The sequence below is a fragment of the Pseudophryne corroboree genome, chromosome 8, assembly GCF_028390025.1.
Source record: "Pseudophryne corroboree isolate aPseCor3 chromosome 8, aPseCor3.hap2, whole genome shotgun sequence".
In the NCBI taxonomy this organism is placed as follows: Eukaryota; Metazoa; Chordata; class Amphibia; order Anura; family Myobatrachidae; genus Pseudophryne; species Pseudophryne corroboree.
Genome location: NC_086451.1, coordinates 454,968,291 through 455,040,379, shown reverse-complemented (window position 1 = coordinate 455,040,379; position 72,089 = coordinate 454,968,291). Strand labels below are relative to the sequence as shown.

The window sequence follows — 72,089 nt, the reverse complement described above, 5'->3', positions numbered from 1 at the left end:
GAGCAATCCTGTGTATCGGTAATAGTGATGACATCGGATTGCGACAATTGCTTAACATTACTTCTTGAGTCAATATTTGATAACAAACCAATGCCTGCTATGTGCCTTGTTTCTGTTTCAGAACAAACCTGTGTATCTGGAATTGTGATTACAGCTGATTGCGACAATTGCTTAACATTACTTCTTGAGAGACGCGATGCCCTCTTAACCTTTACAGTCTTTGTATTACCAGCGACATCCCGGTCTGCAGTGTTAAACGCTGTGTGTTTTGATGTTACAGCAACATCATTACTTACGCATGATACAGTTTGTAACGCGATCCTTCTCCGTTGCGGCTTATCATTTTCGGAATATGACAATTTTCTTTTCAGATCTGTAAATGCTGAATTATGACTTCTCTCATTCGTTCTTGGTCGAGCAGGCCTTCGTTTGTTCGGGTTAATACAACCGTTATGCACCACCATAACTGATGACCTAGCAACGTCCTTATGTACAATTGCCGGCGTTACGAATTGATGGTTCTCCGCTTCAGCGGCGGTTGTGCGTTTTGATATTTTCCCGCTTGTACTAGGCCTGTGTATTTGCGCGACGGTATCACGGCCTGTTGGTATCGTAGGATCATATCGCCTTGCTACAGCGTCATCTGTAATACATATATTATAAAATAAATATAAACGCCTCTGCATGTAAATCAGCATTTAAATCACCGCATAACAATATGCCATATAACAGTGTTTGATTACACACCTGCTGCTGCGAATTGATGGCTCTCCGTTTCAGCGGCGGTTGTGCGTTTTGATATTTTCCCGCTTGTACTAAGCCTGTGTATTTGCGCGACTGTATCACGGCCTGTTGGTATCGTAGGATCATATCGCCTTGCTACAGCGTCATCTGTAATACATATATTATAAAATAAATATAAACGCTGCTGCCTGTAAATCAGCATTTAAATCACCGCATAACAATATACCATATAACAGTGCTTGATTACACACCTGCTTTATATTCGAATGTTTTAGCCCGACCCCCTGTCGCGTGTGGGAAAAACGGTCGCTCATCAACAACATTGCTGTTCTGTATAGCGGCGTTGTGACAATAATCAGGTTTGTTCAATATATCCCGTAGAATACCGTCAGCCGTCGCATCATCCATTTTTGTGGCATCTTTAGCCGGTGAAAAAATGAAAAAATAAATATTACATACGGTATAAAATTAGAATAACATGAAAAAGCGATTCATTACTGAGAATATAAAGTGTGTACAGTTGACAACAAATCAGCACAACTGTACAAGGTTTATTTTTAATTCTTTAGCCGTGGAAAAATAAATAAATAAATAAAACTAATAATAAAAAATAAATAAATAAAAAATAAATAAAGATATCATGTTACTCACAGTCTGGCGCCAATTCCAAAATATTAGTAAAATCGGGTATAATGCTGAAATCTAAACCAAATAGGCTATCTTCAACAGAATCGAAATTCTCTGTATTTGTGATTACTGTCAAATCGGGGGAAATAAAAATGAGAAAATAATAATTATTTAATAATTACTATTTAATAATTACTTATCAATGTATCCAGACTGTTGTACGTTCATACTATTTAAACTTTTAAAAATGAACAAATTGTAGACCTTGACTATAATTTCATACTATTTAAACTGGAAATATAAATAAAAACGTGTCAATGGCATTTATAGCCATAGCTTACCATGCGCCGTTTGATAACTTGGCAAAGCATCATCATCATCATCATCAGATCTGGTTCTAACCATGAAAGCGTCTTTGCTGTTGATGTTCTGCATTGTCTGTCTCTGAACCAATAATGAAAATGAGAGACGATTAATATCTGTCAAACGAATTAGATGAAATACTGTGTCGGTGCATTCCCAAAATGAACCACTAGATGTCGCTATTACCACATATTTAAATAACCTTCAGACAGTCACATTAATTAAAATCCAAAACAAACACCTGGTACTCGACACATTTTAAACAACATTCAGGCAATCATATTAATTAAAAACCAAAATAAATGACTGTTGTTTGTGTGATCAACTAGCCTGTGCATTTTATCTTACACAATATTAATTAATTTAATCAATACTAAGCGGTTCCCAATGGTACTTACTAAATACCAATTGTAGATTAAAGTGCAGAAATTATATTTGAAATGTTAGGCTTGAAATACTGTGTCGGTGCATTCCCAAAATGAATCACTAGATGTCGCTATTACCACATATTTAAATAACCTTCAGACAGTCACATTAATTAAAATCCAATACAAATACCTGGTACTCGACACATTTTAAACAACATTCAGGCAATCATATTAATTAAAAACCAAAATAAATGACTGTTGTTTGTGTGATCAACTAGCCTGTGCATTTTATCTTACACAATATTAATTAATTTAATCAATACTAAGCGGTTCCCAATGGCACTTACTAAATACCAATTGTAGATTAAAGTGCAGAGCTTATACATTTCATATATAATCTCTGCACTTTAATCTACATTTGTTATTTAGTAAGTACCATTGGGAACCGCTTAGTATTGATTAAATTAATTAATATTGTGTAAAATAAAAAAAAATAAAAAAAATAAAAAATGTCGGTGCATTCCTAAAATGACCACATATTTAAACAACCTTCAGTGGGGTGACAATTATACATAAAAATAAAATATAACATGCTAGAACCATAATGATAATAATAATAAATAATAATAATAACAACACTTACCATAATGTCTTCACGTGTGTATAGCGATGCAAACTCGTTTTAATTTTCTTCTCAGTGATCTGTCTCAATACTGCTCCGTTTCCTATTCTTATAGCAATGGCTGTGAGCCATATGGCCCCCACCAACCTGTGGTATGCCGTCCCACATTTCCAAGATGCTGGGGCGGGGTTTTTAAACATATAATCTTTGGTTTATACATTAGTAAATGTAATCATGCTTTTCAGTTACAATAAAGATATAATCTGATAGCGGTACCGTACATGTCATACTCAGCTCTTCAAGCACATACCAAATTGGCTGTCCTTCCAAATTTAGAATAAATTTATTTAATAACAAAAATAATTCATAAAAAGCATTATACAGAAGTACTTATGAACTAATGTACATGAATACAAATTATTTTATGATTCCATAAATGTCCATGTGTGTATAATGTGTACATGTACCATAAATGCATTCTGTGCTTAGTTTTAGGACTCATCACCATGATATCTCATTATGATATTTAATTAATCCAAAATACGGAAAATCCGATTTGAGTCAACACATAAACCTGTAGGTGGCGCTAATGTTCTTCTACAGAGATAACAAACTGCTTTTTTTTTTTTTTAAGAATGTGCTGTCATCATTCATCACCCCTGGCCGTTAAAAGCAATATGTTTTTAAATTAGTGCCATGTGTGATGGTTCCGTACATCTAAGAAAATGGCCATGGTCAGATCATCATTCATAACTCATGCCCATTAAAAGATGTCAGATCATCATTCATCATTAAAAGCAATATGTTTTTAAATTATTGCCATGTGTGATGTTTCCGTACATCTAAGACAATGGACATGGTCATTAGTCATTATGACTTTTAAAACGACACCATGTGTATCAAGCGTGATGTTTAAATTGTTGGAATGTTTGAACTATAACAAATACAGACAAAATAGTGAATTTTTTCATCACAAACTGACTTGTGTTCTTTATTGAACATTCTGCGCCTGGTGTTGTGTGACATTCTGCGACTGTTGTTACGTGACACTCTGCGACTGGTGTTACGCGAAAATTTTTAATACGGTTTAATATCGAACACTATAAATTTATATAAAATTTTATATAAAATTTTATATTAAAGCGATATAAAACACTATAATTTAATATTAAAGGGGGTGGCGCCTAGGAGAAAGGGGTGTTAACAACTGTCAAGTTTGACAGAAAGGTTGTCTTTATCTACTGGTTTGGTTTACATATACTCTTGTCAATGAGCAGAACCCCTGAAAATGAGCAAGTAACATGGAAGGGGGCACTAAAAACTTTTTTTGGCAGGGATGGGGGGGCGCAAAATTTAAAGTTGTGCCACTTCCTGAGGTACTTGTTGACAGATGACCCTCACTAACCAGCTGTACATAGTTTAGATATGTCTGGCCAGCTTACCTGCCTACTGTCACCTAGAAAGTACCAGTTGTTGTTAGATATTCCAGGCTAAATGCTATTTATATATCTGAGTCATCTCGTTCAGGGAAAGCGTAAGATGAGCCAGTGATATTGCATTTCACTTGGGCTTTTGATTACAACATTGGGACATAAGTTAAAGGTGTTCTTTGAAACAGTAGCTCAGAGTTATACTGCCAGAGCACCAATTTGCCCAGGACTGGTGCCATACCTCTAATCTGGGCACTCTGATGGATGAATTAATCAACAATGGGAGGAAGAGCTTCTCCGTTGGCTATCTCCGTGGCCTCCTTGGCAGTGGCAACTGCAACCACAACATTCAATTCTACATCTCTACATTACCCTCTTTGCCATCATTACAGCTAAGCCACAACACCGGAACCTTTAGATGACTGATCCGGATAAAGTATTCCTGTTTGGAATGTATAACTGTCTTTGAGGCAAATCAAGTTCATGCAAACAGCAATTATAATTAATCCTATAGTTCCTACTGTAAAATAAAAAATAATATTATAAGCCATCTTGGAGTTCTGTGACTTATATAACAATACTCTAGCAGGCCCGGACAGTGCAGACAGTTGAAGACAGTCAATATTAGGTTTCTTACTATACATTTGACCCATTGCTGGTTTACACCCGGGTCTTGTGCTGGCACCACATGTTGCAAAATAGCAGGTGATTGACCCAATATCCAAACAAGGGTGGCATTAAAATCACTGCAATGCCCAATAATGATCCTATCAAAATTGGATTGCAAATTTTCAAGTACCCCAGACCAGAGCATATTCTTTATATAGTATGAGTAATATTCCAACCTTCAAAGGATCCATGGAATAGTTCTGAGGCTTCAACTGACACACTGCAGCATTGTCAACAAATTGTTAATTACATTCCCCATTGCCACCAAATTTCTCCAGCATCTGGACCTGAGTGGTTACCACTGGTTGTAATGACTGAGAAGGTGTACCCACCTCTAGCCTGGCATCCGTGACCCCAGAAAACTATAGTAGGATCAGCTTGGACAGCGTCGGTGTGTCTCCGCAGAATCCAAGTTAGGTCATATTACTTCAATCAGAAATTGTGGGATCTGAAGCTGAACAATGGTCAGGGCACCAGCAGCGGCCCTGACCTATGCATTTCAGTGGGTTATAAATAGCCTTAACCTCCAGATAGTCCAGTGTATATGAGATACATAATTCTACATACATCCTTCTAAAACAGAGTGGACTATTGTCTCATCTTTGAAATAAATAAGAAACCGGAGCACTCCATCATGACAGTGTAGTTACACCAACCTGCAGACAAGATTGAGAGATTGTCCAACGCTTTCACAACACCTATGACAGAAGAGTGTGATGAACACTGTATATAAGATGTATTAAGCCTTGGAAACAGTTAAAATGGAGTAAATGACCAAACCAATCAATCAGCTTCTGTCATTTCAAAGACTGTGCTAGATAAATCACAGAAACTGCTTGGGTTTTTTTGGGACAACTTTTTCACTTTATTTCTCTCCAAGGCTTGATACAACTTCCACAGGTGCACACTATGTTTTTTTTGTTTCTTTATTTCTCGGTAGACACATGGCAAATAATTACCACTAAAGAACATGCTTATAGGACTCAGAAATGTACCAAAAGACCCAGAATGAGCACCAGATCAAAGCAAATGTCATACCTCCATTAGCTCAACCAGCTTGTGTACTATTGATCATGGTGCCCATAGGAGCCAACATCTTTGCAAAGTCTAAGCTCTATTCCAATAGGCTGGTGTAGGCGCATGTCTTCTTTTCCCTGACTCTGGCAGCTCCCGCTTTCCCAACATATATATAGTGGACTTGCCCCGGTGTTCCGTGAAACTTGTTCGAAATCTGCCCTGTCCTGAAGCCTGGCATCATGAGTGAGAGCAAAACCTCCTCCAGACACATGTGGTAAGTCCCTTACTTTGCCACAATAGAAGAGAAAAACAAAATAAAATCCCCCAGCACACTGCTGTAAAACAATAAAAATAACCATGTTTTCTAATTGTAAATAAAATGTAGAAGTCTTAGTTACAAGTATTTCCAAATATATGATAAACCAGTCACCACTTCACACCTTTACTTCCCGGACTATGCCTGACGATCTCTAGCGGCTACTAACATTTTTACCACCCCAGGACGCTGCTTGTGCGGCTGCAGCACTGATTATAGTAAGGGGTATTTTGGGTACCTTTACCGGTATTTACATTGGTTCCATATTAATTTGCTTCTGGCATGCCACTTTGAAACCAGTGACAACATAATATCATCTGCAAATGACTTGCCACTTGGGAGTCAGAGAAACTGATCTCTGCAAGTATCACAAGTCATGAACACTACCTCCGAGACGATGACCACACCACTATTCCTTACTCCCTGGACCTGCAGCCCTTACACGCCATGATTGCATTATTGGCTACATATATTTTTTTTTATGCACAGTTTCTTATATAGTGCAGCATATTTACGCTTTACAATTGGCACTAGAGTAATAGAACAAAATTTGGTAATAACAGACAGACATAGAGGTAGGAAGGCACGCATGTCTGTGTTGAATGGGTCTTCTCCTATTCCCCTCACTCTTTTTTCTTTTCACACCCCCTCTTTAAATTCTGTTTTGGTATTGGTTGTTGTTTTACACTGTTTTTTTGGCTTAATTACAACTTTATGGGGTATATTCAATTAAGGTCGAAACTGCAGTCTTGTCGAAAAAAGACGGCAGTTTTCGACTTTTTCAGGTCAGAAGGGGTTCCGACCTATTCAGTCCCCAGCTTTTTTATTCGACAAGTCGGGGAATTCGACTTGTCGAATAGTACGTGAATCGGCGGTATAGCTGCCGATTCGCGTACTTCTGCGGGAAACGGGGCCAAATTCGACAGGTTTTGGCCCCGTTTCCGACCATCTCAGTTCCTCTTAAAAAAAAGTCGAACTGAGATGTAGGACCTGAGAGGAGGAGAGGGGGGAGAGACGCGAGTAGACGGGGGAGAGCCGCGGGCAGACGGGGGACAGCAGCACCACAGCACAGCGCTGCAGGAGGATGTGTAATAGCCGCTGCTCACGGCAGCGTCCACCCGGCTCCAGCAAGGGAGGTCCCGCTTGCTGGAGCCGGGTGGACGCTGCCGTGTGGTCTGGCGGCTGTGCCACGTCCTCCTGCAGTGCTGCTGTCCCGGCAGTGGCGTAAGTTCGCCCCAGCCGCCCGGAGGCATGATAAAATGTTGGTGCCCCCCTATACATATAGGAATATATATATATATATATATTATATACACACATATATATGAAGAAGTGGCACTCACGGGACATGATTGATAAAAATAAGACTCAGAACACGGCTGTCTCAGATGAAAGATACACACACCACGCCTCATTCAATTACACACACACACACAAACACACACACCTGGGGCAAACGCAGGATTTTTAGGGGGGAAGGGGGGGGTTCCAGAATATATTATATATATATATATATATATATATATATATAGATATATATATATAGATATATATATATAGATATATATATATAGATATATGTGTGTGTGTGTGTGTGTGTGTGTGTGTGTGTACACTGAATTCCGCCCCCATGCAGTCCCGACAGTCGGAATGCCGACTAACAGGGACTATTTCCACTCATGGGTGTCCATGCCACCCATAGAGTGGGAATATAGCGAATGCAGGATGATGGCAGCAGAGGAAGAGGCTGACTGTTGATATGGGCTGAAATCTCAGTGACAGGAGAAGCAGGGAGCCAGCCGGAATGATAGCTGGGTATGAGGAGAGGAGAAGATGGTTACTACCTGTCAGCCACTGGCGTTCTGTCTTCTCTGTCCTGTCTGAGCTGCGCTCTGGACTCGTGCTGGGACGCGGCTCCGTCTCTCGCCTTCTTCCTCTGTGGTGTGGAGGTTGTTTGACTGCCACTCCAGTTCCCGCTCCCAGCACCTTCAGCTGGCAGGGTCTCGCCCAAACTACACTTGCCGCCGGGTCCTCTCTTGACCTGGTGCGGCACCCGCTGCCTCAGTTCTCACAGCAGCGCATTTCTTTCCGGGCACAGCCGCGAGTCTATTGCCGCCTGGAGCTCTCCCTCTCCACTGCTGTACACTGCTCCGTCTGCCGCCTGAGAGGAGATGTGTGCTGTATTCAAGCAGACACAGCTGCCGGAGCTGCTCAATTAAAAAAGAAAAAGCTAATATAGGTCAGCTTCACCGATATATCGGTGGGCAGGGGGGGTTTCTGAGTCCTCGGAAACCCCCCCTGCGTGCGCGTATGCACACACACACACACACACACATGCCTTTCATTTACACACATGCCTATTTCAATTACGTACACACACACACACACCTCTTTCAATTACACACAGTTACACACCCACAATTACAGACACACATGCCTCTTTCACTTAAACAGACACACACATGCCTCTTTCAACTACACACACAATTACACACACACACACACACACACACACCACGCCTCATTTAATTACACACATAAATTACACACACAATTACACACACACACACACACACACACACACACACACAATCTCTTTCACTTAAACACACAACTTTCGTTAAAAAACAGACACACACACACACACCTCCCTTAAAAACATCAACACACATAAACACAGTCAGTGCTACCAATATTTATTAAAGATACCCCCAGTAATCACCCCCCAATACACACACATACACCACACACACCACACATACACAGTGCAGCAGCATGAGGCAGGTGGTGCCAGTGCCTACCTTCGGCTAGCAGCAGGACGGGGGAAGAGAGATCTTCAGCGGGCCAGCTCTATTTGAAGTGCTGGAAGCAGCTGTGTGCTGGAGCTCCCCCTAGCTGCAGCCAGCTGCCAGCACGTCACTATGGATACGAGGAGGCAGCTGCTGCAGCCGTGTCACTCACGACACTGACACCGCTCCTCCATCCACATTCGGCGCAGCGGCGATGGACTGTCGGGCAGTGGGAGGCAATGGAGGACAGGTGCCCCCTTGAGGTCAGGAGCCCGGCGGCAGCCGACTCCACTGCCTCCCACAGTTCCGCCACTGGTCCCCGGTCTGATTGCGGCTATCCCCATCTGCCGCGGCTCTCCCCCCTCTTCCCCCCCCCCCATCTCAATTCGACTTTTTTAAAGTTGAATTGAGATGGGCTTTGAATAGCCCTTGTCGGATCCATTCCGACAAATGCATGTCGGAATGGATCCGACCCTAATTGAATATACCCCTATATGTGTAATGGGAACGTCCCCACTTCATGTTCGTACATTTGTACATTCTTACCATTTTTATGTAAATGTCTGCGCTTTGTTCTCGTCACTCCCTAATCAAGAAAATAGAGGCATGGGTGCGACTACTGAGCCTTGCAGAGCTGTATAATCTGCTCATATCTGAGAGGCTCACAAACAACTGCTAAAATAGAAAGGCCCATGGTCAGACTGGCCCACAGGTTAAAAGAGGAAGCCCCCAGTAGGCTACACTACCTAAGGGCCCACACCTTACTCTAGGGATAAGGATCCAGACTGTGAATTTGAATTATACATACAGTATGTGACATTATGCTGCACAGGGCTATGGTCTATTTTCTACAGTGTATTCCCTGTTATTAATATGGTACATTATCATGCATGGCATAGCAGTATTTATATATTTATCAAGAGGCCCTGCCTATGCACTCTCTAATGGTAAGCCTTTGTATTGGCTGCCCACACCCCCTCTGGAGACTAGCCACACCCCTAAGCATGGGCCCAAACCATAGCATTCCCTTGGTTGGGCCCTCATGCCCCAGTCCAACACTGGAAAGGCCTCCACAAATTCACGCTCTCACAAAAACATGTTTGTGTATTTGTGCGCAGAAGTAGACATTTGACTGTGGCCAGTCCTACTTTCCATAGCTTGTGTCCTCCCTACCTCCTTAAATCAAAATTTGCTCCACTCACAATTGATACGGCCTTGTCAGGTGACCAACAGACATTTCTGAAAATAGGTGCAACTGTGCGCCAATTGTTATATGACATTAGAAGGTATCCGGCCAGAAGGTTGACATTAGAATGTCAACATGGTTCAAACTGTTGACAGGCACCAGGTCAACATCTTCAGAATGTTGACATGTTCACAGTGTCAATATCTGAACTGTCGCCATGTGAAATTTTGAAAGTCTGAGGTCGCCAAAGGTTAGGCACCACCAGGAGGGTTAGGTTGCCTATACATTTTTTGGGGGGTCTGCAATGACCCCTTATGGTTGTTATTTAGTTATACTTCATGACTGGTGTATAGTGAGTCTTTGGAAGAGTGAAGAATACACGGAATGTTATAAAACATTTATGTGATGATAAATCCTTCTCATGCATAGTTTTACCTTTCTTATCTTTCCTATTTTATTTGCTTTATTGACCTCATGTATGTACAGTGGGGGTAATTCTGAGTTGATCGCAGCAGCAAGTTTGTTAGCAATTGGGCAAAACCATGTGCACTGCAGGGGAGGCAGATATAACATGTGTAGAGAGAGTAAGATTTGGGTGGGTTATTTTGTTTCTGTGCAGGGTAAATACTGGCTGCTTTATTTTTACACTGCAATTTAGATTTCAGTTTGAATACACCCCACCCAAATCTAACTCTCTCTGCACATGTTATATCTGCCCCTCCTGTAGTGCACATGGTTTTGCCCAACTGCTAACAAATTTGCTGCTGCGATCAAATCAGAATTAGGCCCAGTATCAAATATAATGTTATCCATAAAACGACTTTGGCCAACAGCCAGCAACAATTCCTCTATAATTCCTTAGGTGACTGCATTATGAAACCCAATTCACAAGTGGCACATTTCAGAAACTAATTAATGTGTAGTACATGTAATTTCTCCGTAGCAGCGGTAATCCCAAATGATGATGTCCCAGGACGCTCCCTCACTAACAAATCCCAATTAGGCTGATCATAAGGATGGTAGGAATCACTAGAGGCTCTTTGATGGGAATTCTTGAATCTGATTCTTCAATTAGCGCTGGAGAGTTTGTAAATAATTCAGCATAATGAAACTGAAAACAAACGTTCGGCTATAGCAAAATAGCTTTTGGTGTAACAATGCTGCAACAAATGAAATATCTGACATATTTTACTCCTTTAATTACAAGGACGATCGTTGCTAATAAAAGAGTAAAATTTGTCACATATATCATTTGCTATAGTGGATCTCTGTTCACCGTGAGGCGTTGCATATTTCGCATGCGCAAATGCAAATTTACTGTATGCATCTACGCGAATGTCCATCCTATTCTGAGTCACACTCAACTTTGCCGGATCTGTTCTTACATGTAACTAGGTGGCTCATCGCGCCCTACGGGCGCTCTTCACACCGTCACAAGGGGCTACGCCCCCTTAAGCCTTGCACGGCCTTTGGGGCGTGCAATATGTTGGTTATATGGAGTATTACCTCCAAACATAATTGTGTGATTGGTTAAATATTGCGTGGACAAAGGGCGTGTGATTGTTAAGAGGCCGTAGCCCCTTGTGACGGTGTGAACAGCGCACGCAGGGCATGATGAATCACCTAGTAGGTGCTGTGGTTGAGGGTGTGGTGGGTGCGGGGGAGACACGGATGGTGGAGGGGGGCCAGGGGTGTTGCGAGTGGGGGAGGGGCGGTTGCGGGAGTGCTTCGGGTGGTGGAGGGGCGGTTGAGGGGGAGACTGCGGATGGAGGAGGGTATCTGTAGATGCTGTGGGTGAAGGGGGGGAGGATGGGGGAAGGGGCCGGAGGTGCTGTGGATGGGTTAAGTGTCGGGTGCGGGATAGACGCGGATGGGGGAGGGTGTCCTGGAGTGCGGCGAGTGGGGGAGAGAGTCCTGAGCCACCGTGGTGGGAAAGGGTGGCGGGGGTGCCGCGGGCGGGGTAGGGGTGGTTGAGGGGGTGCAGTGGGTGGGGGAGGGCCGGGCACGGGGGTTGCGTGGTTGGGAGAAGGGCGGATGCGGGGGTGCCGTGGTGGGGGAGGTGGACCGGAGCCACTGCAGGTGGGGGAGGGTGCGGTGGTGCTGCGGTTGTGGAAGGTGCGGGATTGCATGAGGTGCATCCAGCTGGAGCACCACAGAGGTGACAGTATAGGGGACACAGGCACAGCATAGGTGACACATGGCGCCGCAAGGTCATGACCGCCAGAGCCGGGACACAGCAGCAAAGCTCTCCCGGACACAGGCAGTGCAGAGCCGGGCCATGTGTTGTGCACGGCAGGAAAGGGGAGAGCAGCAGCACACTGCCGGGCTCCTGCAGCCCTCCGCTGATGCAGCCGCGCTAGTTACTGAAGTCCAGCTGGTAGTCTCCTGTGTGGAGACGCCCCCTGTCCTTGGTGCTGTAGCGCAGCATGCAGCTGAGCCGGCTGCGGTGACACGCTACGGTGCTTTCTCCATGGCACGGCTTCCGGGCAGCGGCAGCAGCTCGGCAGAGGCTAAACGGCGGTCCGGAGCGCCACAGCACGTGCATGTTACTCTGGTGGAGCGGGCCCTACACACAGCCGCAGCAGCGCTATCCGACACTGCTGCTAATACCAAGTTGGTGAAGTGACCTCTGACGTCACATGGGGGTGGATTTACCCTGGCGCTAACCCAATGAGAGCTCCTAGCCATGCCCAGCGTTAGCCACACAGTCACTCTGGGCTATTATGCAGGAGATGGAGTATTACCTGCATTCCTAGTTATGTTACTGGTTAAATATTGCATGACGAAGGGGCGTCCGATGGTGAAGAGGGCGTAGCCCCTTGCGATGGGGAGGGGGGCTGCGGATGGTGGAGGGGTCCGAAGGCGCTGCAGATGGAGGAGGGGCGGGTGCGGGGGTGCCGCAGGTGGGGTAGGGGGTCCGGAGGTGGTGCGGGTGGGGGAGGGGATGGTGCGGGGGTGCCGCGAATGGGTGAGGAGGTCTGGAGACACTGCAGTTGGTGGAGGGGCGTGGGTGGGGGAGGGATGTGGGTGCAGCGGATGGGGGAGGAGGTCTGGAGACGCTGCAGTTGGTGGAGGGGCGGGTGCGGGGGTGCCGCGGGCCGGGTAGGGGATACGGAGGTGGCACGGGTGGGGGAGGGGAGGGTGTGCGGGGGTACCGCGGATGGGGGTGGAGATATAATATATAAAATTGTACATACTATTAAGTAGAGAAATTCTACATTGTACCACAGAGAGTACTGCCCCACATACACACACATGTAGCAGCAGACACACATGTACACGGCCATGTATGACCCCACAGGAGCTCAGTTTTCATTAACCAGTCCAATGCAGTAGCAGGTAAAAGAGACGACAATCGTTAGAAGCCACATACACCACATTCTCACGACAGGAGAGGGTGTCAGCGGCTAATGCCATACCAACCCAAAGAAGCCAAGTGCGTCAGGGTGGGCGCCTTGTGGAATCCAGTGTACCTCGTAGAAAGAGATTTAACAACGGTAAGTTCTTACCATAAATCTCATTTTCTGCTGCGGGGTACACTGGGCTCCACAAGGAATAACATCGGGGATGTCCTAAAGCAGTTCCTCATGGGAGGGGACGCACTGTAGCGGGCACAAGAACCCAGCGTCCAAAGGAAGCATCCTGGGAGGCGGAAGTATCAAAGGCATAGAACCTTATGAAAGTGTTCACTAAGGACCAAGTAGCCGCCTTGCACATTTGTTCAAGGGTCGCACCACGGCGGGCCGCCCAAGAAGGTCCAACAGACCGAGTAGAATGCGCTTTGATGGTAGCAGGAGTTGGAAGACCAGCCTGTACATAAGCATGTGCAATCACCACTCTAATCCATCTGGCCAAGGTCTGCTTGTTAGCAGGCCAGCCACGTTTGTAAAATCCAAACAGTAAAAAGAGAGAATCAGACTTCCTAATGGAGGCAGTTCTCTTCACATAGATACGGAGAGCCCGTACCACATCCAAAGACCGCTCTTTGGAGGACAACTCAGGAGAACTAAAGGCCGGAACCACAATCTCCTGGTTAAGGTGGAAGGAAGACACCACCTTAGGCAAATAACCAGGGCGCGTTCAAAGAACTGCCTGGTCCCGGTGAAAAATCAGATGGGGGACTTACAGGATAAGGCACCTAAGTCCGAGACCCTTCTAGCAGAGGCAATAGCCAGCAAAAACAAGACATTAAGGGAAAGCCACTTAAGGTCTGCAGATGCAAGAGATTCAAACGGATACTCATGCAAGGCCTCCAGAACCACTGACAAATCCCAAGGGGCCACTGGTGGTACATAAGGAGGTCGAATCCACAACACCCTCTGAGTGAAAGTATGAACATCAGGCAGGGTAGCATTCGTTCTCTGAAACCATACCGACAAGGCAGAAATGTGAACCTTGAGGAATGCCAGACGAAGACCTAAGTCCAGGCCCTGTTGTAGGAAGGCCAACAGTTTGGCCGTACTAAACTTGTAAACGTCATGGTTATTAGACATACACCAAGCAAAGTAAGAATTCCAGACCCTATGGTAAATCCGAGCAGAAGCTGGCTTACGGGCCTTCAACATAGTTTGAATGACCGCCTTAGAGAAACCCTTGGCCCTCAGGACGTAAGCTTCAAGAGCCACGCCGTCAAAGCCAGATGGGCCAAATCCTGGTAAACACAAGGGCCCTGAACGAGGAGGTCTGGACGTTGTGGAAGTAGAAGGGGACGATCTAACGAGAGGATAGAAGCAAAACAAGATCACACACTCATGCGCCAAAAAGCAGCCTGAAATTCAGTGGTATAAGTGTCACCAACACTCAAATACAAATAGGAAAAGATTACCACATCAAGTCTCGGGCACTTTTCTAAAGGTTTATCATAGGACTGGCCCACAACATCCAAGGAGTCAACTGAATAAGATAACACCCTGTTATCGAAACGCGTCGGTTGAGGTATCTTGTTGGCACGTGGAGGACTCACTTGGCGGTTGATGACGACTCCTGGGGACGCCTGGGCTAATTATTAATGCGCTTTTGTCTAATAACATCTGTAGACCAAAAAAGTTGGTGAGAGTCCACCTGCTTATTATGTGCTGTGATGTCTATTAAAATTGTCTTATGATAATGCACTATCAAGCTTCTCTTCATTTATATATCATCGTGTATGGGCTATTTGGAGAAAGTGCTTTGCTTCATGAGAACTGAGGGAAGATCGAGACATATGCAAATCGGTGATCCGCTCAGCACACAGCGATTATTGTCTGCCTAGAGTAGACCATCATATTTGGTATGAGTCTGCACTAGGAAGCGATATCATATATTGTCCTATTTTATGACAGTTTTACACTATGTTATGTGTTTTATTTTATTTTAGAGGTTTTTAAATACCACTAGGATGTTGATGTGGGCCAGTCCTATGATAAACCTTTAGAAAAGCGCCCGAGAGTTGAGGTGGTAATCTTTTCCGATCTAACGAGAGGCCCTGTAGATCTGAGAACCAGTGCCGTCTGAGCCACGCCGGAGCGATCAGAAGCAGGATTCCTCCTTCTTGTTTGAACTTCCTTATTACTCTGGGCAGGAGTGACACTGGAGGGAACACATATGGCAGCTGAAAGCTCCATGGGATTGCTAGTGCGTCTACGAACGCCGCTTGAGGATCCCTTGTCCTTGCTCTGAAGACAGGAACCTTGCGATTGTGTCGAAACGCCATCAAGTCTACAGCTGGAAGGCCCCACTTGTCCATGAGGAGTTGAAATACATCTGGATGGAGGCTTCACTCTCCGGCGTGTATGTCCTGATGACTGAGAAAGTCCGCTTCCCAGTTGAGGACCCCTGGAATGAACACTGCCGATATGGCTGGCAGATGGCGTTCCGCCCTTTGAAGAATCCTTGATACTTCCCTCATCGCCATGCGGCTTCGAGTGTCGCCCTGATGATTTATGTACGCCACCATGGTGGCATTGTCCGATTGTACTTGAACAGGTCTGTTCTGTATCAAATGCTGGGCCAGGTTCAATGCATTGAACACCACCCGCAGTTCCAGAATGTTTATTGGGAGGAGAGACTCCTCCTTGGTCCACCGGCCCTGAAGGGAGTGTTGTTCCAACACTGCACCCCAACCCCTCAGACTGGAATCCGTCATCAGAAGGACCCAGTTGGAGATCCAGAAGGGACGACCCCCGCTCAATCGGTGGTCCTGAAGCCACAGCTCAGTGACAGACGGACCTCCGGAGACAAGGAGATCATTTGCGACCTGATCCGGTGAGGCAGGCCATCCCATTTGGCCAGAATCAACTTCTGTAGAGGGCAGTAATGGAATTGTGCGTACTCCACCATGTCGAAGGCCGACACCATGAGACATAGAACTTGCATTGCCGAATGTATCGACACTTTGTGGACGAAATAGGAAGCATCTAATCTTGTCCTGAAGTTTCAGGATCTTCTCCTGAGAAAAGAACCTGCTGGTTGTGACTGTCCAACAATGCCCCCAGGTGTACCATGCTCTGAGCAGGGACCAGGGAAGATTTCTTTCAGGTGATGAGCTACCCATGAGTTTGCAGAAACTGGATCGTCACATCCAAATGACGTAGGAGAATTTATGGGGAGTTTGCCAGGATCAGTAAGTCTCTCTAGATACGGGAGAATCCTGATCCCCTGACGGCGTAGCACAGCCGTCATCACCGCCATGACTTTGGTGAATACCCGCAGAGCCGTGGCCAAACCAAAGGGTAACGCCCGAAACTGGTAATGAAGGTTGACCACCACAAACCTCAGGTACTGCTGATGTGACATTGCAATAGGAATATGCAGGTAGACATCCTGTATGTCCAGGGAGACCATATAGTCCCCAGGCTCCAAGGCTAGAACAACAGAGCGTAGAGTTTCCATACGAAACTTGGAGACCCTCACATACTTGTTCAAAGACTTGAGATTGAGAATGGGCAGCGAGGACCCGTTCGGTTTCGGGACTAGAAACAGCGGTGAATAGTACCCCTTGCCTCTCTGAGCCAGAGGCACCTGTACTACCACTCCTGTGTCCAGGAGAGACTGTACCACCGAATGAAGAGTTTTCACCTTCACCGGATCTGAAGGGATGTCTATCAGGCAAAATCGATGAGGGGGACGATTCTTGAAGGATTCGGCGTAACCACCAGTGACGACTTCCCGTACCCAGGCATCGGAAGTGGTCTTCAACCATTCCTGGGTAAACCCTAGAAGTCGGCCCCCCACCCTGGGTTCCCCTAGAGTGAGGCCCGCCCCGTCATGCGGCAGGCTTGTCTGTTTTGGAAGCAGGCTGACAGGCAGCCCAGGCCCGCTTGGGTTTGGGCTTAGCAGGCTTGGAAGTATGAGCTTGTTTCGGGTACGTCTGACCTTTTGCCTTTCCTGGAGGACGATAGGAGCGAGAGAAGGTACTTTTAGCCTTCGGCGCCGAAAGTGCCGTACTCGGTAGGCAAGCTGGTTTAGCAGAAGCTAAGCTAAGTCAACCACGATCTTATTGAGGTCTTCGAAAAGAATGTCTCCCTTTAAAGGAAGTACCCCCAGGGTTTTCTTAGAATCCAGATCCACGGACCAGGATCTTAACCAAAGGATACGTCGAGCTAAGATGGACGTAGTCGCAGCCTTGGCCGCCAGCACCCCGGCATCGGAAGCCGCCTCCTTAAGATAGTGAGAAGCCGTGGTAATATATGAGAGACATTGTCTAGCATGATCAGAAGCGTTGGAAGGTAGCTCCGCCTCCAGCTCCTGAGCCCATGCTTCAAGAGCTTCAGCAGCCCATGTCACTTCAATGGTTGGCCTATGCACAGCCCCTGTTAGGGTGTAAATTGCCTTTAAACAACCCTCAACACGTCTATCCGTCGGTTCCTTCAGAGAGGTGATGGTAGTCACTGGCAGAGCTGAGGAAACTACCAGTCTTGCAACCTGGGAATCTACAGGTGGAGGAGTTTCCCAATTTTTACTTAGCTCTGCAGAGAGAGGATAGCGAGCCAACATCTTCTTATGCGGCGTGAACTTTGTTCCTGGATTTTCCCAGGATTCCTGACGTATGTCAGCCAGGTGTTGAGAATGAGGCAAAACTTGTTTAACCACTTTCTTACGTTTAAATCTGTCCGGATTTTTAGACACAGCCTCAGGCTCCGGTTAATCAGAAATTTGAAGAATCAACCTGATAGCCTCAATCAAATCAGGGACATCCACCTGTGACCGTCCCTCCCCATCTGAAGCATCAGAGTCAGTGTCTGTGGGGTCAGTGTATGCGCCATCCTCCTCAGAGGAAGTGCCTGGAACAGTGGTGGATTGTGAGGAATTAGCGGCCCGTTTAGAAGACGTCTTAGTCTTAGGTGGGCGAGAGTTAGACTTCTTTTCAGTCAGTGATTGGTTCAAGTGCTGTAACTGAGATGAGATCTGATCCGCCCATGGCGGATTGACTGCAGGGACCATAAACTGCTGTACTGGCATAGGCAGTCCCACAGGAGGCGTAAGTTTAGTTACCAGCGTATTTAATAACGTGGAGAAGGTAGCCCAGGACGGGTCATTGTGGACCCCCGTTGCTACAAACCCACTGGGGGGCAAAGAACCCCCAGAACCTGAACTCTCTGCTGCCATGTTTTCCTCAAATGTGTCTGCAGCGTCACCACCACTCAATGTGGGATAAGCCCTAGTTCCGTTGCCCCTTGCAGCTGACATAATGAAAAGCTCAATATCAGGCAACACAGTACAATATTAGCAGCACTATATCTAGCAAGAACTCCCGGTGTAGTGTTATCAGCACAAACCGGGAACCCAAGAGATATATGGTGACCAGAAATCACAGAGAAAAATACACAGTAAATATATCTTGTGAAACACCTATATAGTCTAATAAACCTGACGCACCTAGCCCCCTCACGTTACAGAATATAGGGGAAGCAGGCTGAGCTAAATACACAAAATGGCAGCCACTCAGCAGCTACATGCATACACACAGAAAGTCACAATGTACAATGCAGAAGTTATATCAATAAGACTGCACTGGACTAGCAATACAAAGTAATACTCAGTATAGCTATATATGTAAACAGTAGATATAGCAAAACACAGCAAATACTAAATGTATATCACAGGGTGTTTGTACCACACAACCCCGACTGTATGGACGCTTTCTTAACTAACACTGTCCACTGACAGGTAGAATACTTAAGTGTCCTGTAAAATGCACAGCGCTGGCGAGCAGGTGGCTTTACAGAGGAGGATTTGCCCAAGCAGTCCCAGGAACAGCGCAGCTCCGTGTAATGGCGGCTGACAGGTAGTGAGGGAGAGATATGCAGTTCCAGGGTGGGAACATTTGCCTAAATGGCGCCCTGGGTCTGGGGGGAGGGGCTACAGATCAGGCCTTATCCCCTGTGCTGGCTTCCCCACCAGGTGCTGCGGGCTGTCAAACAAACGGTTTTATGAAGAAAACCGACCTGTGCCCAGTGCCCTGGTGGCTAGTGGAGCACCTGCCCCTTACAGTGTCCACGCCAGCGCGCGCGCCCCGCCTCCCACCGGCCGTGCCGGATCGCGATTACAGCGGGCCAAAGAGACCCCTTACCTCCCCCTGTATGCGACCATGCGATCCGGGAGGACAGCGGCGAGTGTGTGACTGACCAGAAGAACACCGGAGCCTCCGCTGTAATTACCTGGCAACCAAGACGAGGGAGTATACAGCACTGCTGGGGGAGTGATGGAGCTGCAGCAGGGGATGTCTGACTGACATCCAGACACTGCTGCAGCCCTTGAAGTCTTCAGATCTTCTTTCTTCTGAAATAGCTTTTTCTTTAGGGCTGCAGGAGCAGCCCCCCTGTTGACTGCCTGCTTACTGCAAGGCACCAACTACAAAACTGAGCTCCTGTGCACGGAGGCGGAGTTATAGAGGAGGCGGCGCTACGCATCTTGGGAACAGTCAAGCTTTGAGCCTGTTGGTGCCTCGGATCAAGATCCTACTCTACACCCCGATGTTATTCCTTGTGGAGCCCAGTGTACCCCGCAGCAGTAAAGTTGCTATCATTTTGCTTAAATGCAAAGTTTGACCTAAAGTCTCACAAAGCTGTGGAAATTGGGTATTAATATTATTACCATTTACAGAAAAGTCCGCAGATTTATTTAGCATTATTTATTAACAGTCATTCATATAGTGGTCTCATATTTCTCAGCTCTTTACACCAAAATTGTAATTATTCACATCAGATCAACCTGTAACACTGACAGGCCCCCGTGCAGTAAGACCAAACCATCAGGGTGTGGAGGTAGTGGGGGTGCACCAAGAGTTATTTCACCACAGACTTGCGTCCAATTAGAAAAGGGGAAACAAGAGATGGAAGAAAATGCAGAATTACCAGCGCTATCACAGAAACTAATGAAATTCATATCACTATAATATCTCTATACATCCCTTAATATTTGCATCAGATTAATGACATTTTTTTAACAAATTATAGAATTAGTATTCTGTAAGAGAATAAAAATATTAATTAGAAATTCAATTTTGTTTGAAAAATCTTTAAACATTCACTTAAAATAACACAGACATGACATCACCATAGGTCATAGAACTGTTACAACTACAGAATCTCTCCTCAATATCACAGACAAGGAAACATGTTTTTGTAGTCAAATCTGTCATTGAAAAAAGAAATACAGCTTCCTTTCTGATTTTATTAACCAACTTAATTAACATAAATTCATATTATTAGAGGAGGGGTGTGACTTTCACCATAGGGGTTTATCATCCCTACAAGGAAAAGGATCAAGCTAGCTGGACAGTGCCGGATTACCAAACAGCCAGAGTAGGCACCGGCCTATGGGCCCCGCAACTTTTAGGGGCCCTGCGACAATGGATCAAAATAATATTGATTTGATCTTGAAAGAAAATTACAATCATGCTTTCTTACATTGTTTCCAATTGATAGAAAAAATGAATCAACTCACAGAAATAGAAACTTTACATTAAAGACCCCATAGAGAAAATACTGTATTAATGTAATGTACCCATTAATAACTTAAAGTACATGAACCATAGACATCAGATTCACATTACAGTTTCCAGATAAGAGACCACTGGTTGGTAAAATGAATAACATATTAGGAGATAATTTGCAAGGGGGTACCCAAGATTTCGACTGCTTAGGGGGCTCCACAGGGTTTAATCCGGCACTGTAGCTGGATCATAAATAGCTGTGTACATAAGCCTGTTACCCTGACTTTCCACTGTAACAGGAAAAGACCAATTGGGGAGGGGGGAACGCGTGCCGTGCATATATTGGGTGGAATTCAAATGTTTGAAAAGTGGGTTGGGTGTCTGTTTTTTCCTGTCTATTAGATAGGAAAAAAACAGACACCAACTGACTTTTCAATCAATTGACTACCCCCCTATTATGTCATTGCTCCCTGGCTAACGGGGACATTTTATGAACAATATAGTCCCAAAACAGGTTTGTGACACCAAACGCCAGTGGCCCAAGTGTGTGAGCGGCGACTGTGAAAATGTTACTATAAGGTGTAGAAACGTGCTCATCTTTATGTGTGAGTTCTCCAATCCAGTCCTCTCATCCATGGACTTTGGGGGTCATTCCGAGTTGTTCGCTCGCAAGCTGCTTTTAGCAGCTTTGCACACGCTAAGCCGCCGCCTACTGGGAGTGAATCTTAGCTTATCAAAATTGCGAACGAAAGATTAGCAGAATTGCGAATAGACACTTCTTAGCAGGTTCTGAGTAGCTCCAGACTTACTCGGCATCTGCGATCAGTTCAGTCAGTTTCGTTCCTGGTTTGACGTCACAAACACACCCAGCGTTCGCCCAGACACTCCTCCGTTTCTCCAGCCACTCCCGCGTTTTTCCCAGAAACGGTAGCGTTTTTTCGCACACACCCATAAAACGGCCAGTTTCCGCCCAGAAACACCCACTTCCTGTCAATCACATTACGATCACCAGAACGAAGAAAAAACCTCGTAATGCCGTGAGTAAAATACCTAACTGCATAGCAAATTTACTTGGCGCAGTCGCACTGCGGACATTGCGCATGCGCATTAGCGACTAATCGCTCCGTTGCGAGAAAAAAATAACGAGCGAACAACTCGGAATGACCCCCTTTGTTTAGGGTTCAAAACATGTCAAATAAAACAGGAACAAAGCCAAATTCATAGTGCATAATGCTTAGCTAGTGTAGTTACATCAGATTCATTAACAGGTATGTGAAACAAATCCATTTTTTTAGGAAACAATTATACGTTCAATAAATTAATTATATAATTATAGGTAACCTGTATACCCTAAAAGGTTTTTTATTACAGAGAGAAAAAAAACAAAAAAAATCAGCAAGCACATAGTATGTAGCACACATAGAAGATATTAATTAAAATTCACTTATCTGTCTACATAGAAGGTCCAGTTAGATAAGTAGTCTATATTTATATCGTAAAAAACATATATATATATACACACACACACACAATAGAAAAAGATGCGGCGGCACTCCGAGACTTTGTGCAAGCAGTATACGTGTTTTGAAGATACATAGTAAAGACACGTATAATACACGTATACTGCTTGATCAAAGTTTCGGAGTGCCACTGCATCTTTTTCTATTGTAGCCATTACACCATGGAGGACACCGGAGCAGATACTTCATACAAGGGGGAGTGCCAACCTATTTTTACGCTATTGAGAGATATATATATATATATATATACTGTATATTTACACACAAACAAAAACAGTGAAGGTGTAGGCACTAAATAGAAACACAATTCAATACAAATGATAACTAGACTCAAACATGGACAGCACTTCTGTGTGACACCACTTGTCCAAAGTGTCCAGTCATAATATAACACATTACCTTGTATTGAGCACTAAGGTATTTATTTGAACAATACACTGTAGCATTAGAGGCACATCTTGTCATTTTTGTCTTGCATATATATATTTATATATATATATACATATATATATATATATATATATATATATATGACCATGTCCTTATGGCTTTAGATGTACAAACACTTCTTCCTTTGAATGCTAATGGTCTGTAGTCTATAGCGACATACATCTGATGTCTCTTTAAATCAAGCTGGTGAAATAATTGAGTTTCCGTTCTATGGCTATCTTTACATCTTTATTTTTCAGACTGTAGATGACGGGGTTCAGCATGGGAACCGCGGCGGTGTTGAACAAAGCTAACAGTTTATTGGAACTGAAGGTGCCAACTGGCGTCAAATACTGACAAACAAGGGTTGTGTAGTGAACGGTGACGACTGAGAGGTGGGAGGAACATGTGTAGAAGGCTTTGGATCTCCCACTGGTGGACCTTATTCTCATGATAGTGGCAATAATGAACATATAGGAGATGAAAGTGAGACAAAAAGGGGTGAAGGTGGAAAGTAGAACCCCCTCTGTGAATATGAGAAGCTTCAGGATGGAGGTGTCACTGCAGGACAGATTTATCAGCGGCACAATGTCACAGAAGAAGTGGTTAATTACGTGGGATGTGTAACAAGTGAAGCCTGATAGTATAGCCATAGGGGGGACAATTTGTAGGAGACTCAGTGACCAGCAGAACGTGGCTAGAACAGCACAGAACCTGTCGTTCATGACGGAGGTATAATGCAATGGGTTACAGATGGCGACATAGCGGTCATAACCCATTGCAGTCAGTAACATCAGCTCGTTGCCAGACAGCCATGAAAAAACAAACACCTGCAGCATGCAAGCGATAAAAGATACAGCCATATCTCCCACTACAAAGATAGAGAGGACCTTATGTAGGGCAACCGTGGAGGAAGCCATGTCTAGGATCGACAGGTTGCTCAGGAAGAAGTACATGGGAGTGTGGAGCTGAGGGTCCAGGCAGACCAGTAGAAAAATAGTCACATTGCCTCCAAGAGTGATGAGATAAATGATGAGAACCAGGAGGAAGATCAGTACCTGCAACTCTGGGACATCTGACACCCCTTTAATGACAAAATAGGACACCATGGTCTGATTTTTCTGATCCATATTTTAGCAGATACATTAAAGAACAAGTGAGGCTGCTATGTAGGTATTTTTTTCAATATCTTAATGTTTTAATGTGTGAAAATACCAACCAAGAAACAGAGAGTCAGGGACAATGTCTTAGAGAAGTCATAGGGGATGGACAGTAAAACAGGATTCAGGAAAAAATGGTAATTACTTGGCGGTGAAGAGAAGAAGCGTTATAGTAATGCAGCTAAATAAAGTTTCAATTCAGAGTTTATAAGATCCATCTAGAAGCCGTTGTGATAATTATGTTGCAAGGTTACCTGCTAACACACATCCATTCATATGGAGGACGTTTTATAATCTCCTGACAGGCCTCATAACAAGTGCTCAGAGGGCTGGAGTCCCTCCAGACCAGGTTTGCTAGCTAACAATTATTTATAGAGTGTTATTCCTGGAATCTCATTAGCGATCTTTCCTACAGTCTCTTTGGCGCAGCTGTTGATTTAAAGCGGATTGAGCTGAATTTATCAAGTCCTGCTGTAGCAGAAATAAAAAGACAAAATAACAAACATCTACAATCACTTTAGTATTACCCAGAGATGTCTTCAGGATATAATTCTATGATTGTGGCAAATATTCAACCAACACAATTTTAGGAACAGTGACATGTTACAAAACATTTTGGGCCATCAACACTTTCTTAAGCTTTAGTACCAAACCTAAGCGTTGTCGCTAACCTTTGTTATCTTTTAGTTTATAGCTGAGAGCATACATAAGACTTAGATACAGCCAGTGGAGGAAATCCGTTCTGTTGGGGTAATGGGTAAAAGGGGTAGTACTGGCACTTGGGGAAAAGAGTATAACAAGTATTAGTAAGTACTGTTCCCTATGTCCAGAATGGTTCTCCAATAATCTGAACCTGAGCCATTCATGATAATGCTTCAGCCAAAAAACATTTGCTGTTGGTTCCTGGCAATAATAGCTCCCATGTAGTGTTATGTAGGGTTACGCTGGTCCTTAACTTTTGGACCTGGCTCTTTGAGTAATTTGTCCAGTGAGTGTGACATACTGTAATGTGTAAACCTTGGTGGTGTTTGAAAGCTTACTGGGATGTAGGATAAGTCCCTGTGATCTTGCATTGATCCTACTGCCAGCTACAAAATAGGTTCTTGCTTTGGGGTAATGGAGGAAAGAGAGCAGGAAAGAGACGTTCAGAGGAAAAGGTGAAACCTGGAGAGCACATGGATAATGTATATAGTATGTGCCAAAGCAAAGCATGCTACTTTCCAGACAATAAGTTACTCCTTTCCAGAGCAGTTACTGCCTGACCAGGAAAACTGAGACAATGGGAACTATTCGTCATCACTAGTGTCTGTTACATATGCGGAGACTGTTTTATGTAATCGAACCATTCATTATTATGGGCTCGACAGGGCTATGTAGTATTCAGCAAACTTCGAAAGTTGATTTCCAGTACTCCTTCCCATGGAACAGTTGTCCCTACACCAGAGCAATGTTGAATTGGAATGCCGAATTGGTCTGGAAATTCAGTTTCCACCGCCGTGGCAAGTTGGATACTATCAGATAGCCTCCAATGGAGAGTAGGAACCAAGATGTGTGTGCTGATATACATGTAATACAATTTTATCATTCCCTGCATAAGTTGTGACTCCCTTTTGTTTTAGGGCATCATTTGAAAAATTTCAGTTGTGTAATGTTCAATAATAATAAGTGTTCTTTAAAATTATAATACATTGTTCATACATAAAACCACATTCATAAGCTTATAGGCTGACCTGCTGGATAAATGTTCACCATCATGGAATGATTATTGGTGTCTGAAGTGGGGTATTTAAGTATCTAAGAATACTTTTTGGATGCACACAGGATCACAATTATCACTGCTTGACACCAACCCTAGTTACACCACTGTGCATACTGTACCTAATATTAATTCTAAATTTTAATACATAATAATTTTTCGCCAATACCCACCAACTGCCCAATACCTTTTGGAAATCTTTTGTTTTCTTTCTGGATATATCCATCATTCCATAGCGTACCTTCTTAATCTACAGAAAACAATTTTATTAGTATAAATTACTATAGGAACTAGAAATAAGGTGTTTTTTGTTGACTAACAAGAAACTGTACATTCACCCCTTCTCTCAACAGTATGTCCTGAATGTTTATCACAAGTATATGGTGTTATTCATAACATTAACATTGGCAAAATATATACTGTACTAAACGTGACAAAATGGAATAATGGTCTGTTACTTCAGCATAGATCTTGGCCAATTAAAAACAAGTCCAGGATTTATCAGTGAGTGGCTACTCCAGGGGGAAGTTGGAGGTATATTAATTAAACTCAAATTACATTTGCTGACTACTTTTCAGGTAAGTCACAGCTACAAATTGTATATTTTGTTTAGGACCCATATCATCAGGTACTTTGAAACAAAGATATAACTTTTATTGGGTGATCCACAGACTTAGTAGTTGGCTTGGTCCCTACATGACCACATCTTGAAGGCTTCTTTTACAGCTTTGGGAGTGTTGTATGATGACCCAAATAGTTTGGCTTCCCCATGGGCATATCTTCAGGCTTTACAACAACATCTGGAGGAGGTAGATGAGTATTATACCATATTTCTGAGATGAAATATGACCATGGATTCATAGGTGTTGGAAGGGGTAGAAGAGGTTTTTGGGAAGAGGTGTTATGTTTAGCCAAAGTTGTACACGCTGAAACAAAGTGATATTTTGTTGCATTGTTTCCCACCAGTAACTACTAGAAGACAATTTAAAAGATGTCTTTGTACCAAACAGAAGTTTCTGGCAGAATTCAGGAGGAAGAACTGTTGGTATCAAACTCTTCTTAAGTTCATCTGAATTTCCTTTATCTGAGGAATCATATGAACGGAACAAGACACCTGATTTGGTGTTATTTGAGTTGGGACAGAAAGTGATAGCCGATTATAAAAGAAGAAAAGTGATCACCCGGCATTACTGGGATTGAAGTAATGAACAGTCTGGAGGTTTAACAAATTACAGATATTTTGTGGTCAGTAAAGGTGATATCAAGACAAATCTAGAAGATGTCTCAATTCCTCCAGGGACTAGTATCTGGTCCATGAAAAAATGATCCTAGAAAAAATTATAATTTCAGAGTGTTAGGCGCCGGGGTCCGCATGTCCGCGCGGCCCGGCGCCTAGCAACTAGGGACGCCGTGCGCGTTCAGCCGCCGGCTCCCTAGCAACGCTGGACGCCAGGCGCGCTGAGCCGCACGGACCCTAGCAACGGGGACGCCACGGGCGGACCGCGTTCCCCGTTGCAGGGCCTAATTAACAAGCACACACACTTGTCCTCTGGCCGTGCAGCAAGGCAGCTGCACGGCATTTATTCCCAATCAGGCTCTAAGCAGCTGATTGGAGGACTCCCTGTTAAATACCTTCCCAGTACTTCTCACAGACGCCGGTAATAGCTTCCTGCATGCTGCTTTGGTTTGCTGAGAGTCTGTTCCAGTCCTGCTGTATCCGGTCATTCCTGTCCTCAGAAGTCCTGTATTCGGGAGTTGTCATCTCATCCCAGGAAGTCGTTTGGTCCCCAGTTGTCCTGACTGATCACCTTTGTATATCGAGTGGTGTTCCGTGAGTTGCGGCTCTGCCGTGTGTTGCGGCTCAACCGCTTTATCTTTATATATTCTGTTTTTGGAGCATTTGCGGAGGGTTCCGCTTCCACAAGTCCTCTCTGGAACTCGGCGGTGCTGGGTAGGAGAAGTGGACAAGTGGATATTTTGGTTGTCCTTTTCCCTGGCGGTGTTTCCGCACATATTCTAGTTTTAAGTTAGCTTGTAGCCCCTGGCCTGGTTGTTTAGTCAGAGGGCCCCTTGTTATCACCCTGTCTCGGATTTCCCTTTGTCTCTCATTAAGACCTGGGGGGGCATCGGAGTTGGGCAGACATAATCCGCCCTTCAAACGCGGCTGCCATGTGCTCAAGCAACCATAGTCTCGCAGGGGATTTCCGACAGCACGGGTGAGACAACGGAGTTAGGGCGCAAGGGGCTATTTTCCATTTCCGCTCCCTTCCCCAGCATTTCGTTCCAGTGCTCCGGTCCTCGCAAAAAGATCTCCTCAGACCAGAGTGCTGGAATCATAACATTATTACCGGCCAAACCAAAAAATTAAAATTAAACAGGGCTTTAATTTTTTCCTCTCATTCAGTTTTTGTTAAAATTTTTTGGCCTCATGAATCCGACAGGTTTAGGGCCAAACCCTGGCCAGCTCTTAGTCAATCAGATTCAAGAACTTACTCAGATGGTTCAGGATCTTTCTCTTCGGGTGAGGTCGCAGGAAGATCTTTTGCGAGCCTCCCCAAAGGTAGTCCCTGAACCAAAGATGCATTTGCCTGACCGTTTTTCTGGCGATAGAAAATAATTTTTTAGTTTTAAAGAATCCTGTAAACTTTATTTCCGTTTAAGACCTACTTCCTCTGGTTCTGAATCTCAGCGGGTTGGGATTATTATTTCTTTACTCCAGGGGGATCCTCAGACCTGGGCGTTCGGTTTAAGGGCAGAGGATCCTGCGTTGTTGTCAGTAGATGCTTTCTTTAAGTCTTTAGGGCTTTTGTATGATGACCCAGATAGAGAGGCGTCCGCTGAAAGTCAGCTGCGCCCTCTCAAACAAGGAAGAAATCCTGCAGAGGTTTATTGTACTGAGTTTCGCCGTTGGTCGAACGACTGTGGCTGGAATGACCCAGCCCTGCGCAGTCAGTTTCGCCTCGGCTTATCAGAGTCTATTAAAGACAGTCTCCTCCAGTACCCCGCTCCTGAGACTCTCGATAAACTCATGGAGCTTTCTATTAAGATTGATCGTCGTCTCAGAGAGCGGAGGGCTGAAAGAGGAACACCTGTAAGGTCAAGTCCTTGTGTTTATTCCATTCCAGAAGACGTAGAGGAGCCCATGCAGATGGGTCTCTCCCGGCTGTCTCCTGAGGAAAGGGCCAGAAGGCAAAATTCCGGTCTTTGTTTGTACTGTGGTGGTAAGGGACATTTTGCTCGTAACTGTCCGAACAAGTCGGGAAACGCTTTGACCAGGTGAATTGTGAGGGGGTTCACCTAGGTCTGCAGCTTATCTCCTCGAATAACTCTCTTTTAGTCCCAGTTAAGGTTTCCTTTGGCAGCCTCAGTTCTTTGGTGTTGGCTTTTGTTGACAGTGGAGCTGCAGGAAACTTTATGGATTTAACTTGGGCTAAGGCCTTAGGCATTCCTCAGTTACCACTGGGTAGGTGTGTCACCATGCATGGCTTAGATGGGAGTCCGCTTTCCAACGGGGTTATTACTCACCGTACACCTCCCGTAGTACTTACAGTAGGAGCTTTACATTCCGAAAAGATCGAGTTCTATCTAACACATTGCCCAGCAGTTCCAGTTGTTCTGGGTCACCCTTGGCTGGCCTTTCATAATCCCACCATTGATTGGCGGTCCGGGGAGATTTCACAATGGGGTACTTTTTGTGCTAAGGAATGTATTTCGTTTCCAGTTAGAGTAGCAGCTATCATTCCAGAACTCATTCCTGTGGAATACCAGGAGTTTGCCTATGTATTCTCCAAAGGCAATGCGGACATTCTGCCTCCCCATCGGCCTTATGATTGTGCTATTGAGCTAATCCCTGGTGCCGCATTGCCAAAGGGGAGATTATATGCATTGTCCGGGCCAGAAACTTCGGCTATGAATGACTATGTTCAGGAGAGCTTACAGAAAGGTTTTATTAGACCATCAAAAGCCCCTTTAAGTGCTGTTTTTTTCTTTGTGGAGAAAAAGGATGGCTCGCTTAGACCATGCATAGATTTTAGAGCCTTGAATAAAATCTCAGTCAAAAACACCTATCCTTTGCCGTTGATTTCTGTACTCTTTGATCAGTTACGTTCTGCTGTGATTTTTTCTAAAATTGACCTGAGAGGAGCTTACAACCTCATCCGAATTAAATCTGGAGATGAGTGGAAGACGGCTTTCAGTACTCAGTCGGCCACTACGAATACCTGGTGATGCCGTTCGGCCTGTCTAATGCTCCAGCAGTTTTTCAAGACCTCATTAACGATGTGCTCCGTGACTTCCTAGGGAAATTCGTGGTCGTTTATTTAGACGACATCTTGATTTTTTCTGAATCGATGGAACAACATATCACCCAGGTGCGTCTGGTTCTTCAAAAGTTACGTGAGAATCATTTATATGCCAAACTGGAGAAGTGTGAATTTCACGTCACGAAAGTATCTTTTTTAGGGTACATAATTTCCCCTCAGGGATTTTCCATGGAACCTAAGAAGCTTCAGGCCATCCTTAATTGGGCGCAACCCACCAATTTAAAAGCAATTCAGCGCTTTTTAGGGTTTGCGAATTATTATAGGAGGTTCATTCATTCTTTTTCTGACCTGGTTGCTCCCATTGTGGCTCTGACAAAGAAAGGAGCGGATCCTACCAACTGGTCGCATGAAGCTGAGTTGTCCTTCCGGGCTCTGAAACAAGCCTTTGTCTCAGCTCCAGTCCTCAGACATCCTAATCCGGAATTGCCCTTTGTTGTGGAGGTTGATGCCTCAGAGGTTGGAGTGGGGGCTGTCCTTTCTCAAAAGGTTCCGGTGTCTTTGGACTTACATTCTTGTGCCTTTATGTCCAGGAAGTTCTCCTCCGCTGAATCCAATTATGACGTTGGTAATCGGGAGTTACTGGCGGTAAAGTGGGCTTTTGAGGAGTGGAGGCAATGGCTGGAAGGAGCAAAGCATACTATTTCGGTATTGACTGACCATAAGAACCTGCAATACATTGAATCAGCTAAACGGCTTAATGCCCGGCAGGCACGTTGGGCATTATTTTTTACTCGTTTCAAATTTATAATCACTTTCAGGCCTGGTTCCAAGAATACTAAAGCTGATGCCCTGTCACGTAGTTTTCTTCCGGTTCACAATAACAATCCTGTTGTTACCCCAATACTTCCATCTTCGGTCATCCGGGCAGGCCTCACACAGGATTTATTTACCCAGTTAAACCAGCTTCAACACCAAGCTCCTAGATTTACTCCTGCTGGTCGTCTTTACGTTCCTGAATTTTTGAGAGCTACTGTTTTAACTGAATTCCATGACAACAAGGTTTCAGGGAATCCGGGAATCACTAAGACATTGGAGTTAGTCTCTCGCTCAGTATGGTGGCCTAGTATGTCTAAAGACGTTAGGGAATTTGTTTTTTCATGTCAGGTTTGTGCACAGCATAAGGTTCCCCGTTCCTTGCCTATCGGGCAACTTATGCCCTTAAGTGTCCCTCTCAGGCCATGGTCTCATATTTCCATGGATTTTGTGGTTGACCTTCCCCTTTCAGCCGGATTCCGAGTCATATGGGTGGTAGTGGACCGTTTTAGTAAAATGGCTCATTTTATTGCTCTTCCCCGATTGCCTTCTGCTCAAGGGTTGGCAGTTTTGTTCCTCCGCCATGTGTTTAGGCTTCATGGGTTACCCACTGATATTGTTTCTGATCGGGGTCCACAATTCATCGCACAATTCTGGAGATGTTTTTGTGCTTCATTAAAGATGAAACTGTCATTAACATCCGGTTATCACCCACAATCCAACGGGCAAACCGAACGAGTTAACCAGTCATTAAAACAATATCTGCGCTTGTATTCAGCCAAACTCCAGAATGATTGGTCCGAGTTTCTTCCTTTGGCTGAATTTGCTTACAATAATTCCTGTCATTCCTCCACTAAAGAGTCTCCATTCTTTTCAGTTTTTGGTTTTCACCCCAGAGCTAATTCTTTTTTTCATCATTCTCCAGTCTCCTCGCTGGCATTGACCTCCCATCTCAGAGCAATTTGGAAAAAAGTGCACCTTGCTCTCAGAAAAGCGGCCTTTCGAGAAAAGAAATTTTCTGACAGGCTCCGACGTCCTTGCACTTTTAAGGTGGGAGACAAGGTGTGGTTGTCAACTCGCAACATCAGGCTTCGACAATCCTCGGCTAGACTGGGACCCAAATTTATTGGACCATTTCTTATTATTAAAAGAGTCAACCCAGTTGCCTTTCGGCTACGTTTACCAAGATCTCTCAAAATTGGAAATACGTTTCATTGTTCCCTGTTGAAACAATACGTTTCATCCAGTAGATTTCCTCGGAGGATCTCTCAGGGTAGATCTCCAGTGGATGTACAGGGACAACAGGAGTTCTTGGTAGAGAAAGTTCTTGATTCCAAATTGTCCCGGGGTCGGCTTTATTTTTTAGTTCACTGGAAAGGCTATGGTCCGGAGGAAAGGTCCTGGGTCCTAGATAAGGATCTTCATGCCCCTAGGCTCAAGAGGGCATTTTTTCAGGAATTTCCTCAGAAGCCTGGCTTTAGGGGTTCCTTGACCCCTCCTCAAGGGGGGGTACTGTTAGGCGCCGGGGTCCGCATGTCCGCGCGGCCCGGCGCCTAGCAACTAGGGACGCCGTGCGCATTCAGCCGCCGGCTCCCTAGCAATGCTGGACGCCGGGCGCGCTGAGCCGCACGGACCCTAGCAACGGGGACGCCACGGGCGGACCGCATTCCCCGTTGCAGGGCCTAATTAACAAGCACACACACTTGTCCTCTGGCCGTGCAGCAAGGCAGCTGCACGGCATTTATTCCCAATCAGGCTCTAAGCAGCTGATTGGAGGACTCCCTGTTAAATACCTTCCCAGTACTTCTCACAGACGCCGGTAATAGCTTCCCGCATGCTGCTTTGGTTTGCTGAGAGTCTGTTCCAGTCCTGCTGTATCCGGTCATTCCTGTCCTCAGAAGTCCTGTATTCGGGAGTTGTCATCTCATCCCAGGAAGTCGTTTGGTCCCCAGTTGTCCTGACTCATCACCTTTGTATATCGAGTGGTGTTGCGTGAGTTGCGGCTCTGCCGTGTGTTGCGGCTCAGCTGCTTTATCTTTATATATTCTGTTTTTGCAGCATTTGCGGAGGGTTCCGCTTCCACAAGTCCTCTCTGGAACTCGGCGGTGCTGGGTAGGAGAAGTGGACAAGTGGATATTTTGGTTGTCCTTTTCCCTGGCGGTGTTTCCGCACATATTCTAGTTTTAAGTTAGCTTGTAGCCCCTAGCCTGGTTGTTTAGTCAGAGGGCCCCTTGTTATCACCCTGTCTCGGATTTCCCTTTGTCTCTCATTAAGACCTGGGGGGGCATCGGAGTTGGGCAGACATAATCCGCCCTTCAAACGCGGCTGCCATGTGCTCAAGCAACCATAGTCTCGCAGGGGATTTCTGACAGCACGGGTGAGACAACGGAGTTAGGGCGCCAGGGGCTATTTTCCATTCCCGCTCCCTTCCCCAGCATTTCGTTCCAGTGCTCCGGTCCTCGCAAAAAGATCTCCTCAGACCAGAGTGCTGGAATCATAACATTATTACCGGCCATACCAAAAAATTTTAATTAAACAGGGCTTTAATTTTTTCCTCTCATTCAGTTTTTGTTAAAATTTTTTGGCCTCATGAATCCGACAGGTTTAGGGCCAAACCCTGGCCAGCTCTTAGTCAATCAGATTCAAGAACTTACTCAGATGGTTCAGGATCTTTCTCTTCGGGTGAGGTCGCAGGAAGATCTTTTGCGAGCCTCCCCAAAGGTAGTCCCTGAACAAAAGATGCATTTGCCTGACCGTTTTTCTGGCGATAGAAAATAATTTTTTAGTTTTAAAGAATCCTGTAAACTTTATTTCCGTTTAAGACCTACTTCCTCTGGTTCTGAATCTCAGCGGGTTGGGATTATTATTTCTTTACTCCAGGGGGATCCTCAGACCTGGGCGTTCGGTTTAAGGGCAGAGGATCCTGCGCTGTTGTCAGTAGATGCTTTCTTTAAGTCTTTAGGGCTTTTGTATGATGACCCAGATAGAGAGGCGTCCGCTGAAAGTCAGCTGCGCGCTCTCAAACAAGGAAGAAATCCTGCAGAGGTTTATTGTACTGAGTTTCGCCATTGGTCGAACGACTGTGGCTGGAATGACCCAGCCCTGCGCAGTCAGTTTCGCCTCGGCTTATCAGAGTCTATTAAAGACAGTCTCCTCCAGTACCCCGCTCCTGAGACTCTCGATAAACTCATGGAGCTTTCTATTAAGATTGATCGTTGTCTCAGAGAGCGGAGGGCTGAAAGAGGAACACCTGTAAGGTCAAGTCCTTGTGTTTATTCCATTCCAGAAGACGTAGAGGAGCCCATGCAGATGGGTCTCTCCCGGCTGTCTCCTGAGGAAAGGGCCAGAAGGCAAAATTCCGGTCTTTGTTTGTACTGTGGTGGTAAGGGACATTTTGCTCGTAACTGTCCGAACAAGTCGGGAAACGCTTTGACCAGGTGAATTGTGAGGGGGTTCACCTAGGTCTGCAGCTTATCTCCTCTAATAACTCTCTTTTAGTCCCAGTTAAGGTTTCCTTTGGCAGCCTCAGTTCTTTGGTGTCGGCTTTTGTTGACAGTGGAGCTGCAGGAAACTTTATGGATTTAACTTGGGCTAAGGCCTTAGGCATTCCTCAGTTACCACTGGGTAGGTGTGTCACCATGCATGGCTTAGATGGGAGTCCGCTTTCCAACGGGGTTATTACTCACCGTACACCTCCCGTAGTACTTACAGTAGGAGCTTTACATTCCGAAAAGATCGAGTTCTATCTAACACATTGCCCAGCAGTTCCAGTTGTTCTGGGTCACCCTTGGCTGGCCTTTCATAATCCCACCATTGATTGGCGGTCCGGGGAGATTTCACAATGGGGTACTTTTTGTGCTAAGGAATGTATTTCGTTTCCAGTTAGAGTAGCAGCTATCATTCCAGAACTCATTCCTGTGGAATACCAGGAGTTTGCTGATGTATTCTCCAAAGGCAATGCAGACATTCTGCCTCCCCATCGGCCTTATGATTGTGCTATTGAGCTAATCCCTGGTGCCGCATTGCCAAAGGGGAGATTATATGCATTGTCCGGGCCAGAAACTTCGGCTATGAATGACTATGTTCAGGAGAGCTTACAGAAAGGTTTTATTAGACCATCAAAATCCCCTTTAAGTGCTGTTTTTTTCTTTGTGGAGAAAAAGGATGGCTCGCTTAGACCATGCATAGATTTTAGAGCCTTGAATAAAATCTCAGTCAAAAACACCTATCCTTTGCCGTTGATTTCTGTACTCTTTGATCAGTTACGTTCTGCTGTGATTTTTTCTAAAATTGACCTGAGAGGAGCTTACAACCTCATCCGAATTAAATCTGGAGATGAGTGGAAGACGGCTTTCCGTACTCAGTCGGGTCACTACGAATACCTGGTGATGCCGTTCGGCCTGTCTAATGCTCCAGCAGTTTTTCAAGACCTCATTAACGATGTGCTCCGTGACTTCCTAGGGAAATTCGTGGTCGTTTATTTAGACGGCATCTTGATTTTTTTCTGAATCGATGGAACAACATATCACCCAGGTGCGTCTGGTTCTTCAAAAGTTACGTGAGAATCATTTATATGCCAAACTGGAGAAGTGTGAATTTCACGTCACGAAAGTATCTTTTTAAGGGTACATAATTTCCCCTCAGGGATTTTCCATGGAACCTAAGAAGCTTCAGGCCATCCTTAATTGGGCGCAACCCACCAATTTAAAAGCAATTCAGCGCTTTTTAGGGTTTGCGAATTATTATAGGAGGTTCATTCATTCTTTTTCTGACCTGGTTGCTCCCATTGTGGCTCTGACAAAGAAAGGAGCGGATCCTACCAACTGGTCGCATGAAGCTGAGTTGTCCTTCCGGGCTCTGAAACAAGCCTTTGTCTCAGCTCCAGTCCTCAGACATCCTAATCCGGAATTGCCCTTTGTTGTGGAGGTTGATGCCTCAGAGGTTGGAGTGGGGGCTGTCCTTTCTCAAAAGGATCCGGTGTCTTTGGACTTACATCCTTGTGCCTTTATGTCCAGGAAGTTCTCCTCCGCTGAATCCAATTATGACGTTGGTAATCGGGAGTTACTGGCGGTAAAGTGGGCTTTTGAGGAGTGGAGGCATTGGCTGGAAGGAGCAAAGCATACTATTTCGGTATTGACTGACCATAAGAACCTGCAATACATTGAATCAGCTAAACGGCTTAATGCCCGGCAGGCACGTTGGGCATTATTTTTTACTCGTTTCAAATTTATAATCACTTTCAGGCCTGGTTCCAAGAATACTAAAGCTGATGCCCTGTCACGTAGTTTTCTTCCGGTTCACAATAACAATCCTGTTGTTACCCCAATACTTCCATCTTCGGTCATCCGGGCAGGCCTCACACAGGATTTATTTACCCAGTTAAACCAGCTTCAACACCAAGCTCCTAGATTTACTCCTGCTGGTCGTCTTTACGTTCCTGAATTTTTGAGAGCTACTGTTTTAACTGAATTCCATGACAACAAGGTTTCAGGGAATCCGGGAATCACTAAGACATTGGAGTTAGTCTCTCGCTCAGTATGGTGGCCTAGTATGTCTAAAGACGTTAGGGAATTTGTTTTTTCATGTCAGGTTCGTGCACAGCATGAGGTTTCCCGTTCCTTGCCTATCGGGCAACTTATGCCCTTAAGTGTCCCTCTCAGGCCATGGTCTCATATTTCCATGGATTTTGTGGTTGACCTTCCCCTTTCAGCCGGATTCCGAGTCATATGTGTGGTAGTGGACCGTTTTAGTAAAATGGCTCATTTTATTGCTCTTCCCCGATTGCCTTCTGCTCAAGGGTTGGCAGTTTTGTTCCTCCGCCATGTGTTTAGGCTTCATGGGTTACCCACTGATATTGTTTCTGATCGGGGTCCACAATTCATCGCACAATTCTGGAGATGTTTTTGTGCTTCATTAAAGATGAAACTGTCATTAACATCCGGTTATCACCCACAATCCAACGGGCAAACCGAACGAGTTAACCAGTCGTTAAAACAATATCTGCGCTTGTATTCAGCCAAACTCCAGAATGATTGGTCCGAGTTTCTTCCTTTGGCTGAATTTGCTTACAATAATTCCTGTCATTCCTCCACTAAAGAGTCTCCATTCTTTTCAGTTTTTGGTTTTCACCCCAGAGCTAATTCTTTTTTTCATCATTCTCCAGTCTCCTCGCTGGCATTGACCTCCCATCTCAGAGCAATTTGGAAAAAAGTGCACCTTGCTCTCAGAAAAGCGGGCTTTCGAGAAAAGAAATTTTCTGACAGGCTCCGACGTCCTTGCACTTTTAAGGTGGGAGACAAGGTGTGGTTGTCAACTCGCAACATCAGGCTTCGACAATCCTCGGCTAGACTGGGACCCAAATTTATTGGACCATTTCTTATTATTAAAAGAGTCAACCCAGTTGCCTTTCGGCTACGTTTACCAAGATCTCTCAAGATTGGAAATACGTTTCATTGTTCCCTGTTGAAACAATACGTTTCTTCCAGTAGATTTCCTCTCAGGGTAGATCTCCAGTGGATGTACAGGGACAACAGGAGTTCTTGGTAGAGAAAGTTCTTGATTCCAAATTGTCCCGGGGTCGGCTTTATTTTTTAGTTCACTGGAAAGGCTATGGTCCGGAGGAAAGGTCTTGGGTCCTAGATAAGGATCTTCATGCCCCTAGGCTCAAGAGGGCATTTTTTCGGGAATTTCCTCAGAAGCCTGGCTTTAGGGGTTCCTTGACCCCTCCTCAAGAGGGGGGTACTGTTAGGCGCCGGGGTCCGCATGTCCGCGCGGCCCGGCGCCTAGCAACTAGGGACGCCGTGCGCGTTCAGCCGCCGGCTCCCTAGCAACGCTGGACGCCGGGCGCGCTGAGCCGCACGGACCCTAGCAACGGGGACGCCACGGGCGGACCGCGTTCCCCGTTGCAGGGCCTAATTAACAAGCACACACACTTGTCCTCTGGCCATGCAGCAAGGCAGCTGCACGGCATTTATTCCCAATCAGGCTCTAAGCAGCTGATTGGAGGACTCCCTGTTAAATACCTTCCCAGTACTTCTCACAGACGCCGGTAATAGCTTCCTGCATGCTGCTTTGGTTTGCTGAGAGTCTGCTCCAGTCCTGCTGTATCCGGTCATTCCTGTCCTCAGAAGTCCTGTATTCGGGAGTTGTCATCTCATCCCAGGAAGTCGTTTGGTCCCCAGTTGTCCTGACTGATCACCTTTGTATATCGAGTGGTGTTCCGTGAGTTGCGGCTCTGCCGTGTGTTGCGGCACAGCCGCTTTATCTTTATATATTCTGTTTTTGGAGCATTTGCGGAGGGTTCCGCTTCCACAAGTCCTCTCTGGAACTCGGCGGTGCTGGGTAGGAGAAGTGGACAAGTGGATATTTTGGTTGTCCTTTTCCCTGGCGGTGTTTCCGCACATATTCTAGTTTTAAGTTAGCTTGTAGCCCCTGGCCTGGTTGTTTAGTCAGAGGGCCCCTTGTTATCACCCTGTCTCGGATTTCCCTTTGTCTCTCATTAAGACCTGGGGGGGCATCGGAGTTGGGCAGACATAATCCGCCCTTCAAACGCGGCTGCCATGGGCTCAAGCAACCATAGTCTCGCAGGGGATTTCCAACAGCACGGGTGAGACAACGGAGTTAGGGCGCCAGGGGCTATTTTCAATTCCCGCTCCCTTCCCCAGCATTTCGTTCCAGTGCTCCGGTCCTCGCAAAAAGATCTCCTCAGACCAGAGTGCTGGAATCATAACACAGAGATTGTTTTTGGGGAAAGCACTGCTCAAACAGTAATCAATGAAGCACCTTGATTAAGAATGAGAGCTGATTAGAATGCTTTCATAAACCGTTGAATCATCTTGATAGCTTCTTTGAGCCACACACTAGGATCTGCAGATTTCCGTGTAAGTTCTGTGACAGGAGCAACCAATGTGCAGTATCCTATAACTACCAATGTGCAGTATACTTTAACTACCAATGTGCAGTATCCTTTAGCTTCTAATGTGCAGTATCCTTTAGCTTACAATGTGCAGGATCCTTTAGCTTCTAATGTGCAGTATCCTTTAGCTTCCAATGTGCAGGATCCTTTAGCTTCCAATGTGCAGTATCCTTTAGCTACCAATCTGCAGTATCCTTTAGCTACCAATGTGCAGTATAATTTAGCTACCAATGTGCAGTATCCTTTAGCTACCAATGTGCAGTATCCTTTAGCTACCAATGTGCAGTATCCTTTAGCTACCAATGTGCAGTATCCTTTAGCTACCAATGGGCTTAATTCAGACTTGTACGCTAACCCAATGGTTCTCTGAGATGGAAATCTGAGTAACCGGAGGGTTACGTGGAAGACTGATAGTCCAGCAGAGTGATCCAATAGTGCGTCTTCAGACACAACAGCAGATAACGAAAGGAGGCAGACACCTTCTGGAGCATTAGCATATTTAGCTATAAGGTATTAAACAGCTGCTTCTTGCGGCTGTGCAATATCGTAAAATTCTAAATTAGGCCCAATCTGCAGTATCCTTTAATAGAATTGCTGTTAGTTGGAAAAACCTACGAACCATTGTGTGGCTTCAGACCAGTTGGCTGTGTGAAATATTCAAAAGCTTCCAAGTTTTCATGGTCAGTTTGAAGACCTGTGCCTAGAGAATATATCCCTGGAAGAGAACAGAAGTCTGTTATAATAATAAGCATTTTTCTAGTGTGCAAGAGAGGTGGTTTTCCAAAGCGTGAACGTAATTGAAATGGTCTTTGTGTGCAGTGATGGTTTGCAAGAATATTTGGATACAATCCAAATAGATAACCACAAATTTGTATAACAGATCTCAGAAGATTTCATTAATGAAGCTTTGGAATACCACTGACTGGAGCATTGCTAAGGACAAAGGATACGACTATGTATTCATAGTGGCCATCCTGAGTGTACCACTCACCCCAATTTTATGTAGATTAGATTACTGTATATGCCTCTCAAAATGTCATTTAGAAATGTGTCAGGTAATGACAATAAGTAAACATGGCTTCTTTAAGGAATTTTGTCAGGTATGAAATCTAAGGTTTCACCTTCTGTGCAGTGGATTGTCCGCTATAGACTCAGAGATACAAACCAAGATCAGTTTCCCTGGTACAATTTTCTTGAGACATGTATAATAAAAGGAGGACTCCCAAGAAAGAACGTCCTTTGTTCATCCAGACAAAACAGGTGCATGTAACTAACCAATATAGACCCAATATAAGTGGATTGATGGTTTATGGAATGAGAGTTTTTCATAGAACAAGACTTTCATTTGTATAGTTATTGGACATGGTATGAATAGAATAGACCCAATGAATATTTTGGACCCAATGAATCCAATGAGGGAAATTGTGGTAGGACTAGATACCATTGCTATACCATATGCTCAAAAACTGCATCAACCATCAACAATCCTGATGACACTTTTTGGGGTTGTGAGATACACTGATGCGAAGAACTGATAGTTGGGGATCAATGAGCGGAAGAAACAATGAGAACATAGTATGGCTTTTCTGGCACAACCTAGGTTCTAGGGATTACCAGCTTGTTTGGGCACTATATGGCCTGGGGAACCACAATATCAGCACAGATTATTCTTCAGACTATTTTCTAATTCTTCAGTGAGCAGCCTGGATTAACCACTGGTGATCTGCAGGAGCAACAGAACCAGTGGCAAGGTTATGTGTAGATCTCCCATTCATTTGCCTTTCCTAAATTATGTCATGGATATGGATGTCAATTTTAAAACAGAGCACAGTAAATTCATCAAGTGTGGAAGCTAAGGGGGTAATTCAGATCTGATCGCTGGGCTGTGTTTTTTGCTGTCCTGCGATCAGATAGTCGCCGCCTACAGGGGAAGGGGAAAAGCCTGTGCAAGTGTGCGATCACTTCATTAGCAGAAAAATCAGTTTGTGCAGTCTCTGCGCAGCCCAGGACTTACTAAGCCGCTGCGATTATTTCCTGCTGATCAGGGCCGGAGCTGACGTCAGACGCCCTCCCTCAAAATGCCTGAGCCCACCTGTGTTTTTCCGGACACTCCCGAAAAACGGTCAGTGGCTATCCACAACTGGCCTCTTCCTATAGAATTATTATGCACATAATGACACTTTATAGTTATTAGATATGAATAATTCATGCACTCGATCACTTTAGATGAATATTTTTTTTTTATTTTTTTTTTATATTTAATCACATCCTGGAGGTTGATATCCAGTAAAACAACAAAATAAAATAAATAAGAAATATATTAATAAAAAACAAAATAAAAAATAATATAATTATAATTGCTTTAGTAAGATTCACATAATTATAAATACAATTCATAGAAGGATCTAAATGACTGAAGATGGGAGGAAAATATAAAAAATTATAAAAATACAAACTGGCAACTGATAAAAATATATCCTAATAACTAATTCTTTCATAGAATACCTTCTATCATAGTCAAATTGATAATGGGACATTTGACATGTCAATCAAATTTTACAACCAATGAGTGAGACTGATTGGGCATAAAGCTCTTCCGGACCCGATATTCGGGTTTCCTATGATTAAGCTAATGCGAAACGGTCGTTAGGGAGCAGACTACACGGCAGTGTGTCTGTTATTTTAATCATTTAGCCACTGTTATTATTGTATCCATGTTTTAAAATTGTGATAGGAGTGAATATATATCGCACAGCCGTAGCCACAGCCGGGAATATACCTGGCGGCTTCACACCGATAGATGCTGACAGCAGCGTGTGTGGCCTGAGACTGTGAGCAACGGCTGAAGAGGGAACGCTGTGTTACACCGCGGCTCCCATAAGCGCTACCCGACACGGCTCCACTGCCTGTCAATGTATGCGACCATAGACGGCAGATAGTGGCTGACGGTGGTTTACCTTTATGCACCACAGCCTTGCCTCACACGGACGCACTGACGGTACTGGGCAAGATTAGAGGCGGCAAGTAGTAGCCGTCGGTCATATACAGAGATACACTGCAGCCTCCTTACAGCATTGCTTCAAACAAATTCACACCCGTTGATGGTGTTTATTATATGTGGGGTTTGGTAGTTGGGAGCAGCGATCAGCGGGGCATCTAGAGATATATCTCAATAATAATAGGGATGATACTAGCAATTAGATTAAGATAGTGATTGATTGACGGTTTTTTTTTGTATAATAAATATTACTTTTTTCAAGTTAGATTTATAATCATCCCTATTGACAATCATATTCAGGCAAAAACATGTGGTGACTCAAATGTGCTAGCTATGACCAGCAAATAAGCTGGGATACATGGCATAGATACATCACATTCTTATTATTCATAATGTGATTATACAATACACCTTATTAACATACTGTCACTTTATACATCTAACTGGTGTAACTGTAGAGGATAAATGACAAGGGATACCTGTCTATATTTTGTAAATTGAGTAAAATATACGCATTGATATACACTACAGTTCCCAGTATAATCAAGAGTGACATGAAATATTGGTGTATGTATTATAACACAACCAGATGTTTAGAAATTATATCATTAAATAAAACTCTTTTGATTGGATGGTACCGTTTACAGCACAGTCAAGGCAAACACTTCATTTAAGTCATAAGGAGTTCCCCCAGACAGACTAGCTCTATGGATTAGATAAATGAGATATTCTCATACTCACCTGATAAATAAATTATGTTCAAGACACAATATTGTCTCTACATATAGAAGACACGAGTGGAAACAGTGGTGCGCACACTGTGGAAACTGGTAAGAATCCAAAGATAGCCTAGTTTCTGTCTGTGAAATTATTTCACAACTTATCCTAAGTAGATACAATTGTTTCCATTAGGACACATAGTAACAGAATGTAGTAACAGATACGGATACATGTTGACCACTTGGGAAAGTGGAAAATTGAAAAATACAGTGGCTAAAGTTTTAATCACATTTTGTTTATTACACTTACACTTTTTCACTTGCACAATATTTTCGCAGACGTTTTAAGATAAAGATAAATAAAAGTTATATTTTAACATTTGTGGTCAGGCATCATAATTGGTCTCTGACTTTGAGTTAATTATCACATCGTCCGAGTGTGCCCACTATAGGGAATACTTTCTCTCTTTGTTTCCTACAGTCTCTGCGCAGCCCAGGACTTACTAAGCCGCTGCGATTGTTTCCTGCTGATCAGGGCCGGAGCTGACGTCAGACGCCCTCCCTCAAAATGCCTGAGCCCGCCTGGCCTCTTCCTGTCAATCTCCTTGCGAATGCCCATGCGACTGGATCCTTAGCACCATCCCGTCACATGGCGCTGATCCCCATAGCAGGCGTCCATCGTGCCGGCACAGTGCGGCTCATACACATGCGCAGTTCAGATCTGATCGCACGCTGTGTGAAAACACACAGCAGTGATCAGATCTGAATTACCCCCTAAGTCCCTGGAAGCTAACTCGCCCTTTTCCTTGTCGTCAGATGTTGCCACCAAGACATCATTGTTCCAATTCAACTCTGAAAATAGTCTTTAGATGTCATTTTGAACTACTAGTCTGGTTTCCTGAAAATAATGGGGGCAACAGGTGCGACTCTGCCAAGGCCATAGAACTTTTTTCAGATTGAGTTTATGAGGAAACCATAACTTATGCAACAAGACATCATTGCACTCCCACAAGGGAGGAGCTCATTGCAAAGCAATGTAATATATGCAGTCATGGTCTTTTCAAACACAAAGTTCCCTGAAAGTAACAAACACTGGTTAACAAAGACTGGTCTCAAATTGGGGAAGAGGTTGACAAGAGTTTGATATGTATGTGAATCAAAGAGGACTTGTATAAACCTTTCTTCCAATGGAATCTGGTCCCATCTCAGTTCCATATTATTTATCCAAACTCATCTGACCTTAGGTGGAGAGAATGTGGCATTTGAGGTAGTCTGTTCCACCAAAGCTTTCCAATTATCTTCTATCACACCAATCCCTGGCGTATCAAAGCATAACCAGATGCTTGTAGGATATATACTCACTGCATCCAGATGCCTGATAACTCTCATGTGGAAACAGGTAGACCCACTGTGCTTATGGTATATTGAAATTTTAGATCTGATAAACTTTGTTGATGACGTACTGCGGTACTTTTTTAACAAGGTTTGTGAGAACTAATATATCACAAGCATAATCCATGACTGTCCTAATCACTTTCTCAGTGTATGGAGTGTATGTGATGGGGTGGTCTACACTTTAAGCCCAACTCTATCCCCTACATATGAAGACATTCACTAGCTTCTATGGTTTTTATAGAGGACCATATTACTGTCAAAGTCAGAAAAATATCGCGCTGCACGTTGCCATATATTCACCTCATGCGCGTGCCCGCTGCACATGCACTTTCACTGGCGTGCGTGCACATACTCGCAGATGCGTGACGGCGCCTGAACGGGCGTGCGCTCGAGCGCATGGTATGTGCACTTACGGTAGAGTTTGTGTGCGTCTAGCGAGCGACTCAATCGCTCTTTAATAAATCCATATAGCAGGTTTTATAGGTAATGTTCCCTTTAGTGATAAATGTAAGTTTGGTTAATGTAACTTGTTCACGGACTTGGGAATCCCTCTTTACGTGGTACAAAGGGTCTGATTAAGGTAGAACAGTTGTGTCTGGTACCTAACCGAAGAGTATTTTAATAGCAATAATCCGGTGTTGGTTAGGTACAGATTAAACGCTCCTGCATATAGTTATGGCCATTAGTAGTTTCTGGACATTTCATATATTTGCAGTTCATTATCCATGCGGCGGGAATCCGGAGATTCCCTCCCACCTGAGCTGATTGTAATAGCCACAGCCCACCTGTTCAAACTAACCTATGACCTTTTGTTATGATGCGAGGAGACATTCCTGTGTCCAATGAACAATGAGATTATAGGTCCCTTTGTAGTATACTGTATGCAGTGTATATAAGGACAAGCCGACCTGGGCCAGCTCCTCTCTCTACTCTTCTCAACGGTTCTCATCACTGATAATCGGGAGCTGGATATCCAGGAAGGCGCATGCGATTGTTTCCCCTTGTGCGTAAGTTCTCTGCAACCATTTTTACCTCATGTTTATTGTAAGCCATTCTCTCTCTCTCTCTCTCCTTCCCCTTAAATGTAATTATGCCACTATTGTATATTTTTGTCTAGATAATCTGTTAGAATTATATGTTAGTGTGTAGTGTATGACTTGTTAACTGTTTCTCTTTTCGATATAACTTAAGACGCTTGTTAGTAAAGGTGTTGGAACCTTAGCACGGTAATTGTGTGTTCATTATATTGCAAAGGGTAATAAGAGCGTCTCGATCGCTCAAACAGCTTTAGTGTTATTAAGGTTAAGCAGCGTTATATCGCTACTGTGTTTCAGAACAAGGTTTACTGCATAAGAGTGTCCTTTCTGTGTGTTACATTCAAGGTTTACTGATTGTCATATTGTGAGCGTCTGCGCCGCTCGTGATCTCCTCGTGGTCTCGAGCGTCCGCTACGCTGGTAGCGTGTCATTACGTTAGTCGGCAGCCTATAGCGTGCTTGACTCTACGCATTTAGCCGTGAGCGAACGTGCCGCTCGTGCGTCTCGACCTCAGATAAGCGTCCGCTACGCTAAGTGCGTACCCTTACGGTATCTCATACGCCAATTGCGTATTTAGTCTCTTACCCATATAGTGAAGGTTATAAGGTAATCAATATCAGCATTATCAATTGGGAGCTCGTCCGTCCTCCACATATCCACACGTATGAAAGCAGACGTGATCTGCCAGCAAGGGCGGGAAGGCAGTAGTGCTGGCTAGATAAGCGTCTGTTTCGCTACGTCGTAGGAGTGCTGGTGGAATCTGGAACCGGAGGTAAGAACAATACGCTATTGTCTTTTTAAACCTGTTTCATTTCTGTCTTGCATACGCACGCACGCATACATCTGCATTTCTTTTCATTCGTGTATTTTCACATCTCACTCTCCTGGTTGCCATTTCACAATTGATAACGTGCTAAGAAAGATTTGTTGCTATTGGTAGTTAAAGAGTAAAAATAATACATTAAGGGGTAATTTGTAAAACACGCACACAGCTTTGCCTAAAGACATAAGGAAAGACCTGTGTGGTGCTCGGTAGATGATTACATTTAAAAGATCATCTACATTGATATAAACGTGTTAATTGTATTTCTGTGGACATATCCGGCTGGCATACACGTGTCTCTAACAAAAGGGTGAGACTAGTGTACGCAACACAAGGGCCGACGCACGGAGCGTATATTACGCAACGGAGCGTCTGGGTACGCCCACATAATACAACTCACACGATAGTATTATTTTAAATAGGCGAAAAGGAGGTAACGCGAGAATAGCGCAAGTCAATTTTAGTGTCCAAAATTTTAAGCTAATAGATCCTTCTCTAATTTGCGACTCATCTGGTCTAGACTGTGTTACTGAATGAAAGGGATTTCTGCGCAGAAATAAAAGTAAAGTGTACATGTGGTGAGTGTGTGTATATATATATAAGTTTCTACAATTTTTGGGTTGAACCACAGGAAATCATCGAGTTCTCGTGAGGTACATACATGTAAGTGACTGCATGGTGGCTTGGGAGGCATCCCTTGTTAAACATACAAAGAGCATTAGAGTATAGCAGACCAGGAGGTCTACTGTAGAACAGACCAGGAGGTCCAGACAGACCAGGAGGTCTAGGTACAGCAGACTAAGAAGTCTGCTATAGATAAAAGGAGCACAACACCAGAAAGGGTTGGTGCGGAACCCATATAGGCCATTAAAGCTCAGGCTGAAGGAATTCGCAGCCGAAATTTTCGATTCCACTGGTCGCTCCGCACATAAGATTAGTTGCTTATGTGCAGAACGATTGTACCGCACGTAATTGTGTGCATTAGTTAGTAATTTGACCCAGTACCATTTGCGTACGCTAGAGGGGTCATAAACGCTATTTGTACATTCTAACGTGATTTGTGTAATTTTTTTTATTTTAAGGGAGGTTCGCTGGTCACTCAGGAACTATCCAACAACCAATAGTTACTGGAAAGGGTTAAGTGCTCTGCGGATCACACTCACATGTTCCAGTAAATAGAGGTTCAGGTCGCAGGGGCCCTAGGTCGAGTACGCCAGCGCTAAGGCAGTGTGTGGGCGTATTGGTCGGCGTGGGCGAGTGAGTGGAGTACTCGGTAAACTTCGCCGCCGGCCTACCTCGGACATCTTGGTTTTTGTAAGGTTTAGCTGAAAACCCTGATTTGAAGGTCAGAGGTAGTGAAAGCAACACCTGCGAAGATGGGGCCAGTTGTTCAGGTAGGGGGCGATCAACCTCGGTTCGGGTTGATTTAGTAAACCGACCAATCGTGTCGGCAAGGTATGTAATGTGTGAGAAATACGGTCCACACACAGAGGTTTTATGCGATGAATGGGAAAGAATGACTGTGCATGACGGGGAGAAGTTCCCAAGAGTGGGCAGTTTTAGCCCAGATGTGTTACAAAATCTAAGGAGAAGGATATGTCTCATTAAATCTGCAAAGAGACGGATCAAACATTATGACTATTTACAGTTATGGCAACAGGAGGGTGAAATACAGAGAGGATTGGCTCAGGCGGCCGGATCTAACCCTATCAGGAAACTGATAGCTACCGCGCCACCGCCACCATACATAACGGGGGAAAGAGTGGTTGCAGAGAAAGACACACTGGGGTATGATAAACAGGCACTTAGTAACTGTGTAAATGTTAAGAATAATGTAACAAAGATTATAGATGCAAATACTAACCCGTGCAAGCTGTACCCTGTTTTAAACTTTCCCCAGGAGTATGAACAAGAGGACGAATCAACAGCAATATCGGCACTCTCTCTAGCAGCCACCATAGCAGAAACAACAGTGGGCACGGCCCAACCCGTAAGATTAGCATCAAAGGCCCCTAGCGGAGGGACAGGTGAGGTCGTATCAACTGGTAAGTACGGCACCATACACTATGCTGAAACCATTTCACCACATGCTGTAGAATCTACTCAGAATGATGTTATTAGACTTAATCCCGTTAGGGTAATAGCAGTGCCAAATGGGAAAACTGACACTTCAGGAGCCACTCCTGTCAGAAACATCGCCATGCACTGTCCTTTTTCCCGAATGGAATTAAGAGCAATAGTGTCTGAATTCCCTGATCCTAGAAAAGATCTAGTTGCTAGCCAGGAATACATTAGAGAACTAGGAAATACTGTAGAGCCCAATAACAAAGACTGGCAGATATTGTTGAGGGCATGTTTACCTTCCAATGTCGACTCCGCAAGATTTTTAGCCGACTGTAAATTAGATGAAGATGTACCCCTTACGGATGTGTACAACCAAGATAATGTAAAGAGAATAAATTTACAGTTAAAAGAGTATTTTCCAACTGTTGCCAAATGGAACAAAATTTTCTCCATTAAACAAAAAGAGGCAGAAACAGCCGCTGAGTATTTCCATCGGGCACTACAGGAAATGGCTAAATATACAGGTATAGAAGACATTAAGACAAATGTAAATCATAGAGAAGTAGCAGTATCTGTGTTAATGGATGGTTTAAAAGAAGTATTGAGGACAAGGGTACAGACCACGCAACCATGTTGGCGAGGTCTGTCGGTGGCTACTTTGAGAGAGGCTGCTATTGATCATGATCGGAATATCACCAGACACAGGGAGTCACAAAGTGATAAGTTAATGGCCGTAAGTATACAGGCCCTGACCACAAGGCAACCTCTGTATAAATCTCCGACCCCTGTGGGTAAGTAAAATATGGGAACTTGTTATTTCTGTCATAAAGAGGGACATTTTGCACGAGACTGTAGAGTTAAAAATGCACAAAAATCATATCAACCCCCTAGACAACGACATGACACACAAAATTGGGATCAGGGACCGCAGAAACGGAGTTATGAGCCACACGCAGGGGAAACAAGAAGGTATCCCCCAAAAAGAGACTGGCAAGTCTCTGGTATTTCCCATTTACCCCCTTCACAGGTAATAGCGGCCACTGCAATACAGGGAGGTAACCACACACCATAGGGGTGTGGCCATACCTGTAATCTGCAGCCAGTGAAATTAATTGCGAGTCTTGGAAGTGAACCCGAGGTCACAATTGATGTAGCTGGTAAATCTCTAAATTTCCTTGTAGATACGGGGGCGGCCAAGTCAGTGATAAATTCGACCGTGGGCATGAGAACCACTGGTAAAACAATTCCAGCCATGGGAGTAACAGGAGTAGTACGACAATACCCTTTAAGCAAACCAACAGAGGTTACGATAGGGCCTTTGCATACCAAGCATTCTTTTCTGCTGGCTGCATCAGCTCCGACTAATCTCTTAGGGAGAGATTTACTGTGCAAGATGGGATGCGTCATATACTGTACTCCTGAAGGTGTGTTCTTGGACATACCCGAAAACCACGCTCAGGAAGCACAAGATATGCTAGACTCCCCAACAAGATTAATGTCACACACTGTTATTGTAAATAGGTGTCCGTCCAAGATTAAAGAAATGACGTCCCAGATACCAGATTCACTGTGGACTAAAGACGGACAAGACACTGGATTGATGGCAAATGTAGCCCCAGTAGTTGTGCAAGTAAAAGATGGTAGGATAGCTCCAAAAATCCCACAGTACCCTCTGAAGCCAGAGGTGGAGTTAGGAGTTTACCCTGTAATAGAGCGCTTGCTACAACAGGGCATTCTGGTAAGGACGTCCAGCACTGCCAATAGCCCCATCTTCCCTGTTAAACAGAGTGGGGGGAGGGGTTACAGATTAGTGCAGGATCTAAGGGGGGTCAACAAAATAGTTGAGAGTCAATTCCCCGTAGTGCCAAATCCAGCTGTTATCCTAATGCAAATCCCTCCCACTGCCAAATTTTTCACTGTGATTGACCTCTGCTCCGCTTTCTTCTCGGTACCCCTGCACCCTGACAGTCAATACTTATTTGTATTCACATACAGAGGAGTCCAATATACATGGACTCGCTTACCACAAGGTTTCATAGACAGTCCAAGTATCTTCTCACAAGCTTTGCATGATTGTTTACAGTCTTTCCAACCAGAGAGTGGATCAGTATTGATACAGTATGTGGACGATTTACTACTGTGTTCAGATTCACTGGAAGCGTCCCTGAAAGATACGAAACAGCTCCTGTTTCATCTTTCAGACACAGGACACAAGGTTTCCAAGGACAAATTACAATTATGCCAGGCCCGGGTGAAGTATTTGGGACACTGTCTGACACAAGGACTGAGACACCTCACCGCTGATAGAATTCAAGCAATTCGTGACATGACACTGCCACAAACCAAGCAACAGATTAGAACGTTTTTAGGAATGTGTGGGTATTGCCGTAACTGGATCCCAGGTTTTTCCATACTAGCCCTACCTTTGCAGGAGATGGTCTCATCAAGTAAACCTGACCGGATTTCGCACACAGACGAATCTGAAATGGCATTTGAGAGACTAAAACAGTGCCTAACGCAGGCACCGGCATTAGGTATGCCTGACTATGGGAAACCCTTTGAGCTATACGGAACAGAGAGTGCTGGGTGCGCAGCAGGTGTCTTAACCCAGAAGCATGGTGATGCCAGCAGGCCGGTAGCTTACTACAGCGCTCAGCTAGATACAGTAGCGCGATCCCTCCCCACATGCTTGCGAAGTGTTGCTGCGATAGCATTGCTAGTTACAAAAAGCGAAGATGTAGTGCTAGGACACAACCTCACAATTCATACGCCACATGCAGTGTTAGCCTTGCTAAATTCTGCCCAAACCAGGCACGTCTCATCAGCGCGGTTTACAAGATGGGAATTGGCATTAATGGCCCCCGTAAACATTACCATAAAGAGATGCAGCGCATTAAATCCTGCAACGTATCTCCCAGGTGTGCCTGGACAGGCACAAAGGGTGGAGGATGAGAGTGATGGTGAAGGAGGATTTAATACAGGGGATGACATGCATGACTGTATGGAATATTTGACCCAAAATTTCACGGCAAGGCCTGACATCAGTGACAACCCACTGGAAGATGTAGATTTTACTTTCTACACTGACGGTAGTTGTCACAGACAGACGGACTCGGGAGACTTGTGTACTGGATACGCAGTCGTAGATGACCAAGGTACCATAGAAGCAGAACCGCTAGGCCCACCTCACTCAGCACAAGTTGCTGAACTGGTTGCCCTAACCAGAGCATGTGAATTGGCTAAGGGCAAGTCAGCCAATATCTACACAGATTCTAGGTACGCCTTCGGAGTAGTCCATGATTTCGGAGCCCTATGGCGCCTCAGAAATTTCATGACGGCAGCTGGCACACCCGTAGCGCATGCAGCCCACATCAAAAGACTTATAACAGCGATACAGGAACCCGACAGAGTGGCTGTTATCAAGTGTAAAGCACACACATATAGCCAAGACCCGGTATCACTTGGTAACAGCCGAGCAGACGAAGCTGCTAAAATAGCAGCCGGTACCCCCAGACAGACAGACATCACACAACTGATGGTATTTAATACTGTAAACACACAGAAATTGTGTGAAATGCAAAACTTGTGTTCCCCACAGGAAAAGGCAGTCTGGAGGTCAAAAGGGTATAGCCAGGAGTCCTCAGGACTCTGGACAGATGGACAAGGTAAACCAGTGGCACCAAGAGCATACCTTCCAAGTCTAGCGGAAGCAGCACACGGGCTGACTCACCTGGGCAAAGAAGGGATGTGTAAGCTAGTAAGAGCTTATTGGTGCGCCCCAGGATTTTCTTCCCATGCGGGTAAGAGAGCAATGACATGTCTTACCTGCTTGAGGAAGAATATCGGAAAGGCAATACCGACAGAGCCATCTCATATCCCTCCAACAGATGGCCCTTTCCAAGTAATACAAATTGATTTCATACAATTGCCACCTTGTAGGAATTTGAAGTATGTTTTGGTCTGTATTGATGTGTTTTCAAATTGGGTCGAAGCATTTCCCGCGGCCACAAATACCGCTGTATTTACTGCGAAGAAAATTGTGCAGGAATTTGTGTGTAGGTACGGTATCCCTAGAATAATTGAAAGTGATAGGGGTACCCACTTTACAGGTGAAGTTTTTCAAACAATGTGTAAGTTAATGGGAATTAATAGTAAGCTGCATACTCCATATCGCCCCCAGGCGAGTGCGAAGGTGGAGAGAGTGAACAGCACTATTAAAAATAAATTGAGCAAGGTAATGACCAAGACAGGATTGTTGTGGCCTGAAGCTTTGCCAATTGTATTATACAGCATCAGAACCACTCCCAGGTCCCCTCTTAATCTGTCTCCTTTTGAAATTCTGTTTGGTCGACAACCGCATGTTATGATTAACCCTCAGGATGATTTGAAGTGTAACAATGAAGTGACTGTAAAGTACTTGGTTAAGATGAGTAAACAGCTAAGGAATCAGAATGACAATTTGAAGTTGGTGATTCCTGATCTGCCCGATAGTAATTGTCATGACATTGAACCTGGGGATTATGTAACGATACGGAATTTTCTACGCTCAGGTTGCCTTATTGACAGATGGGAAGGACCATATCAAGTCTTATTGACCAGCACAACTGCTTTGAAGGTTGCCGAGAGAGAGACTTGGGTCCATACGTCTCATTGTAAAAAGGTTGCGGATCCAGAGAGGTCCCGTGACAAAGAACAGACGGTAGAGGTTGTATCACTAGAGTGTCTATTCAGGGAAGATTGAGACGACACCTGAGCGTTGAGGATAATAAGACCAGAAGCTTGTCGAGCCAGATTTCTTTCTCCCATTTGTTATTTTCTCCAGTTCCCACCTCCCTTCTTATTTTCTCCTTTACTCCTCTAAGATGGACTTGCCCCAAGAGACTGTGATATGGATTTTCCTGTTAACCATGATGTTGACCAGAGCAGTCTGTTTCGGTGAGAGTACCATGGAAGTCGAGAAAGGATCTGGAATGGGTTCTGATGACCAGAATGGAGGCGTAGTTTTCCAAGAACAACATAATCAACGAGTAAAGGCGAGTATCAGAAAACGATCTGATAGCATTGACAATAAAAGGAATTGTGAAGGATTGTTAGCTGAAGAAAACTGCATCTGTAGGCATTGTAATAACGTAGTTGAGGATGGGTGCATCAAGAAATGTCAATCCAGTTTTAATATCCATATGGATCACTCCTTAGTGGGTAAAGTACTAAATCAGACAGACTGTTGGGTATGCTCTCAAGTACCTCAAGGCCATAGCAAATCAGGGCTAGTACCATTCCCTTTAACGGTAGGAGAGGTACTTGAGCTAAGTGGTGGGAGGCCGGTGGACAGGAGGTTTAATATCTCCAGTCCTCCTAGTTTGAAGCTCCACCAATATCATGTGGATAGGTCCTTAGTGTGCTTTAACATTCCAATCCCCGAAAGCCGGGAAATTGGGAAGTGTCATGGAGTAATCAGACCATAACATTCTCACATAGAGCCGACGGATTGCCTATAGACACAGAACTTATACGCCAGATAGCCGACCATGGAAGATTCTTCCGGTATAGGTACACTTTAGGAAGTAGGACCATGCGAGTTGGAGAAGTATCACCAGGATACTGTGCACATGTCGTACAAACAGATACGTGTACTAAACAGATGGGAGAGTTAGGGTTAGGAGATTTCATATGGAAAATTTGTAATATGGTTATGTCACACTCCGTCCCATATGTTCTCCCCGATGATGCATATTTCATATGCGGGAGGAAGGCGTATAAGTGGCTTGCCCCAAACTCAGAAGGGTTGTGTTATATTGGAAAAGTACTGCCTGAGGTAATGACTGTATCCCACACTAAAATGAAAGATATTCACCGTGGTGCCCAAGCTCCTTATACTCACACTCATTATGAGCACATCGTTAAACGGCACCTGATAGAAAGAACAGAGCATCCGGCCTCTGACCTGATCCATGAATCCACCGGGATTCAAGTCCTACTCGCGTTAGATATCACTCGTAACGCCAGAGGAGTGATGAATTATAGATATATATCTGCGCTTGCAAATTTATTAGACAATATCACTGAAATGTATGATGACACATTCAGGTATACTGGGAGAGAGTTACAAGCCTACAAAACAGAACTGGTTCAGCATAGGATGATTCTCAATGATCTCACGGCTGTGACGGGCGGGTATTGTGTTACCCTAGCGACTCAATATGGAATAAAGTGTTGCACGTATATTACGAACAGCACTGAGGACCCGGTCGAGGTCATAGACCAAAAGATGGATGACATTTTGCAATTAAAGTGGGAGTTCCGAAGGAAACACAATCTCACCCTCGCCGCTGTGGGTAATGAGCTGACCGGTTGGGTGTCATGGTTGAACCCACGAAATTGGTTCTCTGGTTTAGGAGAATGGGCCCAAGGTATTATCATGGATGTAGGGAAATTTCTTTTGTGTATTCTGAATGTCATCATACTGGTCGGTCTGATATTTAGATGCGTTCGGGTTTTAACGAAGTGTAAACGTAGTGCCCGAGTGATGAGTTTAAGAAGTGAGGACACTGTTATAACAACGACTAATGTGATTTATGACCCAACGATAGAGACAATGTTGTGATGAAAATGTGATTCCACGGTCCGTTTCTTTCACCCGTTTCTCCTTTGTTTTCCTCCAAGGTACAAAGACATCCGCTTGGAGGAAGAATTTGACAACCTTTTATACAGACTACTGATGGACAATGCCATAGACCCCCCAATATCCCTAGTGACTTTTAAACTTTACGATAGCCCAACACTTTAAAGATTGTAAGTCTATGGACATTGAGAAAGCTTTTTGCACACCGTTTATAGCTAAAGCATCGGGAGACTACAGTCAACATGTACATCAAGACAAGACACAAGACAAGACTTCAATCAACAAATGTATATTAAACTCACATAGTTTATCACTGCATTTACCATAATTGTTTCTTATCCTCATCTCTACAACCTTCAGGTAATGACACACATAGTCGATAGGGAATATAGGCACAGATATCAGCAACCACATATCCCCCCATTCATGTATCATCAACTAAAATGTGCTCCCCCATTTTTGTTACAACCAAAAACCGAAGAGAGCTCGGTAAAGTTTGACAGCCCATCCACAGACCCTTAATACGGGATAAGAAGGAATTCAAATGTATACTTCGCAATACCTCGAAGCTTGATTTAAAACACGTACGGCACGATGATACATGACCCCCCAAACATGGATTCATACACACATGCTTCTGCTATCTCACTAGGTCATACCCTTTTCCCACCTTCTTCTCTCCTCCCCTACCCAATCATAGAAATGTATTTACATATGACATATATTTTTCTCTTTTTGAACTGTTTTAGGAAGTGGCAGTTATTGGTGACTGCCAAAGGGTGGACTGTCAAAGTCAGAAAAATATCGCGCTGCACGTTGCCATATATTCACCTCATGCGCGTGCCCGCTGCACATGCACTTTCACTGGCGTGCATGCACATACTCGCAGATGCGTGACGGCGCCTGAACGGGCGTGCGCTCGAGCGCATGGTATGTGCACTTACGGTAGAGTTTGTGTGCGTCTAGCGAGCGACTCAATCGCTCTTTAATAAATCCATATAGCAGGTTTTATAGGTAATGTTCCCTTTAGTGATAAATGTAAGTTTGGTTAATGTAACTTGTTCACGGACTTGGGAATCCCTCTTTACGTGGTACAAATGGTCTGATTTAGGTAGAACAGTTGTGTCTGGTACCTAACCGAAGAGTATTTTAATAGCAATAATTCGGTGTTGGTTAGGTACAGCTTAAACGCTCCTGCATATAGTTATGGCCATTAGTAGTTTCTGGACATTTCATATATTTGCAGTTCATTATCCATGCGGCGGGAATCCGGAGATTCCCTCCCACCTGAGCTGATTGTAATAGCCACAGCCCACCTGTTCAAACTAACCTATGACCTTTTGTTATGATGCGAGGAGACATTCCTGTGTCCAATGAACAATGAGATTATAGGTCCCTTTGTAGTATACTGTATGCAGTGTATATAAGGACAAGCCGACCTGGGCCAGCTCCTCTCTCTACTCTTCTCAACGGTTCTCATCACTGATAATCGGGAGCTGGATATCCAAGAAGGCGCATGCGATTGTTTCCCCTTGTGCGTAAGTTCTCTGCAACCATTTTTACCTCATGTTTATTGTAAGCCATTCTCTCTCTCTCTCTCTCCTTCCCCTTAAATGTAATTATGCCACTATTGTATATTTTTGTCTAGATAATCTGTTAGAATTATATGTTAGTGTGTAGTGTATGACTTGTTAACTGTTTCTCTTTTCGATATAACTTAAGACGCTTGTTAGTAAAGGTGTTGGAACCTTAGCACGGTAATTGTGTGTTCATTATATTGCAAAGGGTAATAAGAGCGTCTCGATCGCTCAAACAGCTTTAGTGTTATTAAGGTTAAGCAGCGTTATATCGCTACTGTGTTTCAGAACAAGGTTTACAGCATAAGAGTGTCCTTTCTGTGTGTTACATTCAAGGTTTACTGATTGTCATATTGTGAGCGTCTGCGCCGCTCGTGATCTCCTCGTGGTCTCGAGCGTCCGCTACGCTGGTAGCGTGTCATTACGTTAGTCGGCAGCCTATAGCGTGCTTGACTCTACGCATTTAGCCGTGAGCGAACGTGCCGCTCGTGCGTCTCGACCTCAGATAAGCGTCCGCTACGCTAAGTGCGTACCCTTATGGTATCTCATACGCCAATTGCGTATTTAGTCTCTTACCCATATAGTGAAGGTTATAAGGTAATCAATATCAGCATTATCACTCTATACTGGTTTGTTACTGTTAATTGTACAGTGAAATATACTAACGCACCTATCCACTTTTATTTCTCTTCCTTTGTTATTGTCTAAAGCTTTATTTATAAAGCTCTAAAATACTAGGCAGCACTGTGCACTGAGGGGACCATGACAGAACCAATGACATGAAACAGAAGTATAGATGGTCCTGGCCAAACAACTTTAAAATCTAAGTATTGTGGGTTACACTTAACACATAAGTCAGCATACAAGCAGTTGTAGCTGTAGATGAGGATGCATTTTTATGGAATGGCCACAATGCTAGTTCATGGCTGTTGATATCCTCTCTCAAAACCATTATGGTGTGCTAAGATCCCTTTTTCCAGTTACTTTTCCTTATAAAGTGCCTCAAGTCTCCAATATGTCACTGGAAGTACACCCATGTACTGCATATCTGTTCAGATTTCAAAATGGCTGCCTCAATCATGCGTAAGTTACATTTTAAATAATACTTTGAAATCCTCAGGGGTTTCTCAATGGGGAGGTAGAAGTGGGAGGAGCAGAGGCATGGTGCGTCATTGCAGCTCCGCCCCCGCTTTCCAATAAGGCAATTAACTGATATGAGCAGCAGGAGGAGGGGCCATGATGACACTAACTAAATGGGTGGGATCCACGAGTGTGGTCTAGTCTCCAGGAATGTGGAGGAACTCCCCAAAATTCAGGAATCTTATGAATACAATTCTGGCAAAGTAGGGAAGTATGTTTTAAATCTGACTTTGACTTGACTGATCTACTTGCTAATTCAGGGTTAGCAATACTGAATGCAGTCGACAGGCCAAATAATACAACATACAGTACAAAAAGATCTGATATTTTGCACCTTGCTGGTCATTTACTATTAAGGTTTGAATACAGAGAACAGCTACAATTATAAAAAGTTTACATTAGATGTTACTGTTAGAGATTGCTCTTTGGAGAGTTCAGCCACAACCTACAGGGAGCTTCCCTCTGTTACACCAGATTATAAAAATGGGTCTCCCAATACAAGAGCAGGAAATGGATTTGCTGGTGCAGGTGAGTAAGTTCAGGTATCAGCTACACAATGACATAACAGTGAGGCTCGGAGGAACGACATGTAACAAAAGGTCGCACTTATCTGGATGTTTTTGTCTGAGCCCATTCTGCAAAAATTCTATCCTTGCTCTAAAACATTTATGACTGTTGCTGTGTGTAGGTAGAATTGCTAGGTACAGATTTAATAATGATAATAATAATTGAAAACATTCTGACCTGACATCTATTTTAATGTACGATGATGGACATTAAAACAGAAAAGGACCTATATTAACACGATACATAAATATACTGATACATGTCATGTATAATGTGTCACCATCAATGGTTCTAAAAACTAATCATTACTCATAAATTAATTATTATTATTATTATTATTATTATTATTATTATTATTATTATTATTATCATAATGTAATTTTATTCTTTTTGAAAAAACTCCCAATTTCCTAGCAATTATTTTCATTAACAAAAATGAATTTTATTTGCAAAAATAAAATAAAAAATGTTCAAAAGAAATACAGTAAATGATTGCAAAATATAATAATGGGTCATAAACTTGATATAATCTGTGTCTGGGACAACAAAGGTTATGAATCCTTATAGCCAGTCATAGGGGTAAATTTACTAAAGCTTCTAAAAATGAAAAGTGGTGATGTTACCCATAGCAACCAATCAGATTTTATCTATCATTTCTCTGTTGCATACTAGAAAATGATAGACAGAATCTGATTGGTTGTTATAGGCAACTTCACCACTTTTCAATTTTAGAAGCTTTAGTAAATATACCCCATACTGTCATTAAATAATAATTTAAAAAAATATTCATTATTTCCTATAAACTATTTCTACACAACTTGAAAAATCTAAAGGACCCAGGAAAAATAATCACCTAACCACTGTGATTACCAGGTGTCTGTAGACTGCAAACCCTCCCAAACAGTGGCCTCCATACCCTTTGTCTAACACCTGCACCGGCTTTGCCAACCTTGCCCTGCTTGCTGTCTCTTACTGTATGTGTGATTGCACGTTGCTCTGTCGCAACTTTTGTCACACCTTACAAATAAATGGTGACGATGTATACTGACCATTCTTATGGAGCTCTGTATTGTACGCTGGTCACTAGAATTTGTCCTGTATTGCACATAAGTCACTAGTGATGAGCAAAGTAATTAACCCTTTCATTGCTAGTAAGCCACAACATTTTCTGCATTTCCACACCAGATCATCTTATATATAACTAGCTGAAGTTCCCGGCGTTGCCTGGGTATACATTTTCAAATTATTAAGTTATCAATGAGTTGGATGTAACTGTCAACATTTTAAAAATAATTAGCAGCTCTTCCAACACTGCCCAGTGTTTTTTGGATTTTTTTTGGGTGCTGTAACCAGTTGCCCTGATCCCCAGCTTTCCTTTATGTTCAGTTTTATAATCACTTTTACATTGTGAGATGGGTTTAAAGTTTTCCTTCTGTTATCAGAGTTGCTGTTCCAAGGATTTTGGGTACATAATATTTTTTGTCTTCCCTCCGCATTTCTGTCAGTTATTTTAGTCAATTGATTTATTGTTATTTCAGGTGATTCAATTATGATCATATGTGTCAGTTATTTCAGGTCATTAAAGTTTTCATCCAAATCCAACCAGTGGAAGGCACTGAACAGGATCCCTGTGTCAAAGTTCTATCAGGCGTACACCAACGGGAGGTCTGACCAGGACCTCAACCCGTTAGTATGTCATTTTGGACCCAATATTATCACTCTGTGAAGTTTTCATCCAAATCCATTCAGTGGCAGGCCCAGAACAGGCTCCCCGGGTCAAAGTTCTGCGTGGTTAACACCAACGGGAGGTCCAAACAGGACCCCAACCCCCTAGTGTGTCTTCTGTGATCCAATAGTACCACTTTGTGAAGTTTTCATCCAAATCCATCAAGTGGAAGGGTCAGAACAGGATCCCCGGGTTAAAGTTCTGCCCAGCGTGCACCAACGGGAGGTCTGACCAGGACCCTAACTCCCCTAAAATCTGTCCAAGATCCAACTGGGCAACCTCGCGTTGGTTTCATCCTAATTGGTGCAGGGATGTCCGAATGCATAACCAGACAAACAGACCAATGAATTTTATATATGAGAGTAGCTCATGTATTTTGTGCTCTACCAAAGCAAAGCTGCAAAAAAAAAAAAAAAAAAACTTTTTCAATTTTTTTTTTTTTTTAAATCATTAAGTGAGTAAATATCAATTTAATTCATGTACACCATACAGGGAAAACCAGATTTTTTTTTAGAAATGCATTTATTTCTAAATCCCTTATTTACATTTATGAAACTCAACCCACAAAAAGGGCTTTTTGACAAAAGATTAAATATCATAACACATCAAGACTGTGGGGGTAAGAGTAATATTACATTAGAACCAGAAAGATTTGTCGGCTCTGTCATTAAGGATTTGGGGAGTTCCGGCAACAAACCTTGACTTTATTCATGCTACAGTACGCAGATTTCTATCCTATGTCTGTATAGGGTGTAATAAAATTGTATTATGATCATATCCAGCGGTCAGGCCAGGTTGGGGGTGTAGTGTCCTATGTCTGTGCAGAGTGTAATAGATGTATTATGGTTATGTCCTGTGGTCAGGTCATGTTGGGGTGTAGTGTCCTATGTCTGTATAGGGTGTAATAGATGTATTATGGTCATGGCCAGTGGTCAGGTCATGTTGGGGTGTAGTGTCCTATGTCAGTATAGGGTGTAATAGATATATTATGGTTATGTCCTGTGGTCAGGTCATGTTGGGGGTGTAATATCCTAGGTCTGTATAGAGTGTAATAGATGTATTATGGTTATGTCCTGTGGTCAGGTCATGTTGGGGTGTAGTGTCCTATGTCTGTATAGGGTGTAATAGAATTGTATTATGATCATGGCCAGTGGTCAGGTCATGTTGGGGGTGTAGTGTCTGTATAGGGTGTAATAGAATTGTATTATGGACTGGTCATGTTCAGTGGTCAGGTCATGTTGGGGGTGTAGTGTCCTATGTCTGTATAGGGTGTAATAGAAGTGTATTACGGTCATGTTCAGTGGTCAGGTCATGTTGGGGGTGTAGTGTGCTATGTCTGTATAGGGTGTAATAGATATATGTCCTGTGGTCAGGTCATGTTGGGGGTGTAATATCCTAGGTCTGTATAGGGTGTAATAGATGTATTATGGTCATGTCCAGTGATTAGGTCTTGTTGGGGGTGTAGTGTCTGTATAGGGTGTAATAGATGTATTATGGTCATGTCCAGTGGTCAGGTCATGTTGGGGGTGTAGTGTCTGTATAGGGTGTAATAGATGTATTATGGTCATGTTCAGTGGTCAGGTCATGTTGGGGGTGTAGTGTCCTATGTCTGTATAGGGTGTAATAGAAGTGTATTATGGTCATGTTCAGTGGTCAGGTCATGTTGGGGGTGTAGTGTCCTATGTCTGTATAGGGTGTAATAGATGTATTATGGTCATGGCCAGTAGTCAGGTCATGTTGGGGTGTAGTGTCCTATGTCAGTATAGGGTGTAATAGATATATTATGGTTATGTCCTGTGGTCAGGTCATGTTGGGGGTGTAATATCCTAGGTCTGTATAGGGTGTAATAGATGTATTATGGTCATGTCCAGTGGTCAGGTCATGTTGGGGGTGTAGTGTCCTATGTCTGTATAGGGTGTAATAGATATATTATGGTTATGTCCTGTGGTCAGGTCATGTTGGGGGTGTAATATCCTAGGTCTGTATAGGGTGTAATAGATGTATTATGGTCATGTCCAGTGATTAGGTCTTGTTGGGGGTGTAGTGTCTGTATAAGGTGTAATAGATGTATTATGGTCATGTCCAGTGGTCAGGTCATGTTGGGGGTGTAGTGTCTGTATAGGGTGTAATAGATGTATTATGTTCATGTTCAGTGGTCAGGTCATGTTGGGGGTGTAGTGTCCTATGTCTGTGCAGGGTGTAATAGATGTATTATAGTCATGTCCAGTGGTCAGGTCATGTTGTGGTGTAGTGTCCTATGTCTGTATAGGGTATAATAGATGTATTACAGTCATGGCCAGTGGTCACATGACATATAATGGTATTTCTGCTAGGAATTCATTTCATGTTCAATAAAAGTGGTAGAAGATGCACATGTTGGAAGGTGACCTTCTCATAATCCTCTAATTGGAATAGTCAAATTCCCTGGACAAGATTTAATAATACAAAAATACTCACTTTAAGTATTGTTAAGGTTACTAGTATACAAATGAGTGTTTTCCTTTCTTTTTTGTCAGTATGCTATTATTGTAGTAAGAAACATGACACACATTAAACAAATTTCTTATTATAGTTCTGTGTGACATTTCTACATACAGTATCATATGACATTGTCCTCTTTGTACAGTACATCTAAATGTGATTTACTACAGCAAAAAAATATATTAAAAAAAATGGGGTGATGGCAGGAGATGAGTTGATCTTTTGGGAGGCAGTGTCCTGTCCAATCATGTGGTCAAGCTGGTGAGGACCGTGTTGAATATGACAGGGTCAGCGGTGAGAAGAAGCAGGGTCCCCAAAAGTACAGGGTATTGGGGGGAGGCTCCTGTCGTACTGATGGGAAAAGATTGTGGTGTCAAACACAATGTTCTGTGACACTAAATTCATACATCCACCTTCTCTGACATGTGTACCACCCCACCTTCATATAATATGATCCACCATATATCAAATCAAGGGGACCTCCTGGGAGCCCCATCACCAAAACCCAAAAGATGGCCCATGTTGCAGCTCACATCATTGAGAGGCCTAATTCATGTATAGCCATTCATCACAGCTCTGTCAATAGGTTCACTTGAGCTCCATGGAAGAGCTATGGATGGGAAAATGAACAGGTGGTTGTGATACAGGATCCCGGCGTTCTGGATGCTGGCGGTCACATGACCAACCCCAGCATTCCGAATTCCGACAGGGGACGGGGTAATTATTTTATTACTCTGGTGTTTGACATGCAGGATATATTGCAATTACGAATTAATAAAGACTTCCTCACCAATTATTTCTGTTTTCTCCTCACAGAATTCCGACACAGCTAACGATGTGGGTCTACAGAACCAGACCCCGGTCACCTATTTCATTATTAAGGGGATTTCCGATGTCCCGGAGCTCCAGGCCTTGGTCTTCCTCGTTGTCCTGGCCATCTATCTTATCACAGTGAGTGGAAACTCAACTATTCTACTGCTGGTCTGCCTGGACCCTCACCTACACACTCCCATGTACTTCTTTCTGGGCAACTTGTCCTTTCTTGATGTGTTCTGCCTGACGATCACATTACATAAAATACTTTTATCTTACATGATGGGAGATAAAACTGTTTCCTTCATCAACTGTATGTCACAACTGTACCTCTTTTCCTCCCTGACCTGCAATGAGCTGTTGCTACTGACTGCCATGAGCTACGACCGGTACGTGGCTATATGCAACCCTTTCCACTACCACGCGGTTATGAACAGACAAATCTGCATTCTCTTGGCTTCAGTCTGCTGGATCCTAGGCTTTGTAGAAGTTATACCGCACATGTGGGCCATATCACGCTTTTCATGCTACAAGTCCAATGAGATAAACCACTACTTTTGTGACATTTTGCCAATCATGAAACTGTCCTGCAGTGACACCACTCTACTGAAGCTTATTATTTTTGTTGAGGGGCTTTTACTTGTCAGCTTTACCCCCTTCCTTCTTACCTTCATCTCCTACGTCTTCATTATTGCCACCATCCTGAGGATCCGTTCCAGCTTTGGAAGACGTAAGGCCTTCTACACGTGTTCCTCACACCTCACGGTCGTGATCCTTCTCTACATGAGCCTGGTCTGCCAGTATCTCAGGCCAAGCTCCACAGACACCTTGAATTCCAACAAGCTCTTCTCCTTATTTAACACAGCTGCCGTCCCTGTCCTAAATCCATTTATCTACAGCTTGAAAAACAAAGACGTGAAGTCAGCAGTGAGAAGGCAGCTGAAATGGCTAATGTCAGTATAAACTAGGTGTTACAGGTTTTATTCCAAAGTCTTGGCATTAGTTTGGATGATTTTGGAGGACTTGGAGGGAACTGTAGCAAACACTGCCAGAATTACTATGTAGAGTTTGTGGCTACGTATACAATTGCCAAAAAAATGCCAATAAATAATTCAGACTGGTTTTCAAAATGTTATTACTGCAAAGGTGTTTTCCTAAAATTATAATAACATTTATTTAGATGTCTTTGCATCAGTAATTAAACTCTCCAACTCTCCATTATATGGACACATCATATAATGTCAGTTCTGGACAGTGGCGTGGGATCCAAGTGTGGCCTGGCCACATAATCCAACCTGTATCTTATTAAAGTCTTTGCGTTGTCACCTTAGACAATAAAGCAGGCATCTAGTTCCCGGACATAGACAACTTCCCCGACTTCAGTCCACAATGTTGATAACTGTAACAAACGACCTTCTATTGTCATCCTAATCAAAAGGACGGTGGGATGTACGTACTCAAATAGTTTAGTTAGGGCCTCAGTTTGTGTTACGGGTTATGAGACAAATATCTGCTTACTGTATTTACAGGGTTGTGTAGCTTCTTCTTTCGTAAGGTGAGTGTCTCAAAGATGTATCAAACTTGTCATGGAGTCCTATTACTTCTGCAACTTTCAGTCTTCTTCCTACCAGTTTCAAAGTGTCCAATCTTCTAAAAATCCATGTATGTATTTGTATAAATACTGTTCTACTGAACCCTAATAATACCCTTGATATCTCTGAATGCTTCTGTCAATTACATTGATCTTCTCTGTCTGGATATGTTCAGTTCTTTATGTCAGTCATGGCAATATGTGTTGTGCAGCCCAAGCACCATATTTCCCTTTTATGTATATCTCTATTTTATTCAAAAATGTTTTGGAATTATGGGGTCTATTTACTAAGCCTTGTATGAAGAAAAGTGGGCAAAGATAAAGTACCAGCCAACCAGCTCCTAACAGTCATTTTTCAAACCCAGCCTGTGACATGGCAGTTAGACGCTGATTGGCTGATACTTTAACTCCGTCCACTTTATCTCCATCTAATGCTTAGTAAATAGACGCCTTAATCCACTAGAGCCATACAAAAGGTGAGGTCTTACCAGTGACATACACAATCAGAATATAACCTCTCTTTCTTCCATTAATTTCCCTATACCACAAAGCACTCTACTGACCTGTCTACACTGCTGATTGCTTGCTGACCTTGGAAATGACCTAAAATATTCTCCAAGACCCCACGCATCTGTTATTTTGGACATTACATAACCAGTCATTCTTTACTAGGCCTTCAGGATTGTGCGTCCCACAGGCATTATTTTACAGTTCGATGAATTTAAGAATCCAAGCTTAAATTCATTGCTCTGTTCTATAAATGACTGAGGCATCAAAGCTTCGGTATCCGGTCGATGTATCGGCACCCGCTAGTTCGACAACGCTAACATCGATCACACCTACATCGACAGTGATGGAACATCGACAAACAGAAGATCGACATATCAGCAACATCGACAACCACTACATCGACAAACCCCGAACATCGACAAGATGCATATTCAACAAACAGTAGATCGACACAACACATGATCGATCACGCACAACAGTGACACAACGAAAGATCGACAAACAAATCATCGACAGGAACAAGTTCGACCAAAAACTCATCGACATGTAATTGTTCGACAAACAAATAGATCCACATACAGAAGATCGACAAAACATAGACCGACAAAACATAGACCGACAAACCATAGACCGACAAACCATAGACCGACAAAACATAGACCGACAAACCATAGACCGACAAACCATAGACCGACAAAACATAGACCGACAAACCATAGACCGACAAAACATAGACCGACAAAACTTATATCGAAACTTAATTGGGTCGACAGGTAATAGCTCGACATATACAAGATCGACAAAACTTAGATCGAAAAAACTCTGACCGACAATACTTACATTGAAACTTAATAGAGTCGACATGTAATAGCTCGACATATATAAGATCGACAAAACTTAGATCGACACTCCGACAGTTAATATATCGACATATAAATAGGCCAAGTACAGAAAAACACTCTACAGCGCTACCCCTGCTTCCATTCGTGGAACTACAGCTTCCAGCCAGCCCTTACATCCACCACCTACACAATACCCTGACCTGCTGCACATCTGCAACGCTGCCCCCCTCCCCCCCACCTGCTATCCACCCCGATACCGGTTCAGCCATCCCCCCTAGTCACCCCGTTTCCCATCTACATTTACACGCCTAGCTATACACCCCACTGCCTTGCACGCTCTATGTTTCCCCGTGGCACTACAAGTAACACAACGCCCTGGCACTGCTCCCCGCTCTGGTAGCACAGTAACACCCTTCATGAAAGACCCCACTCATGTCTGCCAGCACACCCAGGCACCCTGCTGCACATCTGCAACGCTGACCCCCCCCCCCGCTATTCCCCACGATACCCGTGCAAACTTAGACACCGACGCCATCCCCCCTAGTCACCCCGTTTCCCATCTACATTTACACGCCTAGCTATACACCCCACTGCCTTGCACGCTCTATGTTTCCCCGTGGCACTACAAGTAACACAACGCCCTGGCACTGCTCCCCGCTCTGGTAGCACAGTAACACCCTTCATGAAAGACCCCACTCATGCCTGCCAGCACACCCAGGCACCCTGCTGCACATCTGCAACGCTGACCCCCCCCCGCTATTCCCCACGATACCCGTGCAAACTTAGACACCGACGCCATCCCCCCTAGTCACCCCGTTTCCCATCTACATTTACACGCCTAGCTATACACCCCACTGCCTTGCACGCTCTATGTTTCCCCGTGGCACTACAAGTAACACAACGCCCTGGCACTGCTCCCCGCTCTGGTAGCACAGTAACACCCTTCATGAAAGACCCCACCCATGTCTGCCAGCACACCCGGGCACCCTGCTGCACATCTGCAACGCTGACCCCCCCCCCCCCCCCCCCCGCTATTCCCCACGATACCCGTGCAAACTTAGACACCGACGCCATCCTCCTAGTCACCCCGCTGCCCGTCTACATTTACACGCCTAGCTATACACCCCGCTGCCTTACGCGCTCCATGTTTCCCCGTGGCACTAAAAGTAACACAACGCCCTGGCACTGCTCCCCGCTCTGGTAGCACAGTAACACCCTTCATTAAAGACCCCACCCATGTCTGCCAGCACACCCGGGCACCCTGCTGCACATCTGCAACACTGACACCCTCACGCTATTCCCCACGATACCCGTGCAAACTTAGACGCCAACACCATCACCCCTAGTCACCCCGCTGCCCGTCTACATTTACACGCCTAGCTATACACCCCGCTACCTTACGGGCTCCATGTTCCCCGTGGCACTACAAGTAACACAACGCCCTGGCACTGCTCCCCGCTCTGGTAGCACAGTAACACCCTTCATGAAAGACTCCACCCATGTCTGCCAGCACACCCGGGCACCCTGCTGCACATACCAGAGCGGGGAGCAGTGCCAGGGCGTTGTGTTACTTGTAGTTCCACGGGAAAACATGGAGCGCTAAAGGCAGTGGGGTGTATAGCTAGGCGTGTAAATGTAGACGGGCAGCGGGGTGACTAGGGGGGATGGTGTTGGCATCTTAGTTTGCACGGGTATCATGGGGAATAGCGGGGGGGGAGGGAGTCAACGTTGTAGATGTGCAGCAGGGTGCCCGGGTGTGCTGACAGACATGGGTGGGGTCTTTCATGAAGGGTGTTACTGTGCTACCAGAGCGGGGAGCAGTGCCAGGGCGTTGTGTTACTTGTAGTGCCACGGGGAAACATGGAGCGCGTAAGGCAGTGGGGTGTATAGCTAGACGTGTATATGTAGACGGGCAGCGGGGTGACTAGGGGTGATGGCGTCGGCGTCTAAGTTTGCACGGGTATCGTGGGGAATAGCGGGGGGGGTGTCAGCATTGCAGATGTGCAGCAGGTCAGGGGATTGTGTATGTGGTGGATGTAAGGGCTGGCTGGGAGCTGTAGTTCCACGAATGGAAGCAGGGATAGCGCTGTAGAGCTTTTTTCTATAGTTGGCCTATATTTATATGTCGATATATTATCTGTCAAAGTAATTAGTGTCGATCTTAGTTTTGTCGATCTTGTATATGTCGACCTATTACCTGTCGACCCTATTAAGTGTCGATCTAAGTTTTGTCGATCTAAGTTTTGTCGACCAAATAGATGTTTGAACTATTTGCGGTCGACTTATTAACGGTCGATAAAACAAATATCGAACTAGTTGATGTGGAAATAAAAGATGTTGGAACTAATGGCAGTCGGTCTATTAACTGTCGAACTACTTACTGTCGATATAACGCTGTGGTCGAACAAACTACTGTCGATCTTAATCAATGTCTATGTATATTACGTCGCACAGTATGTTATGTCTAACTAAAATATTCGACAAAGTAACTGACGATCATTTGTTACGGTCGAACAAATACATCTCGAACTAATGTTACTGTCGATATACAGACAGTCGATGAGTTGTACTTTTCGAAGTACCGTGGTCGATCAAAGCATTGTCGAACGGACAAATGCCGATAAAACGAACCACACCCCAAAGCTTCTAACAAGTGAAGAAGTGGTCAAGAAGTTGCCCGTAGCAACTAGTCATCTTTAAGGTAGCCATTTATCAAGTACATTCTATAAAATGAGAGGTAGAACTGGTCGGTTGTTATGTCCAACTTCTACGCTTGCTCACTTCTCCACTCTATTATCTGCATAGAGATCAACCAACGTTCCCTTGTTGACCACCGATAAGATATTGAATTAATACGTTAGGCAAAACTGGAGCCAGGACTGAAATTCATTTCTCCACTGGTTACCAGCCCTTCCACTCTGCTTACACCACTTACTACAACACTTTAGGGCCTATGTTTCAGAGGGAGAACATCCCCAAATTTAGGAATTCACCCTATTTATTAATGCAATGCCCTCAGGATGCCATGTTCACTGTGGTGTATCACCAGCATAATCAAGCAGGACAGTTGCAGTATATGTACTGGTGGATGTCCTCTCTAGATGGCAATAGCAGATGTAGTACAGAGAACAAATACTTATAAGTCAACTACAGCATTTTTTTCTAGTTAAAAAGATATCCAAATAATTATGTTTCAACATTAAGGAGCTGATTTATCAATGAGTTTTATCATATGCAACAAGTTTTAAAACCCGTTGCATATGATAAATGGGGCTCCAGCCAATCAGCTCCTGCCATGTGTTTGAAAATTGACAGTTGGTTGCTGATTGGCTGGAACACCGCTGAGTTTTAAAACTCGTTGTGTATGATAAACCTCGTTGATAAATCTGCCCCTTATTTTCTTATTTACGTTTTATAGCTAAATGATTTTGCACCTGTAAGCCCAAGACTGGGCTCCTGGTACAGTGCTGAGTCCCAAAGCACCCCAACCAGCCAGTTATATGGTAAGTTGCTGTTTCTGTCTGTCGGTCAGTATTGCTGGGGAATGGAGAAAAATACTTTCTATTACTGCCATAAATAAATAGGACTTTTTAATGCTATTGGATAAAAAATACCCCATTGTCTCCTGTCATTTAGCCAAACCTTTGTCCAGTCATCTATTTTTGAGGCAAACCCAAGGATTTTCAGTTTCTGAATGAATTTATTCTGGGATACCATATTAACTGCCCGGCAAACATCTATGTAAGCTACATCTAATTATTTACTCTTACTAGTAAAGGGACCTAAGTCGGCCCTCCGGCTGTAGCTCCCGCACTGTGTGGCCCCGTTAACTATCTATCCACTGCTGTATCCCTTGCTCTGAGTGCTGCTATGTTCCACTCCACCCCAGCCCCCTCTCTGCTGCTCTTGTTTTATGCAATAACCCCAAAAATACTATTAGGGGTAAATTTACTAAGGTGGGAGATTTTTAGAACTGGTGATGTTGCCCATGGCAACCAATCAGATTCTACTTACCATTTATCTAGCTGCTTCTAGCAGATAATAGATATAATCTGATTGGTTGCTATAGGCAGCATCACCAGTTCTAAAAATCTCCCACCTTAGTAAATTTACCCCTTAGTCTTTTTATCCGTGCCAAATAAAATCTATCCAAAAATACCAAAAAAGTGTTTGTTTGTTTTTTCATGAAATCACATGAAAATCATACGATATCTTGGTGAAGCGACCCAAGTCTAAACACAGAATACATTTATGTTTCATATACACCTTATACACACAGCCTGAAGGTAATTTTATACAATACATGTAATAATTTTGTGCATGAAACTAAGTTTGTGTACACTGAAAAATCAGTAAACTTGAACCATCAGTAAGTATGTGTACATTGAACCATATCTGTCATCCTCAAAGATTTTTGTAAATAGAAATATTTCAGATATTGGATTTCTGGATATGGGAGACATCATAAATAGGAAAAAATACATAAACATTGCCAAAATATCAGTATCCTACTGTACATCCCTAGTAATATCTCACTTGTCCTCTGGAAGAGTTTAAACATCATCAATTACTGCTCCAAAATCAAAACCAGGTCAGTTTCGTTTAGGTGTTTAAAAAAAAAAAAAAAAAATGAATACCAGGTATATGGGGAATAGGTTATCCATAATTTCTAATATAACCAGATATACATGCTTGAAAAAATACCCAAGCACTAAAATATGTCTAATCAAATATTGTACAAACAAATTGTCAATTTCTCATCAAACATAAAAAGGTTTGTAATCAATTTGCATGAATTTTTGTCACCTAATGAACATTTGCATCCCAGTCAACATAGTATAACCTTTACCCATGGTTCATGACCTTTCCTATTAATACTGTAGGTACAATATTCAGGATCAATCATTTCCAGAACTCATGAGTAAAAAAAACTGATTTGAAACCATCTGTTTCCATTGACCAGTTTCAATGTAATTAATTTATCAATTGTCAAAAGCTATAAAAATGGAGATTTATGGTAGACTTACCATAGTTAAATCTCTTTCTGCGAGGTACACTGGATTCCACAGGGAATACATGAGGTTGTAGAGTTGGATCTTGATCCGAGGCACCAACAGGCTAAAGCTTTGACTGTTCCCAGGATGCACTGCACCGGCTCCTCTATAACCCCGCCGCCTCCAGGCACTGGAGCTCAGTTTCGTCAACCAGTACAATGCAGTAGCAGGTAAAAGAGACAGCAGATGTTAGTCATATAGAACCACATTCTCACGACAGGAGTAGGGACCAGCGGCTAATACCATACAAACCTAAAGAAGCTAAGTGCGTCAGGGTGGGCGCCCTGTGGAATCCAGTGTACCTCGCAGAAAGAGATTTAACTATGGTAAGTCTACCATAAATCTCCTTTTCTGCAGTGGGGTACACTGGGATTCCACAGGGAATACATCGGGGATGTCCTAAAGCAGTTCCTTAAGGGAGGGGACGCACTGTAGCGGGTACAAGAACCCGGCATCCAAAGGAAGCATCCTGGGAGGCGGAAGTATCAAGGGCATAGAACCTAATGAACGTGTTCACAGAGGACCACGTAGCCACCTTGCACAATTGTTCTGCGGACACGCCACGGCGGGCCGCCCAAGAAGGTCCAACAGACCGAGTAGAATGGGCCTTGATAGCAGCAGGAGCTGGAAGACCAGCCTGTGCATAAGCTTGTGCAATCCCCATTCTAATCCATCTGGCCAAGGTTTGCTTATTCGCAGGCCAGCCACGTTTGTGAAAACCAAAAAGTACAAAAAGGGAATCTGACCTCCTGATAGAAAGTCCTGTCCACGTATACACGGAGAGCCAGTACCACATTCAAAGACCGCTCTTTGTAGGACAAGTCAGAAGAGATAAAGGCCGGAACCACAATCTCTTGGTTAAGATGAAAAGATGACACCACCTTTGGCAAATAACCTGGGCGAGTTATAAGAACCGCCCGGTCACGATGAAATATCAGAAAGGGTGGACGGCAGGACAATGCACCTAAATCCGAAACCCTTCTAGCAGAGGTAATAGCCAGCAAAAAGAGGACCTTGGCAGTGAGCCATTTAAGGTCCACCATCTCAAGAGGTTCAAATGGAGACTCTTGTAGGGCATGCAGTACAACAGACAAATTCCATGGAGCCACAGGCGGGACATAGGGAGGTTGAATTCGCAATATGCCCTGAGTGAAAGTATGAATGTCAGGAAGAAATGCAATTTTCCGCTGAAACCACACTGACAAGGCAGATATGTGAACCTTGAGGGA

The 72,089-nt window shown here is 44.0% G+C and overlaps 2 protein-coding genes across 2 annotated transcripts; one reads left to right on the top strand and one right to left on the bottom strand.

The window, feature by feature from the left end:
- Positions 1-23,189: 23,189 nt before the first annotated feature.
- On the bottom strand, positions 23,190-24,125 carry LOC134949960 (olfactory receptor 6C1-like). The gene has a single exon (XM_063938641.1). It carries the CDS (start codon positions 24,123-24,125, stop codon positions 23,190-23,192), a length of 936 nt encoding a protein of 311 aa, XP_063794711.1.
- Positions 24,126-26,357: 2,232 nt separating this feature from the next.
- LOC134949959 (olfactory receptor 2AP1-like) lies at positions 26,358-63,854 on the top strand. The gene is made up of 4 exons (XM_063938640.1): positions 26,358-26,445; positions 57,634-57,804; positions 59,382-59,533; positions 62,867-63,854. Exons 1-4 carry the CDS (start codon positions 26,358-26,360, stop codon positions 63,824-63,826), a joined length of 1,371 nt encoding a protein of 456 aa, XP_063794710.1. The 3' UTR covers positions 63,827-63,854.
- Positions 63,855-72,089: the final 8,235 nt, after the last annotated feature.

Bases quoted from the DNA above. Each gene is read 5' to 3' on its own strand.
- LOC134949960 (XM_063938641.1), bottom strand. From the start codon at position 24,125: ATGGATCAGAAAAATCAGACCATGGTGTCCTATTTTGTCATTAAAGGG.
- LOC134949959 (XM_063938640.1), top strand. From the start codon at position 26,358: ATGGTCTGTTACTTCAGCATAGATCTTGGCCAATTAAAAACAAGTCCA. The intron at 26,446-57,633 runs GTATATTAATTA...TTTACTATTAAG, and splicing joins ACTCCAGGGGGAAGTTGGAG to GTTTGAATACAGAGAACAGC. The intron at 57,805-59,381 runs GTGAGTAAGTTC...TTGTTATTTCAG, and splicing joins AAATGGATTTGCTGGTGCAG to GTGATTCAATTATGATCATA.